Below are 72089 nucleotides of genomic sequence, written 5' to 3'. Positions count from 1 at the left end.
TTCCCGCTTCCCCCCTCCTGAGGTGGCGAGCGGTTTTCAGAAGCACCTTGGTGCCGACCGAAAGTCCTTCTCCATGTCTTCTCCGAACTTCTCCCACACACGCTGCTTTGCCTCTTTCACGGCAGAGGCTGCAGCCCTTCGGGCCCTTCGGTGCCTTGCAACTGCCTCCGGAGTCGTCTGGGATAACATATCCCGGAAAGACTCCTTCTTCAATCCCGGGACGGCTTCCCTGACCACCGGTGTCCACCACGGTGTTCGTGGGTTACCGCCCCTTGAGGCACCTAAGACCCTAAGACCACAGCTCCTCACCGCAGCTTCAGCAATGGAAACTTTGAACATTGTCCACTCGGGTTCAATGCCCCCAGCCTCCACAGGGATGCACGAAAAGCTCCGCCGGAGGTGTGAGTTGAAAGTCTGTCGGACAGGGGCCTCCTCCAGACGTTCCCAATTTACCCGCACTACCCGTTTGGGCTTACCAGGTCTGTCAGAGTCTTCCCCCACCCCTGACCCAACTCACCGCAGATGGTGATCGGTTGACAGCTCCGCCCCTCTCTTCACCCGAGTGTCCAAAACATATGGCCTCAGATCAGATGAAACGATTATAAAATCGATCATTGACCTTTGGCCTAGGGTGCTCTGGTACCAAGTACACTTATGAGCATCCCTATGTTCGAACATGGTGTTCGTTATAGACAATCCATGACTAGCACAGAAGTCCAACAACAAACAACCACTCTGGTTTAGATCAGGGAGGCCGTTCCTCCCAATCACGCCTCTCCATGTGTCTCCATCATTACCCACGTGCGCGTTGAAGTCCCCCCAGCAGAACTATGGAGTCCCCAACTGGAGCCCCATGCAGGACTCCACTCAAGGTCTCCAAGAAGGCCGAATACTCTGAACTCTTGTTTGGTGCATATGCAAACAACAGTCGAGTTTTCCCCCCACAACCCGCAGGCGTAGGGAGCGACCCTCTCGTCCACCGGGTTAAACTCCAGCGTGGCGCTCAGCCGGGGGCTTGTGAGTATCCCCACACCCGCCCGGCGCCTCACACCCTGGGCAACTCCGGAGAAGAAAAGAGTCCAACCCCTATCAGGAGTATGGTTCCAGAACCAAGACTGTGCGTAGAGGTAGGCCCCACCAGATCTAGCGCTGCAGCGCCCACCTCGCACGAGCACCTCGGCCCATCACAGAGTGCAGGTGACATTCATCGCCCCCAGAGCCAGCCTCTGGCTGCCCGGTCTGAGTCCGTCGAGGCTGACCTTTCACTGCTACCCATGTAGCATTGAGCCAATGTATATCCCGGTTGCAGCCTGATGACATCATCAGGGTTATTTCATCACAGTCCAGAGCCACAGAAGCCATTTCACAACTTCAGCATTAAAGCTGTAGTTCGTAGTTTCTGCCGCCCCCATGAGGAATTCTAAGTAATGACAACAACAATGTCAGCGCATCTACATGATACAAGCCTTCCGAGACCATGCACCTCCTCCACGCAGTTGCTAGTAGCCAAGGAAGACACGGAGGATTAAGAAAACTCTTCAGAAGAGGTAATTATCTTCACTCAAATTTCTGTGCGGGAAAGTCACCGGACACCACAATCTTCTGAACATAGACATACTGAGAAATACAGAGAGAGTTTTGTGGAGCTGATAATCTTAATTAGCTTTGTAGCAACTCATTTAGCAATGGCTAAGTTACGCACTCAAAGCTTCAGGGATGGCATATGTTTGATCTTACCTCATGGACCCCCCTGTTAGCTCTACTCATGGAGTAGTTTTCTTGGGTAAGCTTAACGATTCCTCACATTTTCTTATCCACAGAAGGTTGGCTGATTTTGTCTACTACACTGTTAAAGACAACAGTTCCTTGCAGATTCATCCCAATGTTTCACCATCTCTCATCACTGATGGTAAGAAACGCTGTAATATTGACGTGATAGAATAAAGGTTTACATACTAATAAGCTCTCTGGAGGCCTGAAACGCAGTTAAGTGCATGAAGACGTGTTTATACAAACTACTGCCAAGAAACTACTTTAAATCTATTTTAAAGTGACAAAAACAGGGTTAACATCTCATGAGAAGCTATGTGGAGGCCCAAACGCATCTTTCCTAGCACAGAGATATGTGTATAGGAACTTCTGCTAAGAAACTACATTAAAATCTTTTAATAACAGAAACAGGGTTAAATACATCATGATTCGAATGATTCTTGCAGATAAATATTTTTTTCTCAGAGTTTCTGGTAAGAAACGCTGTAATATTGACGTGATAGAATCAAGGTTTACATACTAATAAGCTCTCTGGAGGCCTTAACGCAGTTAAGTGCATGAAGACGTGTTTATACAAACTACTACCAAGAAACTACTTTAAATCTATCTAAAGTGACAAAAACAGGCTTAACATCTCATGAGAAGCTATGTGGAGGCCCAAACGCATCTTTCCTGCACAAAGATATGTGTATTGGAACTTCTGCTAAGAAACTACATTAAAACTCTTTTAGTAACAGAAACAGGGTTAAATACATCATGATTCGAATGATTCTTGCAGATATGTTTTTTTCAGAGTTTCTGGTAAGAAACGCTGTAATTTGACGTGATAGAATCAAGGTTTACATACTAATAAGCGCTCTGGACACCTGAACCCAGTTAAATGCATGACGACGTTCTTATACAAACTACTGCCAAGAAACTACATTAAATCGATTTAAAGTGACAAAAACAGGCTTAACATCTCATGAGAAGCTATGTGGAGGCCAAACGCATCTTTCCAAGACAGAGATATGTGTATAGGAACTTCTGCTAAGAAACTACAATAAAACTGTTTAAGTAACAGAAACAGGGTTAAACACATCATGATTCGAATGATTCTTGCAGATTATGTTTTTTTCAGAGTTTCTTGTAAGAAACGCTGTAATTTTGAGGTGATAGAATCAAGGTTTACATACTAATAAGCTCTCTTGAGCCTTAACGCAGTTAAGTGCAGAAGACGTGTTTATACAAACTACTACCAAGAAACTACTTTAAATCTATTTAAAGTGACAAAAACAGGCTTAACATCTCATGAGAAGCTATGTGGAGGCCAAACGCATCTTTCCTGCACAAAGATATGTGTATTGGAACTTCTGCTAAGAAACTACATTAAAACTCTTTTAGTAACAGAAACAGGGTTAAATACATCATGATTCGAATGATTCTTGCAGATTATGTTTTTTTCAGAGTTTCTGGTAAGAAACGCTGTAATTTTGAGGTGATAGAATCAAGGTTTACATACTAATAAGCGCTCTGGACACCTGAACCCAGTTAAATGCATGACGACGTTTTTATACAAACTACTGCCAAGAAACTACATAAAATCTTTTTAAAGTGACAGAAAACAGGGTTAACATCTCAATGAGAAGCTATGTGGAGGCCCAAACGCATCTTTCCAAGCACAAAGATATGTGTATAGGAACTTCTGCTAAGAAACTACATTAAAACTCTTTTAGTAACAGAAAAAGGGTTAAATACATCATGATTCGAATGATTCTTGCAGATAAATGTTTTTTTCAGAGTTTCTGGTAAGAAACGCTGTAATTTTGACGTGATAGAATCAAAGGTTTACATACTAATAAGCTCTCTGGAGACCTGAACCCAGTTAAATGCATGACGACGTGTTTTATACAAACTACTGCCAAGAAACTACTTTAAATCTATTTAAAGTGACAAAAACAGGGTTAACATCTCATGAGAAGCTATGTGGAGGCCCAAACGCATCTTTCCTGCACAAAGATATGTGTATAGGAACTTCTGCTAAGAAACTACATTAAAACTCTTTTAGTAACAGAAACAGGGTTAAATACATCATGATTCGAATGATTCTTGCAGATAAATGTTTTTTTTCAGAGTTTCTGGTAAGAAACGTTGTAATATTGACGTGATAGAATAAAGGTTTACATACTAATAAGCTCTCTGGAGGCCTTAACGCAGATTAAGTGCATGAAGACGTGTTTATACAAACTACTGCCAGAAACTACTTTAAATCTATTTAAAGTGACAAAAACAGGGCTTAACATCTCATGAGAAGCTATGTAGAGGCCCAAAACGCATCTTTCCTGCACAAAGATATGTGTATTGGAACTTCTGCTAAGAAACTACATTAAAAACTCTTTTAGTAACAGAAACAGGGTTAAATACATCATGATTCGAATGATTCTTGCAGATAAATATGTTTTTTTTCAGAGTTTCTGGTAAGAAACGCTGTAATATTGACGTGATAGAATAAAGGCTTACATACTAATAAGCGCTCTGGAGACCTGAACCCAGTTAAATGCATGACGACGTTTTTATACAAACTACTGCCAAGAAACTACTGTGACAGAAAGAGGGTTAACATCTCAATAGAAGCTATGTGGAGGCCCAAACGCATCTTTCCAAGACAGAGATATGTGTATAGGAACTTCTGCTAAGAAACTACAATAAAAACTCTTTTAGTAACAGAAACAGGGTTAAATACATCATGATTCGAATGATTCTTGCAGATAAATGTTTTTTTCAGAGTTTCTGGTAAGAAACGCTGTAATTTTGAGGTGATAGAATCAAGGTTTACATACTAATAAGCTCTCTGGAGACCTGAACCCAGTTAAATGCATGACGACGTTTTTATACAAACTACTGCCAAGACAAACTAAATCTGTTTACAGACAAAGAAACGGGTTAACATCTCATAAGAAGCTATGTAGAGGCCAAAACGCATATTTCCTGCACAAAGATATGTGTATAGGAACTTCTGCTAAGAAACTACATTAAAACGCTTTTAGTAACAGAAACAGGGTTAAATACATCATGATTCGAATGATTCTTGCAGATAAATGTTTTTTTCAGAGTTTCTGGTAAGAAACGTTGTAATATTGACGTGATAGAATAAAGCTTTAAATACTAATAAGCTCTCTGGAGGCCTTAACGCAGTTAAGTGCATGACGACGTTTTTATACAAACTACTGCCAAGAAACTACATTAAATCTTTTTAAAGTGACAAAAACAGGGTTAACATCTCATGAGAAGCTATGTGGAGGCCCAAACGCATCTTTCCTGCACAAAGATATGTGTATAGGAACTTCTGCTAAGAAACTACATTAAAACTCTTTTAGTAACAGAAACAGGGTTAAATACATCATGATTCGAATGATTCTTGCAGATTATGTTTTTTTCAGAGTTTCTGGTAAGAAACGCTGTAATTTTGAGGTGATAGAATCAAGGTTTACATACTAATAAGCGCTCCGGACACCTGAACCCAGTTAAATGCATGACGACGTTTTTATACAAACTACTTCCAAGAAACTACTGTGACAGAAAGAGGGTTAACATCTCATAAGAAAGCTATGTAGAGGCCAAAACGCATATTTCCTGCACAGAGATGTGTGTATAGGAACTTCTGCTAAGAAACTACATTAAAACTCTTTTAGTAACAGAAACAGGGTTAAACACATCATGATTCGAATGATTCTTGCAGATAAATATGTTTTTTTCAGAGTTTCTGGTAAGAAACGCTGTGATATTGACGTGATAGAATAAAGGTTTACATACTAATAAGCTCTCTGGAGGCCTTAACGCAGTTAAGTGCATGAAGACGTGTTTATACAAACTACTGCCAAGAAACTACTTTAAATCTATTTAAAGTGACAAAAACAGGCTTAACATCTCATGAGAAGCTATGTGGAGGCCCAAACGCATCTTTCCTGCACAAAGATATGTGTATAGGAACTTCTGCTAAGAAACTACATTAAAACTCTTTTAGTAACAGAAACAGGGTTAAATACATCATGATTCGAATGATTCTTGCAGATAAATATGTTTTTTTCAGAGTTTCTGGTAAGAAACGCTGTAATATTGACGTGATAGAATAAAGGTTTACATACTAATAAGCTCTCTGGAGGCCTAAGTGCATGAAGACGTGTTTATACAAACTACTGCCAAGAAACTACTTTAAATCTTTTTAAAGTGACAAAAACAGGGTTAACATCTCATAAGAAGCCCAAACGCATCTTTCCAAGCCAGAGATATGTGTATAGGAACTTCTGCTAAGAAAGTACAATATAACTGTTTAAGTAACAAAAACAGGGTTAACACATGATTCGAATGACTCTTGCAAAGAAACATGTTTTTTGACGGATGTATGGATCGATGACTGGAAGCTAGATAGAGAAATAGGTCGATAGATGGCTGGATGACTGGAAGATAGATAGATTAGCTAGATAGCTAGATAGCTAGATAGATAGATAGATAGATGGGTGGATGGGTGGATGGATTGAAGATAGATAGATGAACGGATGGAAGGTTGAATGAGTGTTCTGCTGCTCATCGCTGCTGTGCCGACTGAGACGGTTCTGGAAAGAGGACACCGTAGAAGCTGTTCTCATTCTATACACGGCACGGGATGAATGCCTACTGCTGGCCTTTCTTTTCTTCATTTGCTCCACTTAAGCGCGCCAACAAAACAAGCTTGCTTAAAGAACGAACTAAAACAAAGAGTGCACTCAGGTTAACACAAACAAAACTAAACTGCCTGGCTCTTTCTGTTTTCTATTTTATTTTTCAAATTTCTCTGTATTGATGTGAAATATATCGTGCAGTTAATACAAAATTGAAACTGATATACTGTGTGTGTGTTGTTGCTCATTATACTGTAAAACTAAATGGGGTAATTAACATATTTTGAGCATTAATATATTTGGTTATTAAACCAGGAACAATCCTGGTTTAATAACCAAATATAATATACGAACAAGTTTAGCCTCTCATTTATTATTAAAGTCATAACGAGAATCATAGCTTAACTGACCCCAGCCACTACTCTTCACAAAGGACAAATAATTTTTTTAATTCGCAAGTCAAGCCTAAAGTGAATAGACTTTAGGTGGAGTTCTCGGTACAGCATATTTTCATTGACACATCTGTCTTGATCTATTCTGATCATCATCACACACACACACACACACACACACACACACACACACACACACACACACACACACACACACACACACACACACACACAAACACACACACACACACACACACACACACACAGCTCTTTCTTTCAGAAATAGGAGAGCCACGATGGCATGTGCACCCACCCAATGCCTCAGAAGTACGTAATAGTTACTTTTCTTTTGCTATTTATGGAACAAAATTAAACTTTTAGCAGACTTGCTTTGTACAACTAAGCTGAGGTAATAATGCATTTTCAAATAACTGCAATTAAGAGTGCTGTTCATTTATCCCTTTTCTCTATAGCCTAAAATATGATACTTTTCTCACTATTACAATGTGTTTTTCCGTCCAGCAACAGTCTGGATCATTGGAGACAGCTGCGTCCGGCGTGGGGCCGAGAGAGAGGCAAAGACCATGGGGCATTGAAAATGTCTACATCTATTGGTTCGGCTGGGGTGGTCTGCGGTAGAAGAGCCTCCCTTTCTTTTTCCAGTCCCTACAAGGAAGTGCAGCCCCGGATGTCCTCCTTGTAACCCATCCCGGGAAGATCGACAAGGCTCGCAAGCTGTTTTTTTCTTTTTCTACTGTGCATTACAGACAACCAACAGACTGTCACACTATGCGCACTTTAATTGTAAAGGCAGCTTTTATTGCTTTACCAAGGCATTTGGACTTGACTGAACAGTGCTGCACAAGTGCTTTAAGCTTTATATGTTAAGCTGTATTTTTATATTGTGGTTTGTAATGTCAACCATTTCTACTGTAATTAACAATGTGGCACTAGTGATTCAACTACCTCTTTATTATGCAGACATGTCTTGTGACAGTTAAGTTTGCCTTTATCTTGACCCACAGCAGTGTTTTATGTGCGGAATGTTGTAAAAGGTGAACTACATTATTTAATTCATCAATATAACAATCTTAAAAATACTGTTTGTGGTTTATGTAGTTTTTGGAGTTAATTTTAATGTGAAATAAAGGTCTTTCTAAAGCTGCATTTGTTTTTCTGAAGCAACTATAGGACCATACACAGTATTTTAGTCATACAAGAAGACATTGGTAATTTGATAGAATTTGTAATTGATTAGGACATAAATATGATTTCTTAAATGTTACCATACTTGAATGTTGACAAAGAAGGATCAGCAAAATGTAGTTTGTGCTTTGCTTGTGTGTCTTTATGTACTTGTAAATTTGAATCACCATGAAAACACTTCCCCAAAATCCTTTTAGATTAATTTATAGGCATATATTTAATTTTGACATACATAGTCATAGTTTAGTAGGTAATTGAAAATGCACTAGGTGCTGTTTAATCTGTGTAGGGTTCGTGTAAATTCATTATAACAAAAGTATTATCACAAATTGTTGGTTGATTGTGGTAGATGAGAGGCAGCTGGAACCCAGACTCCCACACTCTAGACTCCACTCCTGCAATAAGAGAGGAGAGAGAGAAGCTACCTAGGAGCAGCAGGCCTAACAGTAACACAAGAGGACACATCTATTACAGGACTCACATTTTGAACCTCTAAATACCAATGACTGCTAAAAGTTGGTCTGTCCTTTCAGCAGAAGAAGCTGAACCAAAAATGATTTTCTGGCATCGTTAGATACACAGATCAGAACACATTTGACAACTTCGGATGTTGTCAATGCAATCTGTTTTCCACAACCAGATGAATGGCACCAAATACGCTGCTCTATACACCAGGTCTTCCTTCTGTAGGCTCTGGTCATTCAGTTTTCAGTGTGGATACCTTTGTAATTATAGTAAAAGAGAAATATGTAGTTAAGGCATGGTAGATCACAATTAATTATATTAATATATGAGCAGTGGAAAATAAAATAGGAACTAGGAAACTAGAAAACAAAACAAAGACTCGCAGCCAGCCGACCCCAATCATCACACAAACACACAATTACAGGTTAATTAAAAACCAAACGTAATGGACAGATACCTTCACTCTGTTTTCTCTCCATTTGTCAGAGATCAATGTTGCCAATCTCCTGGTAAATCTATTTTAAAGCTTACTTTGCTAAAGCTTCTGCCCCAAAACGTAAAGTTAATTGTTATAGAGCCACCATTTGGCCAAATTGCACCACATTAGAGACTGCACTCCCCAGCAAAACCCCTGCTAAGTGTGAAGTAAATCGAATAAACACTCCTTGAGATTTTCGAAGGACAGACAGCCAGACATACACACAGTGCATTTACATGCACAGAAGTAACCGGGGTCTTACCACGGTTAGTGAATAACCGGGTTATGCCAGTAGGTGGTGCTCTGCCAACGCACAACTGCCTTTCTGATTGGTAGAGTGCTAACCCGGAAACGGGGAGCGGAATGAGCGTGACTAGAGTCTCTAAAAATCTGACGAAAATCTTTTAAACTGACCTTTGTCGATCTGAAATAAAGACAGATTCAGCAACTGCATGGCCTATTTCTCGCTTAAAATGTTTTCAGAAACACGTTTCGGTGAACTATTTTAGTACAATATGAGATCGTATTTGGAACAAGCCGCCATGACAGTCTGTCTTTGAATTTCCGGAGAAACAAGACCCACGTGACGCGTTCGTCCAATCAGCTGCCGGTTTTCATTTTTGGGCGACAATACAGATTAGCGCCGCCTGCTGTTATGGAGACGTATTACGTCTCGTCTCTTCCGTGTGTTTTGAGGCATTTTTTTGACCAACTTGGGGAGACTGATCACTCCAACTGCCTTTTCTGCCGACAGTTGGCCGTCACTTGTTGGGCTCATTATATCTGTAACCAGTGTCGGGTGGAATTAGCACGCTAACTTCGTCAGCTAACGACGGTTTTCATTTTTGGGCGACAATACAGATTAGCGCCGCCTGCTGTTATGGAGACGTATTACGTCTCGTCTCTTCCGTGTGTTTTGAGGCATTTTTTTGACCAACTTGGGGAGACTGATCACTCCAACTGCCTTTTCTGCCGACAGTTGGCCGTCACTTGTTGGGCTTATTATATCTGTAAACAGTGTCGGGTGGAATTAGCACGCTAACTTCGTCAGCTAACGACGGTTTTCATTTTTGGGCGACAATACAGATTAGCGCCGCCTGCTGTTATGGAGACGTATACGCCTCGTCTCTTCCGTGTGTTTTGAGGCATTTTTTTTGACCAACTTGGGGAGACTGATCACCCAACTGCCTTTTCTGCCGACAGTTGGCCGTCACTTGTTGGGCTCATTATATCTGTAACCAGTGTCGGGTGGAATTAGCACGCTAACTTCGTCAGCTAACGACGGTTTTTCATTTTTGGGCCACAATACAGATTAGCGCCGCCTGCTGTTATGGAGACGTATACGTCTCGTCTCTTCCGTGTGTTTTGAGGCATTTTTTTTGACCAACTTGGGAGACTGATCACTCCAACTGCCTTTTCTGCCGACAGTTGGCCGTCACTTGTTGGGCTCATTATATCTGTAACCAGTGTCGGGTGGAATTAGCACGCTAACTTCGTCAGCTAACGACGGTTTTCATTTTTGGGCGACAATACAGATTAGCGCCGCCTGCTGTTATGGAGACGTATTACGTCTCGTCTCTTCCGTGTGTTTTGAGGCATTTTTTTGACCAACTTGGGGAGACTGATCACTCCAACTGCCTTTTCTGCCGACAGTTGGCCGTCACTTGTTGGGCTCATTATATCTGTAACCAGTGTCGGGTGGAATTAGCACGCTAACTTCGTCAGCTAACGACGGTTTTCATTTTTGGGCGACAGTACAGATTAGCGCCGCCTGCTGTTATGGAGACGTATTACGCCTCGTCTCTTCCGTGTGTTTTGAGGCATTTTTTTGACCAACTTGGGGAGACTGATCACTCCAACTGCCTTTTCTGCCGACAGTTGGCCGTCACTTGTTGGGCTTATTATATCTGTAAACAGTGTCGGGTGGAATTAGCACGCTAACTTCGTCAGCTAACGACGGTTTTCATTTTTGGGCGACAGTACAGATTAGCGCCGCCTCCTGTTATGGAGATGTATTACGTCTCGTCTCTTCCGTGTGTTTTGAGGCATTTTTTTGACCAACTTGGGGAGACTGATCACTCCAACTGCAGTTGGCCGTCACTTGTTGGGCTTATTATATCTGTAAACAGTGTCGGGTGGAATTAGCACGCTAACTTCGTCAGCTAACGACGGTTTTCATTTTTGGGCGACAATACAGATTAGCGCCGCCTGTTGTTATGGAGACGTATTACGTCTCGTCTCTTCCGTGTGTTTTGAGGCATTTTTTTGACCAACTTGGGGAGACTGATCACTCCAACTGCCTTTTCTGCCGACAGTTGGCCGTCACTTGTTGGGCTCATTATATCTGTAACCAGTGTCGGGTGGAATTAGCACGCTAACTTCGTCAGCTAACTAATAATGTTAGCCAGTGGCCGCAGCGGAAATCGGGGTATAGCCTTAATCCGAATATAATAGTTTTTTTTTAACTGCATGTAAATACACTGACTGACTGACGAGTTTTATTGCTTTATAGTTAGACTAGAGCAATGCCTGTTGGGAACAGGCCGGTTGATTGGCCTGGGGTATGCAGCTTTCTCATCCAAACAATTTCCCACTCGACACTGCGCTTCCTTGGGTCCTGCAAGGCACCTGCCATGACATAGTTGCGTCCCCTAGCAATGCTAACTGATAGCTATTTGGGGCCAGGCTATTTCCGGAAACAAGTGTTTATTCCGAAAGTTCTATTTGTGATGCTTGAAATGTTTGAGTTTGCTCTCTCTGGTCTGCCTTTCTTTATCTCTATTCTTTATTTGTGTTCTACTCCCGCAAACATTCTTACCAGTGGTTGAAGTTGACTATACTTTACTAAAGTACTGCACTATACACAATGAGGTACTTGTACTTCTATGTTATGCTATTTACTTCAACTACATCTCAGAGGCAAATATTGAACTCTTTACTCCACTTTATTTGACAGCTCTAGTTACTTTGTAGATTTAGATTACCAATACAAAATATAAATCAACTAATAAATAATGATTTATTATTATAGTTGAAGTTACCCAGCAGTATGCAACATAATAAAAATTAGCTTCACCTTTACCAGCTACAATATTAAAGTGATTAACACACGAATGCCTCAATAACTATAAATCAGTAATGTAATATGTGCGATTCACAAAATAAATAGCAACTGAACAAAAAAACTGCACACATTGTAGAATGCATCAGAGATCGCTAGCTGCTAGGATCTTGTCACGGTTTTCTTCGTACTGGTGCAGCATCTTCTGGAGGTCATAGTCAGCTGGAATCACCTGCACACACATGCATTCAGACATAACAGAGTTACAGGCCAGCAGTTGCTGCAGGAGACAAAGAAATAGAGATTTGAAGGTCCCTATGACACCAGGACATGCAATAACATCAATTATACAACAAGTAGTCTCACCAGACCTCCCTCCAAAGCGCTGTGAAGGAGGGTCTGGCTAGTCCACTCAGCATTCCGGGATGGGAGAAAAACGTATTCTGGTTTATCGGCATTTCTTTAAACCAATCACAATCATCATAGGCGACGCTAAGCACCGGACGAAGATGTGTATGTTCAAAGGTTGTTTTAGTCGCGCGACAAAAAACTCAGATTGGACAGATAGTCTAGCTAGCTGTCTGGATTTACCCTGCAGAGATCTGAGGAGCAGTTACCCATAGTCCTCATAAATTAGGGTGACCAGACATTACAATGTATATTTGTAAACATTGTTGCAATGCCTCTTCTTATCTGTCTCGTTTTAACCATAGAGAGTGAAAGGGTTTTAACCGGGCACAAATGCTCCCTTTGAGTGGATCTTTTCGCTCATGAACACCACATGGACTGACGAGAGGAACCGCATGACCATTCTCACGTTAAAGGCTCTATTTGTCACACGGGCCTATTTTGCTGACACCTGTGCACAATTTCACAGTAGGCTTTCAGCCAACAAATTGATTCTTGAGCAAATTCACTCTAACAAATATGGAATGACATCACATTCGATTAGCATGAAAACATGTCCCAGACAGCGATTGAGTGGGTACACATCTGTTATTAACCCCTAGGTTCGTTTTGTGCCAGAATTGTCCTTTAACCTGAGCCAGGCCATACAACAATGGTAGCAATGATATCACATCCATGCAGGGTTAGTAGTATATACAGTAGCTGTTGAAACATAATAAAATATATGTATTTTTTTCAAACACACTGGTATCAGATCGGTACATGTTATCGGCCGTTATGCAAGTTCAGGAATCGGGAAGAAAAAAATTGTATCGGACCATTTCTTCTTGAAACTACCTGGACATATCTGTGATACCGACACAAAGCAAACCAAAGCACCTGGTGGGATGTTAATGGTCACTCACCAGAACAGGAGCAGGAAGAGGGGAGGAGCTCTGCTTGATGAGCCAGTCCTCATACAGCTGGTGGATGGACTCCAGATACTCCTGATGGACAGATGGAACAATAGTGACCAATACACAAAATGTTAATCTTCACTCTCTCTAGAAACCCATTCATTTCCATTTTTAAGTTTTTGATTGTTTTATGTGTTCTGTGAAGTTAAACCATATGTTTGGATTTACGTCCTCACCAATGGAATGACTTTCTCCTCCTCTCTGCATCTCTGCTTCAACCTCTCATGGCAGGTCTGAGGAGACGTCTGCAGGTACACTGGAAAGGGGGAAAAATTCACAAAACATGGTTGAGGTGGGTTGGGTGTAGAATTAAGGCCAATTTTAACGTTAATCTTGATTCACTATAAATATGCGAGTACAGTTGATAGAAAAAAAACCAAGCCAAATCGTCAACATGGATTTGCCCCCCGTGTTCTGTCGGTGGCCCGGCTGACTCCTGCCCCCCGTGTTTTGTCAGCGCCTGAGGGGCTCTACCTTCATTTTGGTAGTCTGTTTTCTGTCTTGTCTTGTTTTACGTCCTGTCGTTTAGTTTTCCCGCCCTTGTGATTGTCTAATGTGTTCCACCTGTTCCCCAGCCCTGGTGTCCCGTGTTTGCTCGTTACCTTGTGTATTTAGTCTTTGTTTTCCCCTTGTCTTGTGTCAGATCATTGTATTGTTTCAGTGTCAGTTCTCAGTCATTTTCAGTGCTGTCTTCTCGTCCTTGGAGTTTTTTGTCCCTAGTTCCTGTTTGTTGGATTACTTCAGTTTTTTTTTGGGATATCCGTTTCCTTGTTTTATCCACATTCAGAAGTAAGTTTTTGCCTGCTGCATTCAGGCCTCCTTTTGTTGGTGTGAACCGTGTTTTGTTGCTTAATAAATCCTCAACCTCAAACTTTCTCCTGCCTGCTCTCTGCTTTTGGGTCCTCAAATTCCCCGAGTCATGACAGCAACCTGTGCTTTAAAAAAAATAAATGTAAAAATCAAGAATCGAATCGAACCTTAAAATCGAAAATTTAATCAAATCAAGGATTTGAAGAATCGTGACACCCCTAATAGTCAGTGAATATGGTCATAACCACTACAGTGCTCAATTACCTATTTTTGAGGGGGAATAAACTAAGTTTTCATTGTGAAGGAATGAACTGTCCTCTGGAGGACATAGCTAGCTGGCGCTCGGTGGGGAGCAGGAGGCAACAAAGGTGGGGAGGAATCAAGCAAGGAGCAAGAAGCTAAGAAGTCTGGCTAAGGGAACTACCACACAGATCGCCATTGCCAAGCCTCCTACTCACCAACACCAGATTGATCACACACAAAATGGATGAGCTACAAATACACACGGAACTACTGCGTGATGATGATTATCACAGAAGCCTGGCTGAACACACAGCACCTAGCAGCTAGCAGGGCGAGCTAGCTACCGGCAGGATAGAGACAGGGTAGGTGAATTTAAACAATGCCTGAGTTGAAAACGCATCTTGTTGTCACGTAAGGGCCCTGTTAATGTTGCAGACATTTTAATTGCATTTTGTGTCTGTTAAGAGGCACAAAGGCACTCTAAAACTTGCCCCAACAACTGCCGTTTTAGTTAAGTGGAAGCTTGTAGACGTAGCTGCAGCTACACCGTGTTGACCGCACCGAATTGGCTCGACTGTACTCACATATTTATAGCGATCAAGATTAACGTAAAAATTGGCCGGAATTCTCCATTGGGTGTGGGTCAATGCGAATTGCACATGACCAAAGACTCTCTATAGTTAGTTATATTTTATTTGTGTCATGCCAAACATTTCGGCCCATCCCACATGGGATTACAAGACACCACAAACTTACTTATTTAGTCTTCCTGTCGCATATACAAATCATTCGGAGAAATACATGAATACAAATATATGCATATATATATACACACATTACATACAAACAACAAATCATCTACAGTTCATCTCGATAAAGAGCTTTTTTCCCTCTTCTCCCAAGCTTTCTCAAGATAACTGGCTAATTTATGTTTCATATGTGAACAGCCATCTCAGTCTTTGAGCATCATCCATATTTACCAAATCAATCTCTGCTTTTATCTTACGAAACAAAAAAAACAACACATGGGACAGATCCGTTTTTCCTCTTCTAAATTAACATATCGTCCTGTTTCAACAGTCAAAGGCAAAAACCCAGATCTCACTTGAGCACATAAAGATCTTTGTCTTTTTGACAAATTATATACAACATAATTCTCTGTGCTATATTCCGGTTTTATCATCACAAAAATACGCAATTTTGGCTTAGCCCATATATCGTCGGCCCACTGCTTTTTGTCTTAGGCAAACCGATTTTTTAAACAAACCAATATTCAGCTTTTCATTATTTAAAAACAACTCCATAATTACAAAACAATTTGCATATATCGTTAAACCAAGGTCCAAGAATGTGTTTATCCCAGAGAAATATTTTCCTCGTCAACCTATTTGTGTCCATATCTAATAAACGATTCCGTAACTGGGCGATACATATCTTCACGATTCCCATTCCATGTCTCCCACATGATTCTTGCTTTTACCAGTGATTCCTCCCAAAGCTCTATGTGCTGAATCAGCAAAAACCTCAACACCTTTTCTGAAATTTATATGTTCATCAATATAGAAACCTAGATATTTATATGAATCTGCAATGTTCAGCTTGTGTGACCCAATTTTAAACTCATAAGTACTGCGAGTAGTTAAAGGTTTTCTAAAGTGAATTATTTGTTTTCTTTCTATTGATAAACAGTCTTGATTTATTACACCAATCATCAATATAGGAGAGCATCTGCTGCATATTATCTTCAGAGGGTGACAGTAATACTATGTCATCCGCGTACAAAAGAAGACTTATTTCATTTCTACATCTTATCCCACAATTCAATGCTTTAACTTCCTTTGCCAAATCATTTATATAAATTGCAAATAATGTGGGGGACAAAGCATCAACCTGTTTTACCCCTAATGTAGCTCAGCGTAAATTCTTTCAGGAAGACCTAACAAATAATCAGTTCTCTCCCTAAAATCGAATCAGCGCTGGAGGCACTCACCTTCCTGATAAGCCAATCAGAATCGGCCACGGATTCCATAGGCCAATCACAAAACTGCTTTAAATATGCTTCTCTTCCTGTGCTATCAGCTGTCATTTCAGGCAAGGCATTCAACTTGTCAGTCGGACGGCTGTATGGCTCTCGTTCCTTCGCCGTTTTGTACCGTGCTCTTCTTCCTCGCCATGTCGCCATTTTCGAGTCTGATCCCGCGTCGGGCCCGGGTCCTGATCTCTACTTGTCGCAGGCGGCAAATCCAGCTTCTTCGGATGGCGTCCGCAAGAGTTCCCGCCTGGCCACTCTACCCGGTCCCTGTCCGGACGGCACGGCGACAGAGAGGCTCATCCTGCAGCTTCGGGATCGCGGCATCCTGCCGGCTTCAGGTTTACCTTCTCCGTGAGCTTGAACCAGGTTGGGTGCATCTCGCCGGTTCCCTCGCCTCCTGTTCCCGTGCTGGCTCACGGTCGGAAGCGGTCTACAAAGGCGGTCGCCCCTCCCCGAGCCCCACCGCAGGTTCTCTCAGCCTGGCGGCTGCTACGGCCTTTCCAAGTGGGTCATCTGACATGGGTCTCATCCTCGCTTCTCTTCATTCCCTGGCCGGCTCTCTTCAGTCCATGGATGCGAGGTTGCAGTCCATCGAAAACTCGCCCGCTTTCGTTGGGTCTACGACTGCCGCCACCGCCGTGGCCTCCATGTCTCTGCCGGTGCACGGTTTTCCTCAGCCTGTCCCTAAAGCCCCGGGTGAAGCCAACTTTTCCCTGGCCACCTCTGCTCCGGCCCCGTTTATAGGTAGGCCTTATATTCCCGTTGCTGCTAACATCTCTGCCCGCTTGCGTGCCAAAATCCTGCAGGGCAAGGATGTCAACTTGGTGAGCCTAATTCTGCCTTCCAGGGAATGCAAGAAAAATCTGGTGTCTGGGGACGGGTTCTCTGCAGTGTTCAAGTCCGCGGACCCCAGGTTGTGGTGGATCTCGAGCTCCTCCTGATGCTCGTGGGAGGTGTGCAAGTTGTTTCTTGCTCCGCCTGCGGTGCTCCGGGCCATATGGCCTCCCTTTGCCCCATGGCGGCGTTTCGCACCTCTCAGCCCCCTCGCCATGATTCCCCGCCTGGCGTGCCCACCCGCAGACGACAGGTTTCTCAGAGTTACAATCCTCCTATTTGCAATAACTTTATTGAAGGTGTCTGTTCTTTCTCCAATTGCATTTTTCTCCATGTCTGCAGCGGTTGCCGGGATGCGCACCCCCGGCCGGTCTGCCCCCGGCGGGCAGGCCCGCCTCGGGCTGCCCGGCGGAAGCCTCTGCCCGAATCAAAGACATTCTGACCATGCATCCATCCACTCCATTAAATCTTCGTAATTTTGCAAATGAATTGGCTTTTCATCCTGCTCTCTGGGCTTTCTCAAGGTTTTAGAGTGGGTGTCCTCGCTGTTCCTTCCGTCTTGATCGTTGCTAGGAATCTGCTTTTTGGGGTGCGTTTAACCTTTGGCTGCCGAAGCAGCCCGTGTATCTTTAACCACGTTTCCGAGGCCCTGTGCTGGATCCTGCTTAACAGGGTGAGGGTGCCCTTGGTGCTTCACTTGGACGACTTTCTTCTCGTAGACTCCCCCCCCCACGATGGCTCCTGCTCGTCCTTGGGCAAACTGTGGCGCTGTTTTGGTTCCCTCGCCGTCCCTCTGTCTGAAGAGAAAACTATCGGTCCTGCCACCTGCCTGGAGTTTCTCGGCATCACCTTATCGGCCATCAGCATGGAAGCGTCTCTCCCGCTTGATAAATTGCTGTGCATTCGCAGCATCTCATTCTTCCACCGTTCCCATCAATAAACGTCAGTTGCTCTCCCTTCTCGGGCATCTGAATTCCGCCATGCGCGTAATCCCAGAGGGGCGCTCTTTTATTTCCGGTTGTTGGACACAGCAGTCTCTCATCTGCACAATCTCGTGTCCCTCGATGATGGGTGCCGCTCCGATTTGCATTTTTGGTCTCATCTTCTGGAGCATTGGAATGGGGTTTCTTTCTTTTATGACGAGTTGGTGCATTCTTCTGACTCTCTGCGGTTTTTCACTGACGCTGCCCCTTCCGCGTTTTTTTTTTTTTTTTCCAGGACCAGTGGTTCGCAGGCCACTGGCCTCCCAATTTCTCCCAGTCCGATTCCTCAGCCCTGCATGAGATCTACCCCATTGCCATAGCCTGCCGCGTCTGGCGGCATCACTGAAAGCGCAAACGCATCTCAGTCATGTGTGATAATCAAGCAGTTGTCAGTATAATCAATAGAGGGCGCTCTTCGTGTCGTAAAATCATGCCGTTCATGAGAAGCATTACATTGTCTGCGGTAATGAATAATTTCATCATCACTGCTCGTCATGTCCCCAGGCATTTTAACAATGTGGCTGATGCGCTGTCTCGTTTTTACTTTCAGACCTTTCGAAGCCTCTGCCCGTCTGCCAGCCCCATCCCGGTAGTGCTTCCCTCTCTCCAAGAGCTAGCGCTGCATTAACTCTAAACCCCTTGCAACAATATCTAGAATCATTTAGGATGTACATGAGGAAAGGTCTAGCGGCTTCCACACTAAAAACCTATGATTTTGCCTGGCATACATTTTCTTTAGTCTGTGTAATCATTTGTGTACATCTCAGACCCGTTCTTGTTAAAAGCATTTATGCATTCATCTGTTATTGTACCGATACTCACAACTTCAAAGTGCAGTATACTCGTGGGTTGATTGCAGGTATACAGTTTCATGTAAAGTGTTACGATCCATCGTTTCCAAGCCTCCTTTCTAATCGGGCCATTAAATTGCTGTTGAAAGGCGTCTCTAAATCTCACCCTTCTTCCCCTGACCTCAGGCAGCCTATCACACTCGGTATTTTGCATAAACTAGTGTCGACACTCAGGATAGGCGTTTTTTTCCCCTTACATCGATACACTTCTGGAGTCCATTTTCCGGTTAGCTTTCTATGCATTTCTCAGATGCGGTGAATTTGCTACTCCTTTCAAATCCTTCAACCCCGATAGTGATATTACTTTCTCTGATCTGGCCTTTCATGCTAATCACTATTGCCTACAACTAAAGCATTCTAAACGCGGAGGAGTATGCTCAGTTATTGTTGCCCGCACAGATACACTATTTTAAATCCATGTTGAACTATCTTACAGTAAGGCCTCCTACTAACTCCCTCACACCTCTGTTCATTATTCTGGGGGATTTTCCCTTGTCCAAAGGTTGGCTTAGGCAACATCTGAACTTAGTTCTCCTCAAATCTGGCATTTCACCGCAGCATTATTCAGAGCATTTATTCAGGATAGGGGCTGCTACCACGGCGGCCAATCAAGGAATTTCTCGGACCTCGTTGCAAAGGCTGGGTCGGTGGTCTTCTTTGGCTTACTCTTCATACATTCGTCCTGACGTCAACGTCATCCTCACAAATCAACGATCCCTAAAGCCGTAATCTGGTAAGCTTGCATATAACTGGTGGTGGTGTTTTCATTTAGGCCTACAGTTGGCATGTCTCACATCTACAGATTTATCCCGTTTATGTTGCAATCGACCTAGATATATAATTAAAATAGTTAAAAAGAAGATGGTTTTATTTTATGTTTACCGGCTAAATTGCCTTAACGGCGGATATGCCTTGTTTTCTTTCATGTTTACCGGCCTAAATGCCCATACCGGCCCATGCCGTGCATGCCGGCCCGAGTTGTCATAGAGGCAGAGATGCCGTGTCTTGCCGGTCTGAGTTGCTGTACCGGCAGAAATGCCGCGTTATGCGTTTCGGGTACGGATCACTGTATTTGCTTTTCTGTTTCAGATGGAGGTAAGCCCACATATTTTAGAAATTAATTCGTATTTAATTTTCGTGTGTTCCATTTCCTCCATGTTCCTACCCTCTAATTTCAGTCACGTTTTGGGGGGGTTATATCATGGTTCCCTACCCTTATTATAGGAGCCATGTATATTATGTTTGTTTATGGTTTATAGTTTTCACCTATTACGTAACATAGGACGTCATGGGGGTTGGTCTCACAATAAACAGTCTAGTTATACACCTGGACACCTGCATGGCGGAGGCTAGAGAGGGGGTGAGCTTGGGTTTTTGCATTTTCTGTTGACCACAAGTTTCTCCACATCTACGTTCACCTTTTTGCGTTATTTTTCAGGCAATTGGATTTTGTTTATTCATATTTTTTCCGACTTTCAAACGAACAATAAAAAGGTTGAAAGCATATCTCAGAGTGGATCTGAATTATTCTAACGGCGCGTCATACAGGTGATTGTTCCCTGACTCAGCCTTACAGCGGCTTATGGAGGTTGCAAAGAAGCCGCTACACCTATATTAAATGTATTAATATAACGATGGGAGTCCAATCTCCAATACTCTGTACAGTTATATGCTCATATACATTAAACCGTTTGCATATCTGCAAACAAGTCTATCCTGATTGAAATTATGTTGGGAACCAGTTTGTATGGAGTTCATTCAATCTTACACGTTATAGGCATGGACAGATACAATTTTTCATTTACCCCGTACTCTATAAGTTTATATGCTAAGGGACTGTTCATTATTTATTTAAGGGGCCACCGGAGGAGTTTTGGGACCTTTAGGCTAAAAAGACCCTCCCTACACCAGGAATAATTTTTCTATGACCCTCCAAAATGATTTGAAAAAGAGGAATGACCCTCCCCTTGTGTACTAGTTTGCACTTAGCAAAGATGTACAGATTGATTTTTTACAGCCAAAGTTTACACAGTTAACCTCTGCATTCTCACCTTACACATCACACTCCACTGTTATGGTGTGGTGGCCATTTCAGTAGATTTACTCACTAACATTGTTGTGGAAACACAATAAGCAACTAAATGCACACTTCCTGCATTACTTCAAATACTAAAGTTACTCCTCTAGTAAACTAGTATTCACATGAAATAAAATTGAGACCATTGAGACCATTCAGCAAAGGACACTGGGAAATAACAAATTCAACACTGGTTGCTATGGACTCGTCACTAGGCTTCCTCAGTCATTGTATATTTTAGCACATAGGTAAAGCTGCCGAAGCTGAAAATTATATTCCAAAACATATACGTTTATTTTTAAAGCAGATTTGTAACAATTTAACAATTCGCCCTCATGAAATCCAATCGCTGTCTTGGAACGCAATAGACAGACGGTGGCGGAATGCCCTGACACTTAAATTCAACTAAAATGTAACAGTGAACAATCAGTGTTCGACCTACAGTCTGTTGAGATGCCTATCCAAACGCAGAAACGAAGCGCAGTCACACCATAAACGTTAAGACACGTTGAGAAAAAAGATCTGTATTTTGGCGTAATCCAATGACACGAAAAAAGTAATCCACAGCGATCAGTAGATCCACAAAAAGGGTCACGGTGTATCCAGCAAGGCCTATACGAGAGTCACATTCACCAGCCAGGTGAACGAGGCCAGAAGTGGAATAAATGTACAAAAGTCCAAATCTACACAAAACCCGCAGTCAATTAGTAAGCTGACATCACATTTATATACATGGCATTTAGGAAACCTTTATTGCAAGGTTGGCACGGCAAGATGTCCAGACTAGTGCAACAGTAATTTTCGTTTTTTGCGTCCTGCTGCTCCCATTGTCAGCCAAGTAATATTTGTTTTACTAAAGCAGTATATGAAATCTGATGTATTACCTACCAAAATTTAGTTGTTTTGTGTTATTTAAGATATTTATAAAATATCTGGTTATGCCAGATGTAATTATTCCACACATTTTTTAAACAATGCAATTACTCGTTTCAGCCACTAGGCAGAGCCCCCCAGCAAACTCATGGGTCAGACCCATCTGGTAGCGAAGGAGGGCCAAGACTAAGAGCTACATGAAAAAATATTCACCAAACAAGCCACTTTGAAATGTTGCTGTTTTCATGAATACAAAAGTTGGGTGACCCCCCTAGACTAAAAAATATTGGGTGACCCTCCCCTCAACAAAGAATAAAAAGACATGACCCTCCCCTATTTTCTCCGGTGGTCCATTCCATAAATACCGAACGGTCCCCAACAGATCATATCAAAACCTTTATGAAAATCAATAAAGCATGAATATGTTGGCTTATTTTCACTTATTCTTTTAGTTATAACTGTAGACAATACAAAAATGTGAACTAGACATGATCTGGGTTTACGGAACCCATTTTGTTCTTCCACAAGGAGCTCTTCTTTCTCTAAATACAACATGAGCATCTCATTAAGTATTGTAGAATACAGCTTATAAACTGTGCTCATTAAACTAATCCCTCTATAATTTAAAGGCACCCTTGGATTCTCATTTTGGGATTTTGGTATCGGATTAATAATTGATTTAAGCCACATAGATGGTATTTTGCCGGATTCAAAACATCCTTTAAATAAATCACACAAAATATCAAATAATTTGGGTGATTTTAGTATTTCATTTGGGATATTTTCAACCCCCATCGCTTTTCCCAATTTAGCTTTATTAATAGCCATTTGAACTTCTTTTGTGAGACTCTTATTAAGATCCTCATTTATCCAATATTCCCCTTTTATGTGTTATCTTTTAAATGTGGCCCTCTATTACATCTTTCCTCTGACATATGTCCTCGTAGTACCCCCCAAAGTCAAAAGTCTCACTAGCGAAAAAAGACCTTTGAAATCTTTCTCCCACCTATTGATTATATCAGACAGCCCAATCACTAAACTACCATCATTCCCCAGCACTTCCATGTGTATTTTCCAACTACGCCTTGGCCTTAGTTTATTAATTTCTGACCAAAATCTCTTAGGGTCAGACGTTTGGATTCTCTTCAGGTTTAATACCTGTCCTCTTTGTTAAGGTCTTTTGTAGAATCTGTATCTTTTATCAAACCTATTTTGACTATTCTTAAAAGGTTTCTAATAGTTGCTTCCTTTCTATATTATTATTTAAGCACTTCAGAAACAGATTTTCTGCTTTATGCATAGATTGCCACAATTCTTTTAACTCTTTATTCCAATAAGGTTTTGTATTAAATGGCTTTTTTGTAACATTATAGTTGTCTCCAGCTTTAATATCTTGTATTATGAATACACAAAGACGTGCTGGTATGCCTGATAACACATCTGATAAATCTATCAATTAAAATGGCAGTTGTTCTATCAGGATGGAAGGTGGCTATAGTCTCACCAATTTTTAAATCAGGAGACAAAACAAACATTTCCAATTATCGCCCCATTATTTTGCATAATGTTGCAGAAAAGTGGATCGCCAAGCTGCTGAATAAACACCTCAGCTATGGCCATTCTCTCCTGCATTCCATGCAATTTGGGTTTCGCCAGTACCACTCCACAGAGACGGCAAACTGTGTCTTCATAGAAACCGTGAAATCCTTACTTGATAAAACCATCTGTGTTGGTGCAGTCTTTTTGGATTTAAAGAAGGCGTTCGATACAGTAGATCATCGAGCCCTTCTGTCTAAACTGACTCACTTCAACTTTGCAGAAGCTAGTTTGGTTTCAATCTTACTTGTCCAACAGAAGACAATCTGTGAGTGTTAGTGGCACTAAGTTGTCTTACCTTGAATGTTCAGCAGGGGTCCCACAAGGCTCTATTTTGGGACCAGTATTGTTCTCTGTGTGTATATATATAAAAAAATAAATGATTTGCCAAATGTTTGTCAAAAAGTCCATTTTCAAATGTATGCTGATGATGCAGTTATTTTTACACCTGCTAAAAGCACACAGGAAGCATCATCCATCCTTACATCAGCACTGGAGAATATACAGCATTGGCTGCTTAAATCCTGCCTATTATTGAACAAAAAGAAAACTGTTGCTATGACTTTCACAAAAAAACACAACATAAAACTGGAGAGGTCCAATGTGTTCCTGGGGGGAGTGGAACTTGACATTGTAGAGGAGTTCAAGTACCTCGGTGTCACACTGGACCCAACGCTTTCATTTAAAAAAACACATCAAACTTACAGCGAATAGAATCAAATTCAATTTACAAAATTTTAAACAAATCAGACCATCAATGACAACTACTTCTGCTAAAATGTTCCTACATTCAATGATATTTTCACATATATAGATTACTGCATCACAACCTGGTCACTCACTGGAAATACAATTTTAAAACCCATGGAAATGTTATTCAAAAAAATCTATAAAAATACTTGATCAAAAATCTTTGTCATTCCATCAGTGTAATATTTGGGGAAAATACAATATGCTCAACTTTGAAAATTGTAGTCATTTTAAAAATAGCGGTTTAATTTATAAAATTTTTCATGGACTGGCCCCACCTTCACTTTCTACATACATTAAACCAAGGTCTGACAGAGTTTGTTGTACCAGAGCTTCATTTAGAGGAGATATAGAGATCCTGCATAGAAAAACTACCTTTGGACAAACTGTTCTGTCTATCGGTCATTTTTGGAACAGCATCCCAACAAACATTAGAGAATGTCCTACTTACTGCACATTTAAAAAGCACCTTAAACAACTTCTCACTCATTGTTTATGGTTGATGTTTCCTCAACACGTTAACCAAGCTGGATACAAAATTATCCTTCTGTGTACTTTTTTGTCTTAAAGTTTGTTCTTTGTCATATTTTTATTGAAAAAACCTCCGACGTATACACAACTCCACATGCTCCATAACTAAAAATAGCACATTACACACTGCCCCAATAGTATGACATGGTACACACTTCCTGTCTCCTAAGTAGGCATGGACACATTTGTAAGTGTAGTGAACATCAAAAAAGTTGTATATGCATAATGTATTTATATTGTCTTTTGCTAACATTAGACATTTAGACAACTAAAAGCCATATTTAGCATTAGCACACAGTTGATTTAAGCCTATTCATGTTGCCAGATTTCACATGATTTTGTTTCTGAGACAGAAACAGGTTTCGAACTAAGTTAATTTTCTCCTTGTCCTTTGTCGGCCTGAAAATGCCATTTTAGTGTCAGAAAATGGGTTCAATGTTTACCTTGATGCTATAGGGCAAAAGAATCCGTCATAACCTGGGTTCACTTCTGCCATTGAAATCAATACACTCAGGCAGGGTTTTCCTGCATTGAAAGTTTGGACGTGCTCCGCCGTCCGTCAATACCCACTAGGTCCGGATTTGTTGCGGCACGGCTGCGGCCATGACTGACAGCTGTAGTCACGAGGACGCACAAGATCTCACGAATTCACGTAGAATAGAACCACAAAACCAACAACAGTTTGTTTCCATCCAGAGGAGTAGAGGGGAAACAACTCTGTGCTGTGTGTTCAAGGTATAGTGCAGGGAAATATGATCCGCCATGAGCACAGTGTATTTTATTTCGAAAATTAACCGAATGTTTATTTTGTTTCTGTGCTCGACTTCCTGTCCCGCATCTGCCGTGTGCTGATTTGCTGCGGAGCTCTCTGGCATCCGGCAAAAATAGAAGCTCTGCGTATCTGCTCCGGAGGGCTGCGAGTCGCCGGAGCTGTGCCTGAGTCAGACCGCAGCCGTTCTGCAGTCAGTGGAAATACACACATTGACTTTAATGGAAACCTAATGACTCCGCCGCCGTTCCGGAGCTGATACGCAGCCGTTATGCAGCTGGTGGAAATTGGGGGTGATTTTCAGCAGCCATCCTCCCTCTTATCCACAGCTGCTATATTTTACATATGCTGCTGGCGCTGATAAGACAGCTAAGCTGCATTGTTTTGACTGGAACTGAACGCTCCGCTGTGAAGCTAGCGCGTACAGGATCTCGGTTTGCAGAGTTCAGGCTGTACCGGACTCTCCAGGTGATCATGCTGCTCTGCGGACCGTTGCTGATGGGCGCAGAGCCTCGCCGGAGCTCCAACTGCTGTCTTATCTGCCCATGATATTTTATATTTTGAATTGTTACCTGCCACTAGATTTGTTTGTTTTGTGTTCCTTGACATAAATACATAAATGTATCAGAATGCAGGAAATTAAGTCTTTGACTAGCATACAGACAGCAGTTAACAAAAATAATTTTTTTTGTTTTGTTTTCAAGAGCTCCATGGGAAGAAATCAACAACAGAAATCCTCGCTCATGTGGCTGGGTTAGCTCAGTTCTTAGAGCAGGTGCACATATAGAGGTTTACTCCTCGACGCAGTGGCCGTGGGTGCTGCATGTCATTCCCCCTCTCTCTCCCCTTTCATGTCTTCATCTGTCCTATGGAAATAAAGGCCTAAAATGCACGAAAAAATAATAAGTCCATAAAGATGTGATGTTTGCCCAGTATCGCATTACAATTGAATATGCGAGTAGCAGCTGTACGTTCAGTAAAACTTGCCCTGGTTGTTACTATCATTTTGATATAGGAGTGATAATTATTAGCAATATGTTAGGTAGTGCCACTGCTCACCTTGTGTATTTTTATTTATTGATTTTTTTTTTTTTTTTCCTGTCTATGATGTCTTTGTGTGGTGTTGAAACTTGAAAAAAAAATCAATAAAAACTGAATTAAAAAAAAAATTACAGATTTCAGTTTCCAATCAATCTTCATGTCATACTGTAACTGTATTCTCTTTGTTTTAAATTGTGTCTGTCAGAATTAATAAAATTCTTTAAATTGAATAAATCTTTATTAGAAACTTTTTTCATGAAACTGTATTAATTTGTCACATAAAAAATTTAAATTCAATCTCTGCCTTTAAGCAGTCCTAAATATTAGGAGCAATGGACAGCTACATACAGCGTCTGGGGAGCAACTTGGGGTTCAGTGCTCAGAGTTGCTCAAGGACACTTTGACATGTGGCCGGAGGAGCCTGGGATCGAACCACCAATCTTGTTGAGGGCCGACCCACTCTACCTCTGAGACATAGCCACCCCCAATAAAATACATTAAATGTGTTTGTGTCTCTGCTTTGTGTATTCTCACCAATCAGATCAAGAGGAATGGAAATGTTAGTTGTGAGCCAATCGAACCACTCGCTGAGAACAGCATAGTCCACTTCTGGCATTTTCCCACTAAAAAAAACAACAAACAGAAACAAAATTGTAGGCAATATGACAATATAAACCATCAAAGTTTGCCAACCATTACATATTTTTACATATAATGTTTATGATTCCTTTAATATTTCTGTCTGTATTAGGTAATTTTGGGCATTGCTAGTACCTTCATTTTACAGGTATTACAGTATATTCACTGTATAAGCCAAGAAAACAGATATTCAGCATATTTGATAAACAGTGTCTCTACTGAGGTACGAGACCATTTTATATATTGTGGTATAAAATTAGTAAAACATGATAAAAGGGTTAATACATATTGCCCACCTCCACTGTGTTGTTTCCTAGCATAAATGGTCTCATCCTGACAGAAAGCAGCTCAGCTCCAAGAGGTATTAAATGTAGACTAAAACCTTCTGTTCTGTTCTGTAACAGAATCCAACAAACCAGCATAAGAGTTTAGTTGTATGCTGTATACAGTAGATATATTCATCTACTCTCCTGTGGTCTCATTTTTAAAAACATAGGATCCTTACTAAAAGTGTAGGTACGCCCAAAAGCCAAAAATGGCGTACGGCAAAAATCAGATTTATAAAACCGTGCATACGCCCATCTGTAAGCAATGTTCCCTTTATAAATTACAGATTACCCACAAGTGTGCGCACGTGAATCAGCCTCTTATCCTGCCCTGTACACGCCCATTTTTAACCATAAATAGCAGAGCAAAGCATTAATTCTAATCAGTATGTTAATGACCCTGGCAGTTGTTCTTTCGTTACGCAGAATCATGACAACTGGCGGGGAAAAAGCAAAAAAACTTCTCAGACGCTGGTGAATTGCTGCAAATTGAATCATAATTTCGGCCTGTTCTCGCATAGTATAGGGAAACCTGATCTATAGACTACCTATATTAATAATACTGTCCAAAACGGCAAGCATTACGGCACTCTGGGACAGCTTCGATATACCAGACCCATATGATAAGATTTAACAGAACTATATATATCCAAAAAAGCCTTAATGATAAAGTTGAAGATTATAATATTTATATAAAACACTTCGCTGTCTGCCATTTCCCTCAGGAAACAGCCAGTTGCCCCCAGATTGGCGAGGACCTGTATTTGGACAGGGATGGCACGGTTCCGGCACGTTGCCCTCTCTACTTGGAATTGAAATCGGCATATTAGCCAGTCATCGTTGTGGTCCATGAAGTCTCTCTCTCTCCTGATTCTTCCATTGGCATAGTCAGTGCATGCAGCATTACACACGGGGGTCACCGCAGTATGTACAGTGGTGTGAAAAAGTGTTTGCCCCCTTCCTCATTTCCTGTTCCTTTGCATGTTTGTCACACTTAAGTGTTTCGGAACACCAAACCAATTTAAACAATAGTCAAGGACAACACAAGTAAACACAAAATGCAATTTGTAAATGAAGGTGTTAATTATTAAAAGGTGAAAAAAAATCCAAACCATCATGGCCCTGTGTGAAAAAGTGATTGCCCCCTAAACCTAATAACTGGTTGGGCCACCCTTAGCAGCAACAACTGCAACCAAGCGTTTGCGATAACGTGCAATGAGGCTTTTACAGCGTCCTGGAGGAATTTTGGCCCACTCATCTTTGCAGAATTGTCCTAATTTAGTTACATTAGAGGGTTTTCGAGCATGAACGGCCTTTTTAAGGTCATACCACAACATCTCAATAGGATTCAGGTCAGGACTTTGGCTAGGCCACTCCAAAGTCTTCATTTAGTTTTTCTTCAGCCATTCGGTGGTGGACTTGCTGGTGTGTTTAGGATCATTGTCCTGCTGCAGAACCCAAGTTCGTTTCAGCTTGAGTACACGAACAGATGGTCGGACATTCTCCTTCAGGATCTCTTGGTAGACAGCAGAATTCATAGTTCCTTTTATCACGGCAAGTCTTCCAGGTCCTGAAGCAGCAAAACAGCCCCCAGACCATCACACTACCACCACCATATTTTACAGTTGGTATAATGTTCTTTTTATGAAATGCAGTGTTCCTTCTACGCCAGATATACTTGGACACACACCTTCCAAAGAGTTCCACTTTTGTCTCATCGGTCCACAGAATGTTGTCCCAAAAGTCTTGGGGATCATCAAGATGTGTTCTGGAGAAATTGAGACAAGCTTTGATGTTCTTTTTGCTCAGCAGTGGTTTTCTCCTTGGAACTCTGCCATGCAGGCCATTTTTGCCCAGTCTTTTCCTGATGGTGGAGGCATGAGCGCTGACCTTAACTGAGGCAAGTGAGGCCTGCAGTTCTTTGGACGTTGTTGTGGGGTCTTTTGTGACCTCTTGGATGAGTCGTCGCTGCGCTCTTGGGGGTAATTTTGGGCGGCCGGCCACTCCTGGGAAGGTTCACCACTGTTCCATGTCTTCGCCATTTGTGGATAATGGCTCTCACTGTGGTTCGCTGGATTCCCAAAGCTTTGGAAATGGCTTTATAACCCTTTCCAGACTGATAGATCTCAATTACTTTCTTTCTCAATTGTTCCTGAATTTCTTTGGGTCTCGGCATGATGTGTAGCTTTTAAGGATCTTCTGGTGGACCTTACTGTGTCAAGCAGCTCCTATTTAAGTGATGCCTTGATTGTGAACAGGTGTGGCAATAATCAGGCCTGGGTGTGGCTAGAGAAATTGAACTCAGGTGTGGACAACCACAGTTATAGTATGTTTTAACAAGGGGGGCAATCACTTTTTCACACAGGGCCATGATGGTTTGGATTTTTTTTCTCCTTTAATAATAAACACCTTCATTTACAAATTGCATTTTGTGTTTACTTGTGTTGTCCTTGACTTTTGTTTAAATTGGTTTGATGTTCCGAAACACTTAAGTGTGACAAACATGCAAAGGAACAGGAAATGAGGAAGGGGGCAAACACTTTTTCACACCACTGTATATGTTTACAACAATTTGTGATCAACTGGTGGTATCCCTCACCCCGAGATACAATTTGAAGACGAAAGTCTAATAGGCAAACACACTTTTCTTCATGCAGGTTTGGTCACGAACAGTATTGAAGTTCGGACCGATAATGAGGACATTAAGTGTAACAATTGTGAGAGAGCTTAACGTCTGCATTTTCAGACTTTGACATTTGATGATATATGCACAGTTTTAAAAACAGATATTTAGTTATTTACACTGTGTTCTGCAGTTATCTAATGCTAGGGTATTTGATGCTATCCTGTATTCCATGCAGTCGGGCCATCTCATCCTCCGTAGCGAACTCTGTGACGGTGAGACAGCGCCAATTAAATATTAAGAACAAATTTGTATTTAAGATTTGAGTTGGATTTTACAAGGTGTTTATGGAACAATTATCACTCAGTACAAGTGCAAATAACACTGCTGGATTTACTCTTCATGATAACGTGGATGATATGGAGTGAAAAAATGTGAGTGAGGCATCAATACTTTTTTATTTACTAATATTACAAGTAATCGTTTTTCCCACATTTACTTTCTGCAGTCTGACTTCACCATCTGCATCCTCAATTCCCATTGTCTCCAAAATGTGCGTACGCAGGGGTCAGAGTTTGCGTGGAGGACCGCACATTCTCCGATCAAGTTTTTTTTATAAATAACAACCTTTGCGTGGGAGGTTGCATGCGCACATTTTCAGCCACGTTTTGTGCGTAGCCACGTTTATAAATGAGACACCAGGTCTGATCCAGGCGTGGACGTTTGTCAAAACACAGATACCTTTTGAAGAGATTCTCCACAAAGATGTACTTGGCACTGAAGATGGACCTCTCCATCATCCTGACAGGGGATGACTGGAAACAACAAGAAACATTAAGTACATACAGCTGATTGCCTGATGAGGTCATATGTTTGCATCCCCAGTCCATGGCTACCAATGTGTTTGTCAGCACTGCAGGTTGACATAGTGTATTTGAAAGGGTAATTTAGTTTTTTCTTTTTCAAAGTGGACTCTATTTTCCCATGCAATGCAAGTGACTAATGTGAAAATAAATCTTTGAAATTGGTCCAGTATTGAGTGAGATTGCTGTAACTGGTAAGTGCGAACCGGGCTGCAATGTAATCCAAAAGGGCAAATGTGCCTTGTTTATTTCGTCCACTAAAAGTGCTGTTTCTGCGACTGACAGACTCAGGTTGTTATTAGTGTCTGACAACATTATGGAAACGATCCCTATTTGTTTAACCAGAAACAGCTCAGAAAACCCTGCCGCTTAACCCACCAGTCTGTATAGAGCCAGCATATTTTCACATGTAAATGTGAAAATTAAGGGTTTATTTCAACCAAACCAGAGTGGTGATTGTTGACACAGCGGACAGACAAACTAAAATGGCTTTGGATAGTTTTGTTTCTGTCGACTTTGAATGAAGTGTATTTTACGATGATAAAATTACTAATTTGTTTAAATGGAATCTGGTGGGTTTGGCAATAGCGATTTAGGGGAAGTTTCATGTTAAACAAAAGGGATCTTACTATTTAACAAAAAGGTCTCTCAGTAGGAATCCTTTCCATGATGTTGTTAGACACTTATAATAATAATGTGAGCATGTCAGTGGCAAAAACAGCACTTTTAGTGGCAGTAAATTGAAGGTTCAATTGCCCAATAACTTTGTATAACTATGTAATTACAGTGATTTTGCTTAATACTGGACCAATTTTAAAGATCGTTGTTCCCATCAGTCGCTTAGATACAAAATCATAGGAAAATAGAAAAAAACAAAGTTACTCTTTAACTAGTATCCGATAAGATGGGTGCATTTCTAGCGAACAGTACACTTACTATGGCTAGCATGTGCCTGTCCAGCATGGTGAGTTGAACATATGTCTGCAGAGTGATGCCCCAGCGCTCAGGATCCTGGTACATCAGAGCCTGCAGGGACAGAAACAAACAGCTGACACAACCAGCATCGCAGACCTACAGAACATCAATTCTAGTACTGGACAAACCACTGGAAGCATTTCCACAAGGTTTAAGCTGGATAATCATGGTGTCCAGAGAAAGGATTCTAATAGTTTTTTGTGGCTTTTGTGAACATCGTGCCACCATTAGGCTAAAATTCACAAGCACATACAGTACACAGGATATATCCAAATCAACTAAGTAGGTCAACTAAGGGTCAGTTCACAAAAGGGTCAGAAAACAAATGTTCTCTCTGCCTTCTACTGGTATCTAACCATGTAGGTAGTTTGTCTGTCTCGGAGTCTTGCAACAAACAATGTAGCCCCTCCAGTAGGTCTGCACATCTTTAGTTTGTTCATTAAAACCTATTCTCCAAATTATTTTATGTCCGACCCGATTTTAAAAGTCTGATGTCAGGTCAACACGATGACAAAATGATAATATGTACTAGGGGTGCAACGGATCACAAAACTTACGGTTCGGATCACGGATCATATTAATTTTTGGATTACCACAAAAAAGGAGGAAATTCAAATAAGTTACTAAAAATGTAATAACAACTTAATAATAACTTCTTTCACCAGTAAATTGCTGTTAAAAGACAAAAACAGATGAGAAAAGGGTATTTTACAATAACTTTGAGGTTTACCAGTTTCAAATAAATGCAACATTTAGTCACGTCTGTGTTGTTTTTACAACAACAGCAGTGACCATGTGCTAGTTTGTGTCTTTTAGCTAGTGGTGTGCAATATTTGCTATCAATCCGATACCAAGTAAATAAAGGGCCAGTATAGCCGATACCGATACGATGCCGATACTTTTTAATAAGTAAGGTGGATGCATCATCAAATTGCTAAATCTGAAGGAATTTTTATGACCTTAAGTGTTTTTGTGATTTTATCTTTGGATTATTAATAAGACCCAGGAAAGAATTTTCAAAATGCTTGAATACATCTGTTGTGTTACCACTGTATCTTACAGCCTTTTTACAAATTATACAGCTTGCCGTTTCATTTTCAGCCTGAAAATATAGTCACACAGCGTTCCTCTTCCTCTCTGCCTTTCTTCTACTCCGTCGTGTGTGTGTGTGTGTGTGTGTGTGTGTGTGTGTGTGTGTGTGTGTACGTGTGTGTGTGTGTGTACGTGTGTGTGTGTACGTGTGTGTACCGCCAGGTCTGGCTGATGCTTGCCCGGCCACGTGACGGTACAACATCAAAGCACAAGAGGGGGCAGGAGCAGCAAAGTGTGCCTGCTCCGCACTGTGGCAGGAGCAGCATTTGAAAGCAGCGGCACTTACACCGACAGCCTTTTTGATGAAACTGCATCAGCGCATACTCGAGAGAAACTGAAGTATCAATTTCATTACACTGGTATTGATCAATATCAATACCAACATTGGTATCAATATTTGGATCGATCTGCCCACCACTACTTTTTGCTCATAGCTTTAGCGGCAGAGTGTTGTGCGTCCCGGTGTTGGAATCTTCCACAGTAAAATACAGTCACACTACACCGTTAAACCGTCAGCATTTTAACCGTGTTTAATCCAGCTACTAGCTAACAGTAGGCTAACATCAACGGCTGCTGCCAAGTGTAACTTTAGTGTTAAGTAGCGTGATATGCAGCGATGCTTCTGTTGCCTCTAACGTCTGTTTCGGAGCATCAGAGAGCAGCGCAGACATTTAAGTGGCACCGAAATCCGTGTTGCTATTCCGTCATGGAAATACCGGTCGTTTAGGCACCAGTGTCATATTAGCACCGGATTTTAACATGCGCTGTTCAAGTGAACCGAAAAATTGCATTGCCTGTATGCTTTCATGGCAACCCTCTATCAAGATGTATCAGCCTACTTAAGTAACAGCAACAGTAAAAATTTATTTCACACTAAAAATGTATTTCACACTATTATTATGGTTAAACTTTGCAATTGATCCGCGGTTCACATGCATTCTGAACCATGAGTGTTGATCCGTACGGACCACAGACCAACTATGGTCCGTTACAACACTAATATGTATTATACCAGAGGGTTGTGTCCACGGACATTCCTCCATTTAGAGACTGGTTCTGTAAGGACCTGGAACAAAAACAAAAAGGAGAATCGTTAATGAACATATCCAATGTCCAGGGTTGTGCTTTAATGACTCAACAGTAACATTGTTAACAACTTGCTGCGCTGAAACAATTTTTAGAATTTAATGTTCATCTGAATGTGAAACTGAGACCACACTTGGTTTTTTCATTTTGACTTTCAATTCTTACCCACATTTTTTGACTGCCCTAATTACAAAAGAGGGAATGGAAGTCAAAGGATTGAGGCAAAGGAGGGACGCATACAAGGTGTAAAAAGCTAAAATAGTATTTTATTATAAAGCTTTTAACCCAAAGTCCGACCATGCCCCTCGTGTCAAACAGCAGCCATGTTACAACTCAGGCCAATTTGGGTAACAACTAGAGTGATACTTTCTGTTGGGAGCACATGCACAGCTTTGCTGTATAAGGACTTTGATTTGTTGTACCTCTATATTGCTAGTTTTGCCAAAATACTCCAGACATGTCGTCTTCCCACTGGCAATGTTCCCCTCAATGCAGATCTGAAAACAGTGACAGAGAGACTGATATTAAAGGGGAACTATGCAGTTTTTTTAGCTTAATTTACCTTAACTGAACAGCTTCAGTGTCACTGGAATGGTTATATGACTTTTTTTTGGGTTGAATGGTGGTCGTCTCGTTTCCCCCTAGCGTCTGTGGGAGGAAAAACTACCCTTGCAACTTTCGGCCGGCAAGCCGCCGGCCTCAGTGTCAGGAAGTATTGCGTGATATCAGGTCTCGCGATGTAACAAATTGCTTCACGGCACTGCACACATACGCCCATTCAGGAACCGGCTAACAAGGTAGCGATGGAGTTTTTCACACTATCGTCATGGCTGAGCCGGCAAAAAAAGAAGCAGAAAGCTAGGAAAGCATTGTCGGAGGAACAGAGAAAGAGGAAACAGCAGACTGAGGAGTCAGACACAAGTAAACATAGGAGCTGCCAAATATCTATTCCGAAGCTGTAGGGGGAGCTCTATAGAGAGACGTGCGAGCAAAAAGCTAAGAAATGGCCAAAACTGCATAGCGCCCCTTTAACAGGAAAGTCCACAAAAATGATGAAGAAAAAAGACATTACTATGATATGAGGTATGATCTTGTATTTTAGCATGTGAAGCATGAGGATTAGGGCTGTGCAATTAATCAAATTTAATTGCGATTACGAGTTCGGCTCCTAACGATTTTGGGTCCTAGCGATCACAAAAACAGAGAAATCGAGAAAAACAATTATTTTGCACATTAGGTTATGCAAGTAAACTCTTATTTTGTCTTGTGTTCTGAAGGGGAATTTAAAAAGTTCAAACGTGAAAAGTATTAAAGGAAATTTCACAGTTCAAGGTTTTTTCACTGTTGATTTGTTTAAACTGTTTCACTGTTTTTTAAGTTCAATAAAAGCAACTTCTTTCCAAAAGTCACTGAGTAATTGTGTTAAATTATCCTGATTTCAATATTGACAAAAATAATCATGATTAGGATTTTTTTCCACAATCAAACAGCCCTAATGAGGATTAGTATTTTAATAACTGTAAAATAGTAAATGATTGAAAACCTACGGTGGCCCTGAAGTGCAAATCACAACAGCAAATCATAAAACGCAACAGCAAATAGGAAAACACGACAGCAAATAGGAAAACACGACAGCAAATAGGAAAACACGACAGCAAATAGGAAAACACGACAGCAAATAGGAAAACAAAACGACATTAACTTCTACTGGAAAAGGTAGGGCCTATCTAGCAGAGGACGGAGCCTCCTGATTGGACAGACGGACTGTCTCTCTGTTAAAAGTAAGCGCTTTTCCGTGTTTTTCACCTCTCCTTCCTGTTAAAAGACAGACAGTCCGTCTGTCCAATCAGGAGGGTCCGTCCTCTGCTAGATAGGCCCTACCTTTTCCGGTAGAAGTTAATACTGTCGTGTTTTCATATTTGCCGTCGTGTTTTCATATTTGCCGTCGTGTTTTCATATTTGCCGTCGTGTTTTCATATTTGCCGTCGTGTTTTATGATTTGTTGAAGTGTTTTCATATTTGCTGTCGTGTTTTCCCATTTTGCTGTCGTGTTTTCCTATTTGCTGTCGTGTTTTCCCATTTGCTGTCGTGTTTTCATATTTGCTGTCGTGTTTTCATATTTGCTGTCGTGTTTTCATATTTGCCGTCGTGTTTTCATATTTGCCGTCGTGTTTTATGATTTGCCGTTGCGTTTTATTTGCTGTTGTGATTTGCACTTCAGGGCCACCGTAAAAACCACACTAGAAACTGCAGTCAGCATTATGAGATCATCTTCAGTATGTACTTTACTGTGAGCAATGTATGAGAAAAAGAAAGCTTCGATTACAGATCATATGGCTTAGACTTACCACCGCTGCTTTATTATCCACTCCATTCCGCACCAGCTTCCCTTGGAAGGAAGACAACATAGTGAGACAAGACTTCACTTCCCACAACTCCCAGTGCTGCCCTCTCTCAGGTCAGTAGGCTAGAGCGAGGTCAGAGGGACATAAATATGTTAAAATACACAACAGATACAGTACAGTGCAAGTATCGGAAAGAAACCTTATGGCGATAGGTTTGATCTGGCTCTGTGTTCCAGGGCATCGGATTGGAAATGAAACAATGACTGTGAGGTTCAAGTGCTTTAATTTATGTGTTTACATCTTACAATATGATGAACCGTGTACAAGTTGTTTCCCTTTTTCTTCACCCAATATAAAGAGGAGTAAAGAACCCCAAAACACAAGTATGCACTTTATTGTCGATTAATCTGTCTATTATTTTCTCGATTAATCATTCTAATCATTAGCTGTTTGGTCCATAACATGTCAGAAAATTAGGGGTGTGAATCTTCACTGGTCTCACGATTCAATTTTATTACAATTATCATGTCAACGATTTGAATCCATATCACACTGCGTCACCTCCTCAATATTATTATATATTACTACACATGGTTTTCAATGACAAATTAAAGCAGTCAGGCATATGAAATCCCATTTTTATTGCATCTGCTCTTGAAAAAGACACTTCCTGATTGTAGTGGCGTCTGAACACAACAGACAAAAGGCAGAAACAAAAAAAAACAGCAAGCGGAAAAGTAACATCAGTAGGCAATAATCGATTATGGTCTGTATGCAATGATTAATTTCAACGCCCCTACAGAAAATGGTGAAAAATGTCCGAATGCCCAAAGTCCTAGAGGACAACCTCAAATGTTTTGTTTTGTCCACAACTCAAAGATATTCAGTTTACTGTCACAGAGGAGTGAAGAAACTAGAAAATATTCACATTTAACAAGCTGGAATTAGAGTTTTTATTTATTTTTTTCACAAAAAATTACACAAACCGATTATCAAAAAAGTTAGTGATTAATTTGATAGTTGACAAGAAATCGATTAACTGATTAATCTTTGGAGCTCTACACTTTAACGCCATAGTCACTGTCATTTCATGCCTAATTTGCTGATGTACAAAACAAAACAATAACAAGAATAATACAGACTGTACTGTAACCGGAAATTTCACCAAAGAAAAGACGCTCAGAGGAATATATGGCGAGAAGAAGAGAGATTGAGAAGGAGTGAACGAAGACCCGGATTTACATTGGGGAATCGATCCAAAGGTGGCGAGAACTCCGCCGGCAGAAGGGCTTCCAGTCCGATGCACAGGTGGCTAAGTTCTTACTGTTTCAGAAAGCAGGTTTAGTGAAAACTAAAAGAGAGGTAAACTTAACCTCAGAGGTAACTGAGCCTGTGAACCTAACCTGGTCGGGAGCAGGTTTTCTTCAATAAACCTCAAGTTTCTCTCAGTCTCCTCCCTCTGACACAGCGCTCTCTTTCATTTCCTCATTCATTCATTCAGTATGTATCAGGCGCATTTTAGTGCAGTTTGTTATCTGCATGAAAAAAATAAACAGGGTTGGTTTATTAACCACGTTAGGCAGACTATAAAAAGTTTTTTTTCTCAAAACATGGCATTTCCTTTTGTTGACGATCCCACTAATGAAGAAATTGTATTCTTTGCAGGGAGTTAAACATACGTCGGGAGATGATACTGAGGCCCCGACTATAGATACTAGCCTACCTATCTATATGAGCGGTATCGTTTTTCTTCCCAGTCTATCAGTTATGTAGCCTACATAACCTTATCCGTCCTCCTATCACTAACGTCACCCATCATTGACATGCTCTACATCCCAGCACATTCTGTGTGTCGCACTACGTTTTTTTTGCAAACGGCAGTTTTCTTTACAACATTGGTGATGCGGAGTATATTAGTAAAGCCACTAGCAAAGCGCCGTCAGAAGAATGTGACTTGCTCTGAAACATTTTTTTTAAGATTATTTTTTGGGGCATTTTCGGCCTTTATTTTGACAGGACAGCAGAAGAAATACAAGGGGAGAGAGAGGGGAATGACATGCAGCAAAGGGCCACAGGTCGGAGTCAAACCTGGGCCTGCTGCGTCGAGGAGTAACCCTCTATATATGGTCACCCGCTCTACCAACTGAGCTATCTGGGCACCCTGAAACGTTTTTTAAACGTTTTTGAAGTGTTCCCTGGACACAAACCATTAAGAGTCATTAAAAAGGAGTTCCACAGTATTGCAGGTGAATGATGTAAACCCTTTGAAATAAAAGATTATGAATTATAATTCTGTTAATGATGGTGCTGCAGCCTCAGAATGGGATTAGTAGGCCTAGTACTTTTACAGATTATAGGTTCAATACCATTCCACCAGTAATATTATACTATATACTTATCTATATTGGAACTTACGCATTTACTCTTGCAGCAATTTTCTCCCACGCAAATTCTCTCTCTTTTGCAGCAGCCGCTGTTTTGCTTTTTTAATTAAATACATGTTCAAACTCGCTGTATGTGCGCATGAGTATTTCCGCTGACCAGTTTGTTTGTGGTTGTTACCATGGTGAATCGTAGTATCATGGCTCCATTCATGCTGCCTGAGTGAACCTACTCTGAGTTGATTGAACCAACTCAATCAGGTTGACTCAGAGCTAGGCGCGTGCACCACAATAAAAAGGCAGCATGAATAGAGCCATGATACTACGATTCACCATGGTAACAACCACAAACAAACTGGTCGGCAAAAATAATCATGCGCACATACAGCGAGTTTGAACATGTATTTAGTGTTAAAAAAGCAACACAGCGGCTGCTGCAAAAGAGAGAGAATTGGTGTGGGAGAACATTGCTGCTCGAGTCAATGCGTAAGCATTGACAGTGTATTAATTTCATATTTAATCACAGGTAACCTATAATATTACTTGTGAAAACTGGAATGGTATTACACCTATAATTTCATTTAGGTGCAATCCTGCGGGCAAAAAAGTAAGTTAATCTCATTCTGAGCCTGCAGCACCATGATCATTAACAGACATATAATTTAAAATTCATTTAATTCTTTTTAATGGCTCTCACTGGTTTGTGTCCAGGGGACACTACAAAAAAGTTTAAAAAAACGTTTCAGAGCAAGTCTCACTCTTCTGACAGCTCTGCATACAGTGGCTTTACTAATATGATCCGCATAACCAATGTTGTAAAGAAAACTACCGTTTGCAAAAAACATAACGAGACACAAAGAATCTGCTGGGATGTAAAAGCATGTCCACGATGGTGGATGTTAGTGATATGAGGACGGATATGGTATATATATCTGATCGACTGTGAGGAAGATACTTCTCAACTCCGTTATGTGGAAATGAAAATACATCTAGGCGGGACCAAGGTTATAATCGTTAACGAAAACAAACGAAATAACGAAAACTAGGTGGGAAAAAACATTGTTAACTGAAATAAAAATAAAAACGAGGCATTACAAAAAAACGACAACTAAACTAAAACTGTAATGTCTGTTTGCAAAACTAATAAAAATAAAAATAAATTGAGTAAATGTCTTTAGTTTTCGTCTTTGTCGATGTCTTTCATAGAGCAAATAACGTTATATCTGTCCGACCATGACATTTCCCGTAGACATGTATAGTTTCTGACTGGGAACCCAGAAATCCCAACATTCCACGTCAAATTGAACACAAGCGGTACCGAAAGTCGGAAGAAAGCGACACCTATTTGATTATAACTGTGTCAGATAAAAGCAAGTGCCTTGCAGTGGAAGGTGGTAAAATATGTTGTCAATTTATTACAGGGAAAAATTCCACGAATTTGAAAGTACATTTGAGAAGCGCACACAAGCTAGGAGGCTAACCTAGCTTACCTTAACAAGGTAAAGGAGAAAGCAAAGCCCCATTTCCCCGAAACAGAAGCTAATCCCGGTACAGGGCATGGATGTATGGATACAGGGCTAGGCAGCATGACAGAGACAATAGCAGGACAGAGAACACTACAGGAAGGCTTTCACCGGTGACCCGATAGCTGCTGGTTAGTACATACGCAGGAACACCAAATGCGGGAGGAAGCGTGGGTTAATATGTGGATTGATACAGTCTACACAACTGTGTGTGACTCAATTGACTTCAAAAAGTTCGCCACTCGAACCAAAGTTCAAAACACTTGTTCATGTATGTCTTCTTTAGTCTGTTGGCTATTTAGTTTTTTTTCCTGGAACACGTCACTTACACATTTTGCACTTAATGCGGCGTCTTGTGTAGACTGTTTACATATTTATGACCATATGTAGGCTACATTTTATGTACTATGTTATTGTTGAATACACTTTTCTGTGTATACTATAACCCATATTACGATAAGATTAGAGATATATTAGATAAGATTTTGAGGCATTCTATTATCAAGGATGGGCTGAGCCCAGAGTTTGGGCTGAGGCCTGAATGCTTGGTACATATGGCTCCGCCCCTGATATTCACACTGTCAATAGTTTCAAACCTTTTTTTTTTTTCTTCTTTTTGTTATTACTAGTGCAGTGCCCGTTGAAAATGTGCCTGTTTGGAACGGGCGATTACTTGGCCTGTGGTATTGCTGCTTACAGAATTCATCAAAACCAAATTGTACCCCAAAATTACTTACAGAAGGACCCCAAACCACTTCAAATGCAACTCCACTGTATACCCTACTACTAACTTAGTGATTTTCCTGACAGAGAACGTTACAGATTCAGAATGTAATCACAAAATATCACAATGAAACTGTGGAGTAATCAGACATTAGCTTCATGGACTCATGGCAGTGCGCTACCAAACTGTTCGAGAGATATGCGACACACACACACACACACACACACACACACACACACACACACTTTATAGATAGATTATAAGTCAATAAATCACAATGGGATTGTGCAATTGTTGAAAAGTGTTGGTAGCGCTCAGGTAGGGACACAATATATAACAAAACATAACAAATAAAGAAAAATAAAAGATACTGGGAGTCTTTTTAATCAAGTACGGAATGTAAGTCCAACAAAGAAAAGAGTCTCTTGGCGTTTTCCTAAGTCACACATTAAAAAGATGCAAGTTCATTTTTCCAACCGTTGATGTGGAGTTTGACCTTTAAGTACTTACACCTATGAATAAAATGTTTACAATGTTCAATCAAGTTATTTATACAGAACTCTAAAAATAAAATTCCTTTAAAAAAGTGTTCCAGTTTTTAATTGACATTAAATTTAACGGGTGCAGCAGTATACCTTTACATTGAAGCCAGCTTTGAAAAGACGGTTCACACTGAAAGAAAATATGTTCAACCGTCTGAATATCGCTTTCACAGAATACACACGAGTTATTATCCCAATTGAATTTTACATGTTAGAAGTGATTATTTATCATTTTGGTGGGATAGGATAGGATAAGTATCGTTTCCTAATCTTTCTTGCTTCTTCCTCACTATAGTCTCGGGCACAAAGCCATATCTCGCTTTCGATTTGAGTTTGTTTGACAGATAGGCACCTTGCCAAAGCATCGGCGCAAAATAACGTTGGAGACATTACTTTTTTTTACTCAATAACGGATGAGATTTAAAATGTATCAAAGTACAATACTTCAAACAAAACATACTTGAGTAAAAGTAAAATGACAGATTTGAAAAACTACTTTAAAAAGTAAAAGTAGGCATAAAGAAAAAAACAATTCAGTTACAGTATCGCGAGTAATTGTAATTTGTTCATTTGCACGTCTGATTAAAAAAAACTTCTAATAAACTTTGTCAATATGGGACCCAAGGTTTTCACCAAACACAAATATAATCCCCTGCGCCACTGACCTGTAGTGACGTGCTGCGTGCCGCTGCGTGCTCCACTCTGGATCCGTCTGACGCTTCCAGCAGGTAGCTCTATCCCTCTATTATGTCTAACAGCACCGAATAATGACGGAGCCACCGCACATTTAGCGAATACGGGTCGAACACATCTGAACAATAACGTCACACGAAAAGCAGCTACCAACATGTCGCAGCACATAGGCAGACCTCTTGTAACCATCGATATATAGGGTTCATAGACAGTAAAAGAAAGGTAGGCGATCCATGACCGCTTGTATCAAACAGGAAGAACCGTGACTTCTTCTTCGAATTACATTTAGTAACACAACAGGCGCACACCGCCATCTACTGTAGGCCTATATATTGCACTTTGATTCAAGTCAAAGGTACGGTGGCCGACAGGGGCAAACGCCGTGCAACTTAAGAAAACACTTGCAAATAGACAAAACACAAGCAAATTAAGAAAACAACTTCATTAATTTGACAACACATGTGCAGCATTCAGCAAACGCGCTGCAAATGCACACAACACAACCAAATACATAAATGCACTGCAAATATACACAACACAACCAAATACATAAACGCGCTGCAAATATGAAACGATACAAAAAGAAAAGCACGCAAACCCAGAAAACAAATGCAACAAAAAAACGCAGCATCCAGATTACACAACGGAAGTTCTCCAGACCTCTAGAGGGAGCAGCTAAGTGGAATAGCTTGAGTTTCATATTTGCAGCGCGTTTATGTATTTGGTTGTGTTGTGTGTATTGCAGTGCTTGCTATGACTGTTGTTGTGTGTATCTGCAGCGCATTGCTGAACTGCATGTGTCAAAGTGTGAAGTTATCTTAATTTGCTTGTGTTTGTCTGACTTTGACGTGTGTTTCTTTGAGTTGCAGGCGTTGCCCTGATCAAACCGCATACAAAAGAGACTTTATTGGCATTGGAAATTACATTGCCAAAGCAAGCGTGAAATAAAAACAAAAATGTACATAGTACAGATAGTAAAGATCTAGACTAGCTCTCTAACATAGCAACACTGTGGTCAAATAGGCCTATACAAATGAAAATAGATAAAGTTTAACTAATACATACAAATAGGCCTATATACTGTAACCGATATACACACAGTAAAGTAAAGATAACTTAAGATAAAAATAGAAAAGTGTAGACATTTAAAAAATATGAATACAAATAAATAAGAACTGTGTAAACTAAAACATTTTCAAGGTATTTCGAGGTGTTCTGTATGTATGTAGGCTATAAGGGGTGAAAAAAAATGTTGCGACAATTTTTTAAATTGATTATTTTTCCTAGAATCGATATTTTTTATTAATGTTTTTACCAATGTTTCACCTAAATATTTTCTGTTTAAGCGGTACAGCTGACGGCGAATACATCATATCCGTTTTCAGCAAAACGGTGCGAAAGCAGAAAATGCAGAAAATAAATGTTATGTAAATAAATAATGTCAGACTGACTGACATGTGATGTACTTTCTTTTTAGAAAACAATTAGTTTTTAGAAATGTCTCATGATATATTGTCTCTAGAAGAGTATTATTCAACTTTGTTTTTGTTAAATAAAGAAAAGAAAATTGCAATACTCAATACTATCGAATCGCAATACTTCTAGAATCGCAATAAATGAAAATCGCAATACAAATTGAATCGGCACCCATATATCGTGAAAGAATTGAATCGGGAAAAAAAGCATATTGTCCTAGCCCTAGTATGTACAGTGTGTCTATTTACGGCGACCGGCACAGATGGTCAGTGCAGGAATACAGAGATGACTGACAGTCTTCATGGTGGTTTTATTCCTTTGGACATACTTTTCTTGTCAAATCAGCTCACATGTTGCAGGTGTGGAGGTTTATTGGTATTAGTCATGTTTTCAAAACCTTTTTTGGGTGTTTGTATTGTGTGGAAAATAAATATCTCTGATATCTTGGAACTGTTGGGAGGTAGTTTCCACCTCATGTTGTCTGTTCTCTTTAGGAAGCCAGGGGTGCCTGTGGCGGCCTCTCTCGATCGCGAGGCTGTGCTCACTGAGCCTGTACACAGTCAAGGATTTCCTTAGTTTTGGATTGGTCACAGTGCTCAGGTATTCTGCCACTGTGTATTCTCTATTTAGGACCAAATAACACTGGTGTTACATGCCTTTTAATGGCTTTAACAAAACAAAACAAACCAAGTCTAGTCGGTAGTGATTCAGTCTCTGCTCTGTATAGTCGCTGTAGGAGTTAACTAACACCAGAAGATGGCGGTAATGCATCGCTATGAATGCCAGCTCCCGGTAAACCTCAAAGAAGAAGAAGAAGAAGACAGGATGCACACGTTTTCATTTCCCGGGGTCAGAAGTGTCTTCCGTCTTCACGCAGTACTTACTTTTTATATACAGTCTATGGTACTTACCCATGCTTCACGCTGCCAGACAGTAAACACAGGTTACCATCAGTTTAACAGAAGAATTTGCGATATGGTGGTGTTTTTGTTGAGGTAAGTAACCACATGTGGCTGTTTTTGTTTGACTTAAACTACTGTGTGTGTGTGTGTGTGTGTGTGTGTGTGTGTGTGTGTGTGTGTGTGTGTGTGTGTGTGTGTGTGTGTGTGTGTGTGTGTGTGTGTGTGTGTGAGATTTGGTGTAACGTCATGAACGTGGTAACGTTAGGTCACTCGTGACAATTAGTTTTCCTCATATTTTACAGTTGCCATAGCGGTATATGTGCAGTTTAGTGTCCCAAATTCCCAAGCTAGGCACTGCCTACCCTGCCAAAATCCAAACATAAAAATGTTTATTAAATCATTTTATTTAATACTTGTATTTGTATTTTTAATGTTTATTCTTGTTATTTATATATGCAATATGTGTGTTATTCCAATTGTTTAGACGTTAAGATGAGAAATGTAGCAGTTACGCATAATCAAATACAAAAGGAAAGGAGAAATGGTAGAATAAGCAGTGCTTTTACTGTCCATATTATATTTCTTGATGTCGACCGTGCATGTGTGCCGAGTTTACTGTTTTGACGTAGGCTATTAGCCTAAACGATAAATTAGGTTATCTGGTTTTCATAACACAGTGCCTAGCCTCTTACTGACATCACCGCACGTCATTGACCTTAACCTGTCTCAAATAAGACCCTCGTCATTTGGGACACTCAGTTTTTGGAAAATAATTTGGGACACTAAATCCTCCCATAGCTAACTATTAGTTACTGCAAATTGCATGAACAGTGGTCCCAAAATCATTAAGTAGATCAAGTATTAAGGTTATGGTTGGCAGTATTGATAATCGATCAAAAGTGATTTCTCCCGTAAAGTCCCCTATTATAGCTAGTCCCCTATATTAGCTAGCCCCAGCTACTCCGATGTGAGGATTTGCTGTAGTTTAAGTCTTTATTTTACATTTTATAGGCTAGACTATCTATTAATAAAAAAATTTAAATTGTTAAATGAGTAATGTAAATCGTCCTTATCCATGCTTCGTATGCATATGTATGTGTGTGTGTGTGTGTGTGTGTGTGTGTATATATATATATATATATATATATATACACCACATATGTGCTGATAAGTCGTTCAGCATGAAAAAGAATTTAAAAAGACTAATCAACCTAAGAAATCTTAGTTGACTAACACCAAAACAACTGAGTAGTTGACTAATCGACTAAGAAGGGGCATCCCTAGTTATCATGTGATAAGGGCAAATGGATTGTTTTTATCTCACCATTAAGCTGTTGTGCAGTTATATTTGGTTGCATATCAGACTATCCTGTTGCTAAACCAAAATCGGTGTGCTGCTAACATCTGAATCCAGAGGATATTATGCGATATGCACTTGGGATGACTGTTTGATTTGTTCTTGTTTGGTGTTTTCTTTAGTACATGTACATCTGTCTTTTGTGTAGCCTAACTGTTTTGTTCAACCTGTGTGTACATTCCTCAACAGATGCAGACCTGCCAACATGTACACATTTTTCGTACACGGCACGCATTTTGACCCTTAAGTACGCTTGTATGATTCGCTGCTCCCTAGGTACGCATTTTGTTGCATCTTTCATTTCGCCGGTTTCAGTTTCTATGCAATCTATATGACGTTGATTCTGCCGCTGAGCCACAGCGTGTAAGTGGAGTGAAAAGCTTTCGGCCAATCAGAGCGCTGCATTTTAGCCCACCTGCCCCTCCTAGCCAAATGCTTCGCACGTATATTCAAGGGGGTAAGTTTCGCTTCAGAGCTCGAACCTCCTATGGCGCCATTTTGATGCTACAAAGCGATCACCCGACGTTAGCATTCCATTGACTGCCATTCATTTTGACGTCACTTTGACAGCGAATAACTTTACATCTGAAGCGTTTAAAGACTTTATTTGTCCATTGTTTATTTCTAAAGAAACACGACAGTGTATAAAAGGCGTAGCAGACGTTTTTTTGTAAAAATAGGCTAACGATTGTGTCTAGAGATGTACCGATAGACCAGCTGGTGACCGGAATTGGCCAGTTTTCACATGCTCGGCCATGACCAGCGACCGGCAGGTCAGTCTGACATATGCCGATTTCATGCTGGTCAATGCTACAATTAACTGACAACATAAGTTATACGTGTTACAGTTCTCAAGGACACACGGACGCGACAGCACAGTCTCTTTTTCCTTTCTCTCAACTTTTCCGCTGTGTGTCGCGCGTACCCGTGCTATTCTCACACATGTAGGGAACCTCGTGAATTAACCTGCAACATGTCAGCTGTTTGGAAATTCTTCAGCGTGTGTGCAGAAGATAACAAGTTTGCAATATGCAACACCTGCAAGGAAAGAGTAGGGCGTGGAGGGACGACACCAAAAACCCAAATCACATTTTTTTTAGTTGGATATTGGATGTGAAAAGAAGGAAATGGTTCTAACATTGCACTTTAGATGTGTGTGAATTTTATATAGTTCTATTTTATAGTGATCCATTATCTGTTCAAAAATTTGTTCTGTGCAAAATGTTCTATTAAAGAAAAGATAGAAAATAAATATTTGTGTGTGCTGTAAAGTGGTTAGAAAAAATGAAATCGGAATCGGCTAAAATCGGTATTGGCTGGCCTAACTCAAAGAAAATCAGAATCGGCCTAGAAAGTTGTAATCGGTGCATCTCTAATTGTGTCATAACCACGCGACTTACTGTCGCACAGTAGAGGAATTACCGTATAGTACAGGAGAAGCTCGTAGGCAGTTTCAACTAACTAACTAGCATTTTAGTTAGCAATAATTAGCCTGTGCCCATGTTATCTCCTTACATATACCTACGCTCTCCTTCTCTGCAAGATTGGGAATGATTGAGATTTCTCTTGGCACAGCTACCAGAAGACTTACAACTTTCAGACAGGTTGCTCACGTCACATTTACGTTGTCTCTCTCAGTGGGAGGCTGCTCAGTAACGCTCAGCGCTCACCAGAAAAGTGCTTCTAATGGCCTTCACTGGTCTCCGTCCAGAGCAACGGGATCTGTTGGTCCATTCTTATGTACTGTCTATGGTTTAATTCAATTCAGTGCCTCAAGCAAGCTAGGCTGGCCGGATAACTGTAGGCTTGTATGCCATGGCTGAACCGCCTCAAAAAAGGGTTCGGAAACCACAGCGATTTCTTTCTCCTTGAATCCACATGTCCAGGCTAACTCATCACGCGTTCTGCACCGTGTGCAAGACAGACATTGATATCAGTCACGAAGGGACAACAGGTAACGAACACAGTCCCACACGCAAATACTGAGTCGGGTATGGCTGCAGCCTGGAGACCTCTCGTCTCATGCCTCCCATGCCCGCTAACTTAACCGTGACTTCATTTAGAAAATAATTCACGATTTCGTAGGCTATTCTGAACATCTGAGTTTAGCGTTTGACATGCCCAGGCATGAGACGGGATGAGCATGAGATAGGAGGTCTCCAGGCTGCAGCCATACACTCTTGCAAATACTTGCCCACCCCCCCGAAACATAATGATATTAAAAATAAAAGGATGATAAGAAAAAAACGTTCATAGTGTCAATAGGCCAGCCTGTCACACCCGCCATCCTTCCCATTAGTTGGGGGCAGTTAGGAAAGTGGTGGAATGGCTAGAAAACTAGAAGGTTTTAGACAGGCCAGGTGCTAATTAATGTAAGATAAAGGTAATAGTTAGGCTATTTTTTAGCCTACTTGAATTTATGAACATAAATAATGACCTTGACATCATAACTGGGACTCCAGCTGTTACAAGCTCAGTTAATGATGCATAGCATACAGTAGGGCTATTTTCTAGGCCAATGTGATGGCAACTGACATAATGCAATGTCACCGATGTCAACCTTTGAAAAGCCTATCTGAAAATATCTAACCCATGTTATTTATTAGCCTATAATCGTGTCTCTGCCAGGCTTCAATCTTGTGTTTTTTTTAGTAGTTGCTTTAGGCCTATTTAAAGTTGCTTTATGAGTAAATCATTACTTAGACTACTTCAGTAATCAGAAGAAGGCTATGTGTTAACCTGGTCTTACTCTCATCTTTAACACAGAAGTACTTAGGCCTATTTATTAGCTCTCTCTGCCTCCTATTGGCTAGACTAACAAATATATGTGCACAAAATTGGACAGGATATAAGAAAACATTTGTGTAGTTGCAGTACACCTACAGCCATTCATCCACTCCATTTTTCTACACGGTAATAAGAATTTATTGTAATCTAGGAGGTAGTGATGAGCCAAACAATGTATTTGAATATAAATTACATACATCTAGGTGTGTATGTGTGTGTGTGTGTGTGTGTGTGTGTGTGTGTGTGTGTGTGTGTGTGTGTGTGTGTGTGTGTGTGTGTGTGTGTGTGTGTGTGTGTGTCGTAATTCATAATATTTGTAACAATATGCAGGAATATGACCTACTCATAGTAGTACTCATCATAATCTACCCCCTCTCCACCTACATTTTCAGATTGCAGACGCCATATGTATTGTGGTGTTAGGTATCTCCATAGGTTTCTCACTGGTGGGTGGGCAACGGTGGAGCGTACATTGGCGGGGGGCTGTCGGATGCGCGCGTGCGTGGGGGGGGGTTGTTGTACTCATAAAATGTCTTCAAGGTTGGCAGGTCTGCAGATGGATGCAAAATTTATTTCAAAACTGACAGGAAAGTTATCATATTTAGGCAGGTTCATGCTGTGATTACATTCCTCATTTTAGTCTCTCTCTTGTTGTGAATGTCTGTCTCGCTGCAGGCTCACATAAGCACCGACATGAAGAACAGAAGTGCTGGCTGTCTGGACAGTCGTCTCAGACAGAGAGTGGAGCAGGTACAAATCCATGTCCTCATTCTCCCGGGGCTGTATGTTATGAGTTCAGTGGTATTAATGTAAGAAATAAGCCTATAAGATTGTTTAATCTCACAATTCAGTAAAAACAGATAAGCAGTTTCTCCTTTACTGTACTGCATCATCTCTGTACACACACACACACACACACACAAACACCTGAGTTTCCGTTGACCGGCAATTACCGGTCTTTCACCGAAAGAAAATTACTATTATCTCCAGTCAGAATGACCAGTGGAAATAATTGCCATGTTTTAAAAAAATGACTGTAGACTGCAGCATATGCGATAAAGGAAAACGCCAGCTGTGATTAAATGCAGTAGAATACTGTAGGTTTACAAACTGCAAACGGCGACAAGCAAGCGGGAAAGTCAAAGCCCAAGCTGTGGCGAAACGGGGAAATATTGCGAATAGCCTACATTTCAATAAAAATAGTATAGGCCAAAATCCACATGCCTTGATGATATAATTCTTTATATAGCCTGCCTATAAATAGGTTTTAAGCGCAATAAACACGGAAAATATTTGACCGAACTTTTTACCATTTTGACAGGTAAAATGAAACCTTACAGGTCACATGACCGGCACCAATTTACTTTCTAGCGGAAACACTGACACATAAGCAAAGTTATAATAGCAATAATAAAATGAATGTATACAGCATTTATCTCAACCCCTAACTAAACAGGAGACAAGGATAAATGGTCTAAATCTTAAAGGATGGGACAGTATGGTAACTGTCCTGCCAACAGAGGACATCATGAGGGAGACAAAAGCAGTGATATCACATAAATGTAACGCCCTGGCCTGGGTCTGCTCTTGTTCTGGCATAAATTTCATGCGATGTGATTAGAGCCTGGGTCTGAATTTCTTTTGTTGGTGTCCGTCATCCTCACCCTGTTTGATGTTGAATTCTGTCTTCAGTATTTGGCGACCTGCACCAGTGAATATGTGGACCTTTCAGCCATGGCCATGGAACTTCAAAAACTGTACAGGCAAGTGCATCAGACTCAGTCAAAGGTAACATTGCTTCAATCTGTCCTACACCAAGGACATTTCCTGTAGTCAGGAAATCATCCAATAAGTTGTATGTTTATCAAAATATATATTAAAATGTATAGTAGAAGTACTCTTTCTTTTACGATGTTCACTTACATTACAGTGAGTTATTGCAAGGCTGTTGGATAAGACTGCATTTGTTTAAACTAACCTGGACACTGAGTGTACATTGATATGCATGTCTGCAAATTAACAGTGTTTGGTTTATATTGTATCTTTAGAATGGAGTATGGCAGAAGAAACAGGACAGCCTTCAGGATTCAAGTGGAGAAAAGTAAGGCCGAGGCAAACGTAGATTGATGCCATTTTACGCTGCAATAGTAGTTTGGCTTCCATGTGTTTTCAGGGTGATTATTTTAACCTGTAAATTCAGACTGGAGTCCATTCTAATGGACGGGGGGACAGGACAAGGGTGACGATGAGAGATTTGGTTTGGTGGGTCATGAAGTCATGATAATGGAATTAATGTCATGTTTTCAGAGAAAACTCCTTATGTCAAGATAAAATACATAATCTTTAATCTGATTACACACATGACCTCTGCAGCCCCTGTGTACCGGCCAATCCATTCCAGTGATCAAACTCTTCTTTTGGAATATGAACTGTATGGGGTTCTGATTTGTCTTTTCCATCTGCCTCTCCTAGTGTACGAAGCAATCATGAAGGACTCTGGGCTGAATGATCTGGAGAGCAAACACTTGGCTAAGAGAGCCAAGCACAGCCACAATGACACCGGGTAAAGGACGCTCTCTGCTTACTGCCTGGTTTCGACCAGTAAGATTGTCTTACCCCTCAGGGCTCTAACCATCCCTTCTCTCAATTGTACTCTCTTTTTAAATGTGCAACTAATGCCATACAAAACTGTGTGTTCACAGGGATGGCAGCAGCAGCTCAGAGGAGTCCTCTGAAAGTGATGACCCCATTCTGGAGAACACTGTAAGAAATAATGTAAAGGTTAAATCTGAGGAATTATAGTTAAAGCATGTTGGTCATAGAGTTTTGACTGGGGGAAGCTTATATTTAGATCTGCAAAGATGAATTGAGTAGTTGGTCTAATAAACTCAACTATTTAATTAATTGGCAATTATTTTTAAATCGGTTTAAGTAACTTAAAGTGGCTATATGTAACTCCTGGACTGAATGCACAGAGATGAAATTGACATCAACCACTCATCTGACTCTGGGCTAGATGGCTACCGAGCACATTTCCCAAATGTTCAGCTGCTCCATGAAATCAGAATCGGAAAAGGTTTTATTGCCACAATAAGTACACTTATGTGGAATTTGCCTTGGTGAAAGGTGCATACATAAACAAACAATCAAACATATTAAACATTAATATAAAATAATCAATAAATACAGAAAAACAAATATATACATACAAAGTAACTAAAAAAGATCTGCATAGCACTTTTTGACAGTGAGCTCTAACCATTCTTTGTTACTGCTTTTTGCCTTCCATAGCCCACCAACCACATGAACAGCTCTCTTACATCCTTGTACCGGAAGGGCCACCCTGACTCTGGCACCTGCTCACCCAGGAGAGATCAGCCTGCTGCCAGCAGTCCTGCCAGTACAGCCAACCTCCCTCCCAGTGCAGGGACGCTGGTCTCCACAGGAGGCTGGTTCATCGATCGAGGCAGAGGCCCCGAGAAGAGCAGCATCCTCATCGACCTGTGTGAAGAGGAGCCAACGAATACAATGTCCAATGTATGTTCCACAGTGTTACAGTGGAACCCTTTGCCTGGATTTTCTCACCATAAGCATTCATCCTCACTTATTCCCACTGAGGGAGGATATTTATATTCAGTGTAGGGGTGTAAATCACTATACGATATTATATTGATTCTTTGGACAGCGATACGATATTTACTGGTATCACAAAGTCTGCCATGATACAATTTTGATTCAATTCAGAGGCCTGCGGTCGATATGAGACAATATAATATGGCCATTTAACTCAATCAGTTACATTAATATCCACTAACAAAAAAGCAACTAAAATATACATGGATTTCAACGTCATCACTGCTTGCGCGTGCAACCGGGGGGCAGAAAGAAGACGTGTTTCGTGTAGGTAGTAGTAGTAGTAGTAGTAGTAGTAGTAGTAGTAGTAGTAGTAGTGTCAAATGCCAAGGAGTTGTTGCGTGGTTAATTGTACAAACAGAGCCAGTGATGGGTGCCTGATGTTTAACATACCAAGGGGGAAGCATGCTTTTGCCAAAAACCGGCGGAGGTTATGGCTTCAAGCCATAAGAAGGGCAGATTGGGGTTATATGCAAGAATCAGGCTCCCATTGTATCAATCAGAAAAGTTGCAGGTTGTTCAGCTAAGTGATATCTACCTGTGAGGGCTGTAGTACTCGAGTCCGGACCATAGACAGTTAAAGGTCCGGACTCAAGATAAGTTTAGACTGTTTTGCTAACGTTAGCGCAACAGCGTTAGCCTAGCCAATATTACGACTGCCTTCGGAGTTTCTTATATCTGCGTCCAAGTTGTCAACATAAGACCTGTGGCATTAGTGCTCCTTTTGTACTATAATTTTATTGAATGAAATATTAAGCTTCGCTCCTACGAGATGGGTGGGTTTTTATTACGTTACACACAAAGCTAACTGGCTATAGTTAGCCTGTACGTATGCTAGCGGACATTAGCTAACGTTGCCGAGACAGCGGCAGTAGCTAGAGTTTTGGCGAGCTAACCACGACAGTGTTGTCGCCCACAATCAACCTCTGCTGCTAAAAACAGTCAACCTGCAGTGATGTTTTGAAATGGAGACACACATATCCTACCTTTTCCGGAAATCCTGGCCATTATTTTAAGGCATAAACCAACTATCTATCTATCTATCTATCTATCTATCTATCTATCTATCTATCTATCTATCTATCTATCTATCTATCTATATATATATATATATATATATATATATATATATATATATATATATATATATATATATATATATATATACATACACACACACACACACACACACACACACACACACACACACACTGTCATGTGAACAAATTAGGACACCCATGCTAAAGTTGACTAAAAAGAGGAATAAGAAAATCATCTTTAGGAAATTGATCCTAATGCCTTAATTAAAAAAATTAGGAAAATCCAATCTTTAAGGACACCAATTTTCTTTGTGAATGAATAATGTATCGTAAATAAATAAATGTTCTTCATTAAAATACAGGGGGCATAAGTTCACCCCTATGTTAAATTCCCATAGAGGCAGGCATATATATATATATATTTTTTTTTAAAGGCCAGTTATTTCATGTATCCAGGATACTATGCATCCTGATAAAGTTCCCTTGGCCTTTGGAATTAAAATAGCCCCACATCATCACATACCGTTCACCATACCTAGAGATTGGCATGGTTTTATTTCAGTTAGCCTAATAGCTGGTTTGATTTGCATTGAGAGATGATTTTATGGAAAGTACCCCATTCATACATTATTCATTCACAAAGAAAATTGGTGTCCTTAAAGATTGCATTTTTCCTCATTTTTGTAATTAAGGCATTAAGATCAATTTCCAAAAGATGATTTTTTTTTTTTTTTAATTCCTCTTTTTAATCAACTTTAGCATGGGTGTCCTAATTTTTTCACGTAAAGGCGCAAAGATGATATGTATCCAGATCAATGTATTTTTACAAGTGGTGCATAAACTGGCCTTGGGAGTAAGATTTAGTGCAGGACAGGACACATGTATCCAGTGTTGGAACTTTGATGTCCAGGTGAGTTTTTTTTTCTTCTAATTAACAGTGAATCGGCAGCGATGCTTTGGATGTCCCCTATACATGTTCTACTATTACAGCTGTAGCTTTATGGCTGTCGGCATTGTTAAATTAATTTATCAATCTCCCTGCCTCAATGTGAAACGGGTCAAATACGGAGCTTGTTATAAATGTATGTGGTTGTTGTGTTGAGTGGATTTGAAGCTCATTTCTCTGCTCAACATGGAGAGGTTAATCTGCTGTATTTGTCGTTCAGGATTGTGAAGCTCATCCGGCTCAAACATAAGCTTTATGGCAGTGAGATTCCTTTTATCATCTTCACCAATGTATGCTATGTTTCTGTGTCGACGAGGTTGTTTTACAATTTGCGATTTGTTGTTGTGTAAAGTCTTGAGTCCATTTATATAACTGCTATGGTGTTCCTGATTTAGTTTGGCATATATAATATAAAGAAACTCCCTCCTCCACCCTGGAGTCTGGACTCCTGTAAGTTACTTAAAATGCCTGCTTGTACAGTGCATCACATGTGGGTGTGTATATATAATTTGCCCTTGCATGAATGGGAGGGGCTCCAGCTGTAGGGGAGGAGTTTTTTCATTGCCCACAAAAAGGTGTACCTTTTTTTTCTTTTTAATTTTTAAATACAGTAACAAAATAGTGAGTAATGAGCACATAGAGGTTAGTGTGGCCACCCGACATAGGCAGCTGGCATTGCTTGACTCATGCACTTACTGCTGTATATTTCTGTCCCCAGCAGACGGATGTGTCCATGCTGGAACCTGAGAAATCTGCCAAAAAGTCAAAAAAAAGGAGGAAGACCTCCACTGAAACTACTGAATCTCGCAGCCTGATTAAGAAAGGTACTACATCGTTCAGTTTGCCAGTCTAGCTAAAGAAGTACAGATTCGAAATCTAGGGTTGAATACCACACAACAACGTCATTCATATTAAGCTTGTCAAGCTTTGCCTGTAGGACTGCAACTAATAATTATTTTTGTAATTGATGAATAGATTTGTTATTTTGTTTATTGTGTAATGTTTATTTATTTAGGTTGTTGAATTGATTGTCTATTATTTAGACAAAAATGACACATCTTTGACAAGCTACCACAGTCCACTGTGATGGCTGTGACATTCCACTACTATGATTTTTTTAGCAAAGTCAAAGTCACCAGAGCTGCAGTATCCCACTTTGAAGTTTGAAGATGTAGGAGGTAATGAAGAGACGCTAACGGTTAGTACCTTTTTACCTTGCTACTTTGTTTGTTGCTGTGCCATTTCTTCTTCTTTTTTAAAATGAGGATGGCTGCAGTCACCAAAGGTTTCACTGGCAATGATTTGACATTGTTGCAGGAGGTGTGTAAGCTGCTGATCCACATGCGTCACCCAGAGGTGTACCAGCAGCTGGGAATGGTTCCTCCGAGGGGCTTCCTTCTCCACGGACCTCCTGGCTGTGGAAAGACCCTGCTGGCCCAGGCTGTGGCTGGGGTAAGTCATGCACTCTGACTTTCAGGAGACATTGATGACTTGCAACGACAATGTTTTTTGACTCTTGAACAAGGAGCATCAGGATTAAGCGTGATTTATGCTTCAATCGTGCGTTAAGTCAACACCGTGGCTACGTACATAGGTACGTGGAAACACGGACCCTATGCCGTAGCCTGACATGCACCTCTCGAAAAATGTAACTACACGTTGCGGCGACACAGACCGCAGATCACAACTCTGATTGGTCAGTTTGGCCGTGGCTTGGTAGCGTTGCATTTCCCCCTACTCATTTCCTGGTTCTCCTTCTCTGTAAACATGAAATCAAGGAGAGGGTTAACTTTTCCTGCTACAGATTTCCGACCGTGGACAGAAAGCACAGGGGAGACACTTTGCTTCTCTCACTATGGCCCTCATTTATGAAACGTGCGTGTGACCTAAAACAGGCGTAGGATGGGCGTACGCCGATTCCTGCACAAAGCAAGGCATTTATCAATTTGAACGTGAGCGTAGGCTGCGATAAAATCTCACGTCTGGTCTGAACTTGTGTACGCAAGTTTTCGAGTCAGTGTGGCCTTGCAATGCAGCATATAATCAATTTAACAGGAGAATCAGAAGTCATCAGTTGATCACTTATCAGCATTGGCAGATCTGGCTGTTTTTAGAGGACCTCTATGCGCCGGTACAACAGTGCACACGTACGCGCACGGGCCATGGTGGAGCGCTCCATCGGATTGATTGGGCAGATGGCTCTGTCTTGCATCAGTGGAGGGGACCCTACTATACACGGCAGAAAATGTCTGCAATATTGTTTTAGCCTGTGGGGTTCTGCACAACATCACGCAGGAAAACGGGGTGCCTAAATAAACTATAAATATAGTGATGGAGCCAGATGATCTGATGCCCAGAGAGCAGTGTCCAGCACAGCCCCAACTGGGGGCTATATGAATGAGACAGGATATTATTCCTCGCTTTTAAAAGGTATAGTGTTATGTTTGGCAATGATACTCAATACAGGAAACATGACGATGCACAACATTTTTATTTATTCTTCAGGTTTTCGTTACTCTTTTAAAGTGTTGTTAATGGCCACAAGTGAACGATGAAAAAAACAAGAGTAAAATAAAAGACACTGCATAAACTCTGCTACTGTGTGTTTATTTAAATATAGGTACACCTAAGAGATTGCGATATAAGCCTGTTACTATTAAGTAGGGCTGAAACGATTCCTCGAATAATTTGATTACAAAAAATCCTGAAGCAAAATTCTTTGCCTCGAAGCTTCGTTAAATCAATGTAATTAAGGTTGTACGGCTGACTGTGTTTCCGCACGGAGGATAATTACTAGCGCACACAACAAGTTGACTCTTCTGTGGACACAAGACGTTTATATACTGTTTATGCACAAGACTGACGGCCCAGATTACAAATGAACGAAGACGAAAATAGCGAGGGTCTAAGAGAAGAGACAGGCTCTCAAACAGGATCTCAAACTTTCTGTCGTTTTCGAGAGAAAAGGACAGAAAGTTTGAGATCATTTTAAGCTGCAAACATGCTACTACATTCTTTGTAGAAAACATCCAGTGTACTCATCCATTCCACGGAGCGAACCCGACACAAGGTAGCTAACGAACGTCTGCTGCTCTCGTCCACCGCGCTGTTTTACACAACTAGCCTACAGCATGCTACTCTGCAAATAGTGATGTTTTACCAACAAGCTAAAATGAAAGCTGTCGGTTTGTAGTCTGTTTATTAGTTTGCTACTAATCTTTGGAAATTTAGCTGCTGCCAGAGACAAACCGGCTCCTCCCCCCAGCATGGCCACTTAATATGCACGTGAATGACGTCATCATGCCGGTGATGTCTGCATTCTTTATTCTTTCTCCTCACTATGTATTAGGCTTCTGAAAATGTGTCCCCCAGAACAGTGTAGTTGAATAGCCCTGCTGTAAGCTTTGTACTGTCACATTTACCCTCTGGTTAGTGAACAGCTGTTTTGCATATCCAGTGCAAAGAGCCAGAGGCAAGAAGGGGAAGGGGGTGAAAAATATTAACATTTGGGCCACCAAAAATGTACTTGGAATTTTGGCAATAAAAAATCTTTTGTATATATACAAAAGAGAGGTTTCCTTTTTTTTAGTACACAGCAATAATAAATATTTACTATTGCTGTTTACTAAGTATTTCTTATCCGATTAATCAATGGAATAATCGGTAGAATAATCGATTACTAAAATAATCGATAGCTGCAGCCCTACTATTAAGACTATAGCATACGTCAAGGATGTATAAATTAAATAAACTTCAGCTGGAGACTGATTTACCATGGCAACACTGTTGACTGCATCAGTGATCTCTTTCCATTCCACATTCTTTCTACAGCCTTTAATAACAGTCTTCAGGCTGCCAAATAAAATAATGCCAAAATCGCTCTACCACACACTCCCCACGCACACACACACATGCCGGCCCTGCTATTCTCTTAAAGAGATCGACACACACCAACGCACAAGTATAAACTTCAGGCCACTATTGTAGGTTACGGCGAAAGCTCTGCATGGAGCCTCAGCAGAGGCATAAATCCAGCTAAAAACTAACTTTTTGGGCTAGGTCTGTGTAAGTGGGACATCAATAAAGTGATGTGATTCTGTGTTTCAGGAGATGCAGCTTCCCATGTTGAAGGTGTCTGCTCCGGAGCTGGTGTCCGGAGTGTCCGGGGAGTCTGAACAGAAGCTCAGAGAGCTGTTTGACCTGGCTGTGGTTAGTACTGGTTTTCTTCCTTTTATGTTTTAATCTAGAGGTCTCAACAAAAGACTGGAGACTGGAGGAGGCAGGGCTTAGTTTATGCTGGATCCTGTCAGAACATGATCCTGGATCTCCCAAATTGGGACCAGTACCTTTTTCACTGGATCCAGCAACTCCTTTGTCACTATTAAAATCTATAAATAGATTTTCTGTAATATTTAATTTCCATTGAAGTTTCACGTAAATAGCTTGTTTGCCTATTTTGGATGCATTGTAAATGACGCCAGGCGGTCCGGCAAAAAACGCAGGTCTTTCCATTGATTTTGAACGTGGGTAGTGTATTTTAGAGTCCCGTACAGGAAAGCTGTAACATGACTTCCTCATCGGCAATTGCACTCAATATCAAATCAACAGAGTACAAATGCCAAAAGTAAAATATTAGGAATTTACATGGGTTGTGGGTTAACATTGCAACATTGGGTTGTGGGATAACACTGCACAGACAAAAAACAAACCTTTTAATACCTTTCTAAAAATTGCACAAGTGTGATGGCAAAGCATTCCATATCACTGAACCTTGCTAATTTAAACCAAACTGTAGTTGAGTTGTCCGACAGATAGGAGGCCTGAGTTTGTATTTATTTCGAGTGGCATGATTATGAAGTTGGTACCAGTAAAAAATAGAGGTCATTGAATATTGATAGAATGAAGGAAGTATCTTGTTAGGGCCCGAGCGCCGACAGCGGCGAAGGCCCTATTGGAACTGAAGGAATTATTATTAGGGCCTGAGCGCCGACAGCGGCGAAGGCCCTATTGAACTCAGCAGAGAGTTTCTTCTTCATTGGTGATGGTTTGACCCGCCCCCTATAATTTAGCCACGCCCCTTTTCATGGCTAATGAACTGTATAACGTAGTCTTCTGTGCGGTATCGTTGAACTCCGCAGAGTTCCTTCTTTATTGGTGATTGTTTGCCCCGCCCCTCTGTACTTAGCCATGCCCCCTTTTATAATTGGTGACCCGTTTATGGTAGTCTTATGCGAGTTATCAATGAACTCAGCAGAGACTTCCTAATTCATTGGTTATGGTTTGGACCGCCCCCCTATGCTTTGGCCACGCCCCCTTTCACAGCTAATGAACTGTATGACGTAGAGTCTTGTGTGAGGTATCATTGAACTCAGCGGAGAGTTCCCTTTTCATTGGTGACGATTTGCGGTGTCTGAGTGCCTTGCAAATGCACGGTCGCAAGGAGCGGCATCCGCCGGTAATCCCTACGCGCGCAGAGGCGCGAGGGCCCGTCCATCGCTGCTTGCAGCTTTAATTTAGATTGTGTTTATTATTTCGTGGTTTCAGTAGAGCAGCCTCTGTGCACCAGGTACTGTGGTTTTGATGCGTTCTGCATGCGTTGGCAGTACTGTATCAATCTTTTATAATATAAATTGCACATGAGAATTTAATGTTTTGTTATTAGGATAATACAATCAATTGTTTTTCAGTCCACTAGATGCTGCAGTTGAGTTTTTTGGCAAACTGTGAAATTTATCTTTTTAGATAAAACAAATAATTACATACATTACAAACATAATTTGAAGTTTACAGTATATCGCAGAATATATATATATTATAAAATAGCAATAATATTGTATCGTGAAATAAGCATTGATTGAAGTATTGATTCCCACCACTACAAGATACCCAAGTGATGTTACCCTGGATACTGCTACAGTACAACTGGTATTTTGGTTATATGATAAAAGATGTTGTCATTGGCTCTTTCCCCTTGCAGAGCTCCTCCCCATGTATCCTGTTCATAGATGAGATAGACGCCATCACACCGAAGAGAGAAGTGGCTTCTAAAGACATGGAGAGGAGGATTGTAGCCCAGCTGCTCACTTGCATGGACGGTAGGATACACTGCCTTCAGAGTGACGTGTCATTTCCCTGAAGAAATGTCATGCTGACAGGAACAAGCAGACTCGCACTAAAGTCTAGGTGATATTTCAACTTTTGCTGTCACCTAACGTTGATTAATCAGCAGAGGTCACATTCATAAAGTGTTATGTCCTACAAACACCTAGAGGCGACAGGTCACTTAGGGTAGGCAAAGCCCCACATACTGGCAGCAGAAAAGAAAAAAAAAAACTGGTTTAAGTGGTACTGAGTAATTTATAAATTATTGGAATTCTGGATAAATGCAAGATGTTTATCTTGCATTTATCCAGAATTCCAATAATATAAGGAATCCTTGGTTGCTGCTTCTATTTGTCATTATTTTACAATTGAACGGTCAGTGTATGGCTAGAATTGTTTTTAAAATAGTGTTTTTAAATTCGCTTGGCTCTGGAGGCCGCTATGGGGCCCCACGCTCGCAATGTCAAGTGCCCCGAAGTCAGGAAAAACAACAATACGCATGCCCAAACCAAAGCCTTCGGAAATGAAAGCAGCTTGCACAAATTTGATGCCAGCCAGGTGGGGCTGATTGCCTGTTGCCCCACTGTGATTTGATTGGCTATTTGCGAAGTACGGTTGTTTGCTTGTAGTTATCAGAAGTTAGTATTTCTTTTAATGAAGATAGTACAGTTCCTCCAGGATTTCGCGATGTCGCGATCGCGCCAATTCACGCAAATTCAACCAATCACCATGACTTTGGTGCAACTCACAATTTTGACCAATCACCGCAACTTTTCCGCAAATTTAACCAATAACTGGAGTTTCCCGCGACTTCAACCAATCCCAGCAGTCCCAAGTGCCAGACTTTGCATCAGTATGTGACTCTGAGAGCCAGTGACCAAGCGGGAGTGAGAACGGGTTGACGTCACACGTACGTCGCCAAATTAATTTCCTTGTAAGACGAGATGTGTGTGACTCGAACATCTCACATTTACCAACAAAACGTACAGCAAAAGACCGTGCAAAACATTTCAGACTGTCCTGCCAACCTGTATACATTTTAACATCAATGTACGCTGTAACGTTTTTTCACTATAAAGTCACTGAAAGCGGCTGCTGTTTCCTGTCGGCTCTCTGCAGCGGGTGGGGCTGCTCAGTTCCCCCCCGCGACTGATGCACACACACAAACGCACACAATCACACACGGTGGATGCAGGAAAAACTGGAGATGAGACCTACAGGATGACCTAAATTGAGGACAGCTACACTAGTTATTGTAAGTGCAATGATAAGTTAAAGTCCAATAAGTACTTTATCAAACCTTGTGAATGTGTCCCAGCCCAGGATAGGAAATTAACTAACAATGTAAAGGTCAACAAGCCACTGACAGATATGTTCAAATTTGATTCATTCAATACATTATTTTTTGTCTTAAATCCACAAAAGCTACAAAAGCTCCTGCAAAATCAGGCATTTTGGGCCACAACAATCTCAAAGAAAGGCCGTGAAATCCTGGAGGGACTGATAGTAACTGTGCTCACCATAGCAATGTGGATTATCTTCCACAGCACAAATGTGAAAGATTAATACAGGTACCCACCAGCCGCGGTATATTGTTGTAAACCAAACCGCTGGCAAGAATAATCCGATTTTAACGAGGGGTGGTTGTCCAGAAAAAAATGGCCAACTGCTAGCTTGTCAGAGAAGACACTTTTTTGTGTGTGTGTTATTCATAGGGAATGGTACCTGGTCAAGAACAGGCTTTCATGACCTCAAGCCTCGTTCTGAGAGGATTACCACACAGCAGCAGGACAACGCAGAATAATTCGCTACCCAAACTGACAGCGCATACAAACGAGGAATTGAGCAGTATAACAAGACATTTGAAGAGAATAGATATATACCCAGTCAAAAAAAAAAATTGGTTGGGAAAATGTGAAATAGTGCATTATATCAAATTGTGTAATTTTATGGTTTTGCATCTGTACAAAGTAGTTGTTCCGTCACTATTTTTTCCACCTAAATAAGCCACTGCACAGACAAACGTGCTGCAGATACTGCCCTCGTGCAGACTTAAATTCACAGAATCAGATGTAGGTAGCATCACTGTCACTCATCCCCAATCTGATACCACTAAATTAGGCTGGTTGAGGAGCTGGTGGATATGTCATATTAAGCAAAAGGTAACGTGACTGTCAATACTTAGAAAATAGAAGAAAAATGCCTAATATGACTTCCACAGGTGAAATGACATTTTCCTGGTGCTTGCCTCCTGACAGACTTGAACAGTTTGACAGAGACGGCTCAGGTCCTGGTCATCGGCGCCACCAACAGGCCAGACTCCCTGGACCCAGCCCTCCGCCGAGCCGGGCGCTTTGACAGAGAGATCTGCCTGGGTATCCCTGATGAAGCAGCTCGTCTCAGGTCAGCCTTTCATGATTGTAGAGAAATGAGGATATTGTGATAAATATGGTAGCTGTGATAATGTAGATTATGAATCTAAAAAAATCACTCTTAGTTGCACTTTTGTCCTATACTTCAGGGGTCTTTAATGTTTTTTAAAGGAACACGCCGACTTATTGGGACTTTACCTTATTCACCTTATCCCCCAGAGTTAGATAAGTCCATACATACCCTTCTCATCTCTGTGTGTGTCGTAACTCAGTGTCGTAAGCCCAGATCCTGGAGGTAACTGGCTCCATCTAGCCTACTGCTCCCAATAATAATAACGCCAACATTTTCTTATTTATATGTTGTGATTTGTATAGTCACAGGTTGTACAAATAACAAGGTCACATGAGATAAGATAAGATAGACTTTATTAATCCCACACTGGGGAAATTCCTGTGCTACAGCAGCTCAAAAGAAAAATGTACACACATCAGAATAGCACAAATACACATTAATTAGACATAGGAGAAAAAATATACATAAACTATAGGAAATGGAAAAATAGAATTAGTTATAATAATAATAATAATAATAATAATAGTAATAAAACAACCGTATTTACACAATAAATAACCTTATATAAACACAGATATACAGATGAGTAAGGTGCAAATGAATAGAGATGACATATTGCACAGTTGGAGGTGACACAGAGTAATAAATAGATAAATGTGCATAGTGCAGAATATTGTCCAGTGATGGCTCATATTGCAGAAACAGCTAGCAGTGCTACATTATGTTGTTGTTACATCCATGCCCTGTATCCATACATCCATGCCCTGTACCCATACATCCATGCTCTTTATGAGGGTTAGCTTCTGTTTCAGGAAATGGGGCTTTGTGTTCTCCTTTACCTTGTTAAGGTAAGCTAGGTTAGCCTCCTTGTGTGTGCTTCTCAAATGTACTTTCAAATTCGTGGAATTTTTCCCTTTAATAAATCGTCCATCTATTTTACCACCTTCCACTGCAAGGCACTTGCTTTTATCTGACACAATCATAATCAAATAGGTCTCTGCTGCTTTCTTCCGACTTTCGGTACCGCCATGATGCCAGGCGAGGGGCACGGACTATGTTGTGTTCAATTTGACATGGAATGTCAGAATTTCTGGGTTTCCAATCGGAAACTATATATGTCTACGGCATAGACTGTATAAAACAGGTCTATGGTCGGAAATGTCAACTCTGAAAGATAACGTTATTTGCTTTATGAAAGACATTGACAAAGACGAAAACTAAGGCCATTTACTCGATTATTTTAGTTAGTTTTGCAAACAGACATTACAGTTTTAGTTAGTTTTTTTGTAAAGACTCATTTTTATTTCAGTTTACGACAATGTTTTTTCCCACCTAGTTTTTGTTATTTAGTTTGTTTTCGTTAACGATTATAACCTTGCATGAGACACAGCCATCTTCTAACCGTATACATACTGGGAACTATATTCTCAGCAGGCGAAGCACTGCAACTTCTGCTACTTGGGCGGAGTGATTTGCTCGCAGCACCTGAGAAGCCCCGTGGTGAGGAGCAGAGCGTAACAACGGTGCTTTTCAGGTGTTGCGCTAATCACTCCGCCCAAGTAGCAGTGCTTCGTCTTCTGCGAATATAGTTCCCAGAAATCTTTGATTAATCGTCCAGCCATAAGTTAGCCTATCATCAGTGGGGATTTATATTTGCTAATAGTATGTTGGATTCCTGTAATTTTTGAAAAAACTGTAAAAATAATTTAACAATTATTTGGAGGCCTGCCTGTATTGACTCTTGAGGACCCCGTAGGGGTCTCTGCTCTACTTGCTGGATTTGTCATAACTAAATCTCCAGATTTCCTCTAACATCGACATCAACAGTGAGCTGATAGGAAAGCTGTTACTAAGCTTGTTTGTTATGCTGCCTGCTTTTTGATTTAACTTCAATTTCAATCACAGTGCTGCAAATCATCTGATAACGTACATACTTCATTTATTCAACATCATATATTGTATACTTGTACGTCTTTGATATTCAGTATCTATTCATGTCAACAAATACTAACAAGTCTGAAGGGGTTTGGTTTATGCTTAGAATTGCAGCTAACATTTCAATAAGAAGCTTGAAGATATTTCTACCTTCAAAATTACAGTTCAAGTTTATTTACTGCAGGGCTAAAAATGTAAAGTTGGTCCTGAAGACAGAGTGACAGGAAAGTTCATAAGGTGAACAAAATGGAAATAGTTCATCCTCTGGGGGAGCATGAATGTGCTCAGGAAATGTCATTGAATCTGCCTGTTTGATTTCTTTATGTATTTATATTTCTTGTGTACACATTTCTGTGTACAGAAAGGTCAGGGGTAGCGCCGCAACTGAAGGTTATTTTCATAGTCGATGAATCTGTCAATAATCTTCTGGTCTATAAAATGTCAGAAAAGGTGAAAAATGCCAATCAGTGTTTCCCAAAGCCCAAGATGACATCCTCAAATGTCTTGTTTTGTCCACGACTCAAAGATATTCAGTTTACTGTCACAGAGGAATTTTTACTTGTTTTCTCAAAAAAATTACTCAAACTGATTAATCAATTATCAAATTGTAACAGTTGAGTAGATTCGTTCATTTTAATAGATGACAACTAATCGATTAATCTTCGCAGCTCTAGTCTGTGCACAAAAAGTTAAATAAGTTAGACACCTGCATATTTTATCTATTTAATAAGACTATGTCCAGTGGAATTGCATTCAAATCATGGTTCATGAAGATTTCTTCCTTCTTTGAAGTGAACACAGGGGATCAGGGATAGATGGATTATCGGCCCTGGCTGATTCTCGGGCCATTTTTTGGCAGTTTGCAGATGATCTGTATCTGTCTTTTATTTGCCTGATAACCGATAAAGTTAATTAATTAAAAAGTGCGCTACTTTGGCTCAGCTACAGCTCTGTATCTGTCCCTCTGCTTCGGTTTCACTCACCACTGAGTCTGACTTAATGTCCCGCCACAACACTATCTGACTATCTTTTATTGCAGCCTTTAAACAAAGTTTTGTGTTGGAGTTTGTAACATTCCAAAATCTTACTACTAATCTAACTACTAATAATTGGTATCGGCCTTGAAAAACCAGTATCGGTCGATCCCTAACGAGGATATTTGCAAATCGTTAGGATTCAGGCATTTGCCAAATTATCACAGTTTTTTTGACTCTGATGATATGAAACCGTTTGAATACTGAAACCGAATGCTCTGTGCTTTGTCAGGATCTTGAAGACGTTGTGTCGAAAGCTGAAGCTGCCGGAGGACTTTGACTACCAGCAGCTGGCCCGGCTCACCCCCGGCTACGTGGGTGCAGACCTCATGGCTCTGTGCCGCGAAGCTGCCATGAGTGCTGTCCACAGGGTTCTGCTGGAGATAAGAGGACAAAGTCGGAGCGCCACTGAAGAGCTGTTAACAAGCAGAGATCTGGCTGAGGCTGCTGTGAGCGACAGAGAGGTCCGAGAGCAACAGACCAACGACACAGACCCAGTACCTGAGGAAGAGTCAGGACAGGATCACCTGCAGGTAGGAGGAGCTCCAACAATACACCTCACACACCTTTCACTCAGTATCCTACTGTACTTCTTACTCAGTCATAAGAAAAGAAAAATTCTGAAAAGATGCAGGCAGTTAATCAATGTTTTGTATGCTTCATATCGCTGGCCGACGTTCATAAAAACTGGCTTGCACTGGTGTTCTAGCAGTGTTAAAGCTTTAGTGCATAACTTTTTTTATATTAATAAATGTCCCTTACATTCAAGCCATTGCCAAATGAGTTGATAGAAAGCTGATTAAGACTGTCAGCTCCACACAACTCTCTCTGTATTTCTTAGTATGGCTATGTTCAGAAGATTGTGTCGTCCGGCAACTTTCCCGCACAGAAACTCGAGTGAAGATAATTACCTCTTTTGAAGAGTCCATGTTGTTTTTTTTTAATCCTCCATGTCCTCCTTGGCAACTAGCAACTGTGTGGGGTGGGGGTGGTGCGCGATCACGGAAGGCTTGCGTCATGTGGACGCACCAACAGTTTTGTTGTCATTACTTAGAATTTCTCATCGGGGAGACAGAAACTACGCACTATAGCTTTAATAGCAGCTCTATGCGGCGCCATGTGTGCCTGAACACCGTCCTTTACTGCGACATAACGCCAGTGTGCGTCTGTTTACACTTTGTTTTTTATATTTCAATCACATTTTTCCCACTTTATCGAGTACAAAAGTTTTGAACAGACATCAGTGTTTCCCACAGATTAGAAAGCAATTTGTGGCGTGGGGGAAGAATACTTATTTTCGTACTTATCACGCTGTTGGATGCTGTCCTCCTCTGCTACTTCAATGCCTAACGAATCTATCTCTTTCTCTCCCTGACCCTGTCTTTTACTGGTTGAAGCCTGAAAATATTGTAAACAAAGTAATAACATAACTAATTACACTGGTCGGACTGTTCAGCTCTGTTTCAGACTAATCGCTTGTTTGCTAAGAGTCGGGTTGGGAATTTCGCCAGCCGTCTTCTCTCCTCATGGAGACAGACACTGTGTGCACAGTGGGAGGAGCTGTGTGTGTGTATGTGAGCGAGACGCAAGTGACAGAGAGAGGAAATCCAGCTGAACGTGTTTTTAAATGGCGTTTAAAAAAAAAAAAAAAATTTAATAACAAACGCAATGTGCGCCGGCCGGTGTTGATAGTGAGGCGCACCGCCACACATTAGTCTATGTGTGGGGAAACACTGGAATACTGTAGAATATGTTAGTACATTACAATCCATCTGAGAACATGACTGCAACAAATAGCACTGATAAAAGCAAATCATTTAAATTAGGAAGTGAAATAATCAAATTGTATTAAAAAAAAAAAAAAGGATAGGCTGTCTTATAAAAGAGTCTTGTAAAAGTGTGTAAGAGAGGATTACTTAGAATCATTTTCTTTAAATGCTTTAAAATGGGAGGAGATCTACTTTTTTTTGTGAATATTTTTCCAGCAGAATTAAATTGTTTTACAAGATATTTGGTACATTAATATTTGTGGTCATATTCTCAGTCTCAAATATGGCTTAACATGTAATGTGATACTTTAGTACATTTTAGGAACAAATATTACTGGGCATTAACTTTGAAGCCCTCTGCAACATTTCTTTAACAGATCATTTGCATTTTGTCCCTATTGTTTGTCTTTGTTTCTGTAACTGGAAGCTCATTCTGAGCTGTGCTCCTATTAACAGAAGCTCCTTTTACAGCTAAGAAAATAACAACTCTTGGATGTGTGCCAACCTAAAGTCTGTGTAAAAATATGTTTAAAAACATCTCTTTTTTTCTTTGTGAAAAGTTGGCCATTTGGTGGGGGGGTGCGCCATCGCTGAAGGCTTGTGTCAGTGTTGTTAGTTGTTGTCATTACTTAGAATTCCTCATGGGGGCGGCAGAAACTACGCACTATAATGTAATTTTTTTACCTGTCAGTTAGTCTGAGAGTGATAGCAGTTTTGAGTTCTGTGTTTAGAATTTTGGTACTGGGGTCTTTTTTATTTATTTATTTTTTTAATTGGCTTGTATTTCCTGCTTCCCTGTGTCATTCTAATGAGTTGTGTTATGGCTTCAGCAGGGGGAGCTCTGGCACCTGCTGCATTTACTGAAAAGCACTGAGACACTGTCGGAGGAAGAGCTGGCCGGCCTGTGCATCCTCATGTCAGACTTCAAGGCCTCTCTGGCCAGTATCCAGCCTTCAGCCAAGAGGGAGGGCTTCGCCACCGTGCCCGATGTCACCTGGGAGGATGTGGGAGCCCTGCAGGACATCAGAGAGGAGCTTACCATGGCCATACTGGTAAACACACAGCAGGCACCTTCATGTTTAACATTCATCATCCAGACTGAAAGAAGCTGCATCCTTGACTCTGGGATCTTTACCTTTTTGTCAAACTTTAAAAAAGTTATTGATTAAACTCCCTGAGATGAGCTTTGTCATTTTCATATCATTTGTCACACAGAGACCCTCTCACTTGGGTTTACAAACTGTAGCTGTGGAGGCATTTTTTTTTTTATCATATCAGAAATCTTGATCTTTAAAATCTTTTTTTGCCATCATCTTTTTATCTTGTTAATTTGTACTTTATTTGACCCATCCTTTGTCACATGCAAATGATCTGCTGGGACCATTGAGTCCTGCAGGATAAAGGATGAGGGAGAGAGCTCTCTCCTGTGTGGTCACATATTATTCAGGATGAGTTACGGGCTTTTTTGTGGTAAACCTTGTCAGTGTATCCATAGATTGTCATGTTGAGTTATTCCTAAAGACATCGTCCCTTTTTAAAGGGTAATTTTGATATTTTTTTACCTGGATCCTATTTTCACTTGAATTGTTGTCTGCAGCTGCCGGTTACAGTGTTCTTCACATTAGTCACTTGACTAATGTGAAGAACACTGTAACCGGCAGCTGCGAACCGGGCTGCAATGTAATTATATATGGTAAATGTGAACCGTCTATTTCCGAGTGCTGTTTTTGCCACTGGCTCAGATTGTTATTCTTTTTTTAAAGATAATTGTTGGGGCATTTCTGCCTTTAATGAATGGGAGAGCTCACATATGAAAGGAGAGAGAGAGGGGAAGACATGCAGGAAACCTTTACAGGTCGGACTTGAACTCTGGACCTTCTGCGTTGTGGAATAAACCTCTATCTATATATATATATTTTTTTAACCAGAAATGGCTCAAACTCACCAGACTCCATTTAAATAGACAATGTTTTTTGCCGCTATAGAACCAGCATATTTTCTCATGTAAATGGAAATTAAGGGTTTATTTCAACCAAACCAGAGTGGTGATTGTTGGAACAGTGGAAAGAGGAACCAAGATGGCTTCTGATCACTTTTATTTTGTGATTGTCGACTTTGAATGAAGTGTGTTTTATGTTGATACAATTACTGTTGAATTAAATGGAGTTTAGCGATTTCGGGACGTTTCATGTCAAACAAAAAGGATCTTCCTCTTTAACAAAAAGGTGAACCTCTGAAGGGATCTTTCCCATAATGTGAGACACTTAGAATAATAATCTGAGCATATCAGTGGTAAAAACAGCACTTTTAGTGGACGTAAATTGAAGGTGCGCAATTTCCCATTAACGTTGCATTGTAGCTTGTTTCGCCGCTGCTGACTACAGTGGTCTTGCTTAATAGTGGACCAATTAAAAAAAGAAAAAAGAAATGTTCTTCCAATCAGTCACTTATGGCGTTTCTCCACTACATTGTATCTGCTCGACTCAGCTCGACTCTACTCGCCTTTTTTGGTTTTCCATTATGAAAAAAGTACCTGGTACCTGCCAACAGGTACTTTTTTTAGTATCCCCTCCGTCGAGGTTCCAAGTGAGCTGAGGCGATACCAAAAGGTGACGTGAAAACCTGCGGATTACTGATTGGTCGGAGATAGGCCTGCACGATATTGGAAAAAACTTACATTGCGATATTTTTTTTCCCTGCGATATATATTGCGATATGAAAAAAAGGCTAAAGTGAATGATATTAATAATGCATGCATGTTGCTTCCTCTAAATTTCAGGTTGTGGTCGACTAGCGGGGCCTGCTTTGGTTGTTTGATAAATTGATTAAAATTGATCATGATTGTTGGTTTGCTGTGCATGCAGAGCCTGCATGTCACACTCTTGCAACAAACTGTGTATTCAAGAGCACTTAAATCAGTGTAAATTACGTTATATCAGAAACAGACTGTTATCTAATCTAATCTACTGTTGTAGATTAGTGTTACGTTTCCCGCGTCGCAGCTCCGAACCATAACGTTAGTTGGGACAGACGCCTTGTTTATTTAGGCTAACTGTGTTAGCTTTAGCCTGGCTGGAAGCAGCTTTCTGCGGTGAAAAATGGCCGGAAGATGTCGTGACTACGTTGCATTAATCAGGTGATTTAGTTTGTCTTTGCAGCGAACATAAAACACTGACTACTGTAGCTTCACTACCCATGGAAAAGCATGTGCATCACTGTGTCAGCGGCAGCTGCCGCTTACCGTACTTTTTCTACACACGGGAGAGCCTCACTTCCCCCCGGTGACTAATGTTACGTCACATGACCACCTGTCTTAAAGGGGAAGGGTCGGCCGGTAACAATCATGGAAAAGGAGAACGGTGAAAGTTTACTTTTCTATCAAGCAGCAAAGAAGTTGTAGCGTCAACATCGCAACGTCCTGCGATATGACTATTGCGCATGCGCACATTGCGATGTAGACGATGAAACAAAATATCGTGCAGCCCTAGTTGGAGAGAATCGTCACTAATCACTTAGTCATTGCTAGCGACAGACCGGGGTGTTCTGAACAAACCCGCCATTTTTAAATGGTTTAGCCAGCGATGTGTTTTTTTTTTTGTTTTTTTTGCTGCCTCCAGCTTCTTTTGAAACAAAATTTGTCTTCTGGCTGTGGCCACATGCCGAGAAAAACAACACACATTCGACATTCCGTGTGTGTGTCGCGTTAGGTCGCGGCAGTTTCCTGCGGAGTCGCTATGACGACCAGCCATGCTCAACTCACGCATGAGGCGGTACTAAATCTGCAATGGAAAAAGGAGGACGGGGCACCGCACCGAGTCGAGCAGGTACCATGTAGTGGAAAAACGCCATTAGACACAAGGGTCCAGGTTGAAGAATAACGACCCTGAAATACAAAATAAATGAATTCTTAAAAAAAGTAAGATGTGCTACTCAAACTGTGAGCTGGCTGGTTCTCCACATATTGGATACAAATTACTGACATTCACTGTCTGTGACATCATCATGATTGGGTTCTATGGAGTACAGTGGTGGACTGGCCCTGGTGTGATCTGTGTGTGTGTCTGTCCCCTGCAGGCCCCGGTGCGGTC

General features: G+C 40.8%; 2 protein-coding genes across 8 annotated transcripts in view; one reads left to right on the top strand and one right to left on the bottom strand.

Moving 5' to 3' along the window:
- Positions 1–11874: 11874 nt before the first annotated feature.
- On the bottom strand, positions 11875–42853 carry tk2 (thymidine kinase 2). Of its 4 annotated transcripts, none has more exons than XM_078272631.1 (10): positions 42548–42853; positions 36716–36756; positions 34790–34864; positions 34294–34347; positions 32151–32240; positions 31093–31166; positions 27298–27386; positions 13550–13629; positions 13323–13403; positions 11875–12241 (listed from the first exon to the last, which is right to left on the bottom strand). In XM_078272631.1, the coding sequence occupies exons 1-10, from the start codon at positions 42762–42764 to the stop codon at positions 12155–12157; spliced, it is 888 nt and encodes a 295-aa protein (XP_078128757.1). In that variant the 5' UTR covers positions 42765–42853; the 3' UTR covers positions 11875–12154. The 4 variants fall into 4 exon arrangements, with proteins under 4 accessions (XP_078128757.1, XP_078128760.1, XP_078128759.1 ...); XM_078272634.1 differs by having other exon boundaries at positions 36716–36834; positions 42548–42639; XM_078272633.1 differs by lacking the exon at positions 34790–34864 and having other exon boundaries at positions 42548–42852.
- Positions 42854–44874: 2021 nt separating this feature from the next.
- Positions 44875–72089, top strand: part of nvl (nuclear VCP like) — a 52339-nt gene continuing 25124 nt past the window's right edge. Inside the window, exons 1-16 of one of the 4 annotated variants that reach the window (XM_078272804.1) lie at positions 44875–45046; positions 49773–49847; positions 50790–50860; positions 51146–51198; positions 51570–51660; positions 51800–51860; positions 52389–52634; positions 55438–55540; positions 55838–55914; positions 56034–56168; positions 58824–58925; positions 60694–60811; positions 63077–63221; positions 66465–66765; positions 68832–69053; positions 72076–72089. The exon at positions 72076–72089 is cut by the window's right edge and continues 91 nt beyond it. In XM_078272804.1, the coding sequence (XP_078128930.1) occupies positions 49791–49847; positions 50790–50860; positions 51146–51198; positions 51570–51660; positions 51800–51860; positions 52389–52634; positions 55438–55540; positions 55838–55914; positions 56034–56168; positions 58824–58925; positions 60694–60811; positions 63077–63221; positions 66465–66765; positions 68832–69053; positions 72076–72089 (1796 nt within the window). In that variant the 5' untranslated portion in view covers positions 44875–45046; positions 49773–49790. Of the gene's footprint in view, positions 45047–49772; positions 49848–50789; positions 50886–51145; positions 51199–51569; positions 51661–51799; positions 51861–52388; positions 52635–55434; positions 55541–55837; positions 55915–56033; positions 56169–58823; positions 58926–60693; positions 60812–63076; positions 63222–66464; positions 66766–68831; positions 69054–72075 lie in introns of those variants that run through there. The other 3 variants (XM_078272805.1, XM_078272803.1, XM_078272806.1) reach the window with 3 other exon arrangements.

Source organism: Sander vitreus, chromosome 17, assembly GCF_031162955.1.
Source record: "Sander vitreus isolate 19-12246 chromosome 17, sanVit1, whole genome shotgun sequence".
NCBI classification, from domain to species: domain Eukaryota; kingdom Metazoa; phylum Chordata; class Actinopteri; order Perciformes; family Percidae; genus Sander; species Sander vitreus.
Note: the sequence above shows the minus strand (reverse complement) of the source record. Positions and strands in the feature narration are given on the sequence as shown.

Excerpts from the sequence above, each read along its gene's own strand:
- tk2 (XM_078272631.1), bottom strand. The coding sequence starts at position 42,764 with ATGGTTACAAGAGGTCTGCCTATGTGCTGCGACATGTTGGTAGCTGCT. Across the intron at positions 32,241-34,293 it reads TCCGTGGACACAACCCTCTG|GCTCTGATGTACCAGGATCC; the intron begins GTATAATACATA and ends CTGTCCCTGCAG. Across the intron at positions 12,242-13,322 it reads CTCTTCCTGCTCCTGTTCTG|GTGATTCCAGCTGACTATGA; the intron begins GTGAGTGACCAT and ends ATGTGTGTGCAG.